This window comes from Lutra lutra, chromosome 3, assembly GCF_902655055.1.
Source record: "Lutra lutra chromosome 3, mLutLut1.2, whole genome shotgun sequence".
NCBI lineage: Eukaryota > Metazoa > Chordata > Mammalia > Carnivora > Mustelidae > Lutra > Lutra lutra.
In genome coordinates, this window is record NC_062280.1 from 139,166,167 (window position 1) to 139,238,255 (window position 72,089).

General features: G+C 38.7%; 1 protein-coding gene and 1 long non-coding RNA gene across 2 annotated transcripts; one reads left to right on the top strand and one right to left on the bottom strand.

The window, feature by feature from the left end:
* Nucleotides 1-495: 495 nt before the first annotated feature.
* On the bottom strand, nucleotides 496-27,611 carry LOC125095431 (uncharacterized). The gene is made up of 3 exons (XR_007125878.1): nucleotides 27,486-27,611; nucleotides 26,757-26,879; nucleotides 496-587 (listed from the first exon to the last, which is right to left on the bottom strand). It is a non-coding gene; the product is annotated as an uncharacterized LOC125095431 (long non-coding RNA).
* Nucleotides 26,838-44,812, top strand: DLEU7 (deleted in lymphocytic leukemia 7). Its single transcript, XM_047721814.1, has 2 exons — nucleotides 26,838-27,612; nucleotides 43,905-44,812. Exons 1-2 carry the CDS (start codon nucleotides 27,154-27,156, stop codon nucleotides 44,109-44,111), a joined length of 666 nt encoding a protein of 221 aa, XP_047577770.1. The 5' UTR covers nucleotides 26,838-27,153; the 3' UTR covers nucleotides 44,112-44,812.
* Nucleotides 44,813-72,089: the final 27,277 nt, after the last annotated feature.

Below are 72,089 nucleotides of genomic sequence, written 5' to 3' on the forward strand. Positions count from 1 at the left end.
GGAAAGTTGAGAGCTTCCATTTCCCCATATCAGAGTACCTTGTTCACTTTTTTACTATGGAGCTTATTAAACCCCACTAATTATTAGTTTTTCATCACTTTCTGTCACTAGACTGTGTGCCCTTGGGAGCAGATGTTATTTTCTGTTTATCTTTGAATCCCCAGATCCCATCACGATGTGAACAATATCAGTGCTGGTTGAATGAAGGAATGGTGTTGAAAACATCTATAACTTCAAATAATTCTGAGGTGATCTTAATTTAATTAATTATTCCCCATTCAGAGAAAGCTACTAAGGCAGAGTCCATTGAGAATCCATCTCCGTGACTACCCTCAGACACAGCATCATTATGTACTGACATGATAACCACTCATAAATCCCATCATATAGGTCTGGAAACATCTGCATGATAGGGTCATATCTTATGCATAACACACCAACGGCCATTGATTTTTGCCTATAACCAGCCATGGATCAACACATTTTACACATTACCTGTAATTTCTTCTGGAGATTCTAACTCCAATTCCAATGCTGTCAACTCTTCTGTTCAAGGGTTGGGACACAGGCCAAATCCAGCCCATTGCCTGTTTTTGTAAATAAAGTTTTATTAGAACACAACCATGCTCGTTTATTTACCTATTGTCTATAGCTGCTGTTGCACTACAACAGCAGAGCTGAGTAGTTGTGGCAGAGATTGGACAGTGTACAAAGCCTAAATTATTCACAATCTGGAACATCAGAGAAAGTTTGCTGAACCCACTTTGGTCGATAAACTAAAGGGTAAACATGATTTCATGTCTTCTGATATGTTTGGTGACTAGTACAATCATTTGACTTAAGCTTAAGAGCATACCCAAGGGGCGTCTGGGTGGCTCAGTGGGTTAAAGCCTCAGATCATGACCTCAGGGTCCTGGGATTGAGTCCCGCCCGCATCAGGCTCTCTGCTCTGCAGGGAGCCTACTTCCCTTCCTCTCTCTCTGCCTGCGTCTCTGCCTCCCTGTGATCTCTGTCTGTCAAATAAATAAATAAAATCTTAAAAAAAAAAAAAAGCATACCCAAATCATTAAATGCATTTTTCCACTTTTCATAGTCTCAGAAGTTTAAGTAGAAGAAATGAATGCAATGACATAATTCAGGGTGTAACTATTTCTAGGTTAGCTCTTTGCTCACTGTTCTGTGCATAGACACAACGAAGATGAAGATTCATTTTAACTCGTATTCATAACTTCTGTTAAATTACACTGGATTGCTTATTAAGTGAGCATTATTATCCACATTAAATCTGCCACCAATGAAAAAAATTACACCCAGAGAAGAGTGTAATCTCCTCATTAGCCTATGACCCCAGGGCATGGCTGAATAGCACAGAGGCCCTGAATGCTCAGCTTTCCATGAGGAGTTCTGACTTTGCTGAAAGATGTCTAGAAACTGATAGAATCAGGCGGCTCCCTGCTGGCTACACATCTGTACAGAACTCAGAAGCATTGTTTATTTCAGCAGAGATCTGGAACAAATTATCCTTAATAATTTGGCTCCTGAAATAGCTGTTTCAAATGTTAGACCATGGTGAACTTGCACGTTATGGGAGTTCTCTCCCTAAATCATGATCCTTTTGTTTTTCTAGAAGTCCACTATAATATAAGCTCCATGGGACTTTTATCCCGCACCTCCAGGCCCTGAGATGGTCCCCAGCACATAGTAGGCACTCAACAAGCATTTATTTTATACGAAGTCCATCACAAATATGGGAGATCCTAGAGGGCATTTTTTTAAAAGATTTTATTTATTTATTTGACAGAGAGATCACAAGCAGGCAGAGAGGCAGGCAGAGAGAGAGGAGGAAACAGGCTCCCTGCTGAGCAGAGAGCCTGATGCGGGGCTCGATCCCAGGACCCTGAGATCATGACCTGAGCCGAAGGCAGCGGCTTAACCCACTGAGCCACCCAGGCGCCCCAAGAAGTCCACTATAATATAAGCTCCATGGGACTTTTATCCTGTACCTCCAGGCCCTGAGATGGTCCCCAGCACATAGTAGGCACTCAACAAGCATTTATGTTATACGAAGTCCATCACAAATATGGGAGATTCTAGAGGGCATTTTTGAAGACTAAGGAAAGTTTAAGCTCCTTCACATTTAATACGGATTTTGAACTTTGAGGTTTTCAAGCATTCTTTAGCCACATTTAAAAGGAGTGTGTGTGTGTGTGTGTGTGTGTGTGTGTGTGTGTGTGTGTTTCACGTAACCTTGTGACAAGTACACAACCTGAGGACAATGCATATCTACTGGGAGGATAAGAGTTAATTTCCATATAAGACACCTCAAGTTACAAGTCTGTCATTCTTATCCTGAAAAGGAGAATAGCCAGGAATGCTACAAAATCACAGCTGGATTTGTTGCTGTTTTTGTTTACTCGTTTTTATACCTATCAGAGAAATCATGAGGCAAAGACAACTAAATTTTAGAAAATTTTAGAAAGAATCAAGTACTTGCTGGAAGAGGAGTCCCACAACTGCTTTCATCTCTAGGACAGTTTGGAAGCATCATAGAAAAGGAAGGAAGAGACCAGCCTACTTTTAAACACACCATCAATGATTATATGTGGGCGGTGATCATGGATGAGATTCACAGGGTTCCCAGAACAGTCTGCACCCGCTCAACCTGCTCTGAGTGTGTGGGAGCAGCACAGGGAGAGTTGGGGGTAGGGCAGGAGAGCTGAAGAATATCCCCCAGGGGTACACCAAGTCTTCCCTAATACAAGAAAATACACATCCAGACACATCACAGTCAAACTGTTGAAAACCAAAAAGTGGAAAGAAAACCCTAAAAATATCCCAAGGAAAAAAATACATGTTACATTCAGAATATCAATAAGAATGATGACTGCTTTTCTTTAGAAAGAAAAATGGAGGCCAGAAGATAGTAGAGTAACATTTTTAAGTAGTGAATAGAAAAGAAGAAACATCAACATAAAATTTGCTCTATATTTCAACAGTGTCCAGTAGTTTTAACAATGTGTGTACCCACTGCTGATATCTACATATAAATTTATCTATATATTATCTTCATATTAGGTATCTATATATTTATCATACATATGATAAATATATAGATATATATATAGATAAATATATCATATTTATGTTTACTTATAAACCATATAAAATTTATCTATATTTTATGTATATATATATTATATATCATATATATAAGCAGCATTTGATACTTTAAGATAGATAAATACTGAAATAAATAAATAAATACTGAAACCATGTTCATAGATGAAAGATTTAATATTAAGATGCCATTGTCTCCAACTGATCTATGGATTCATCACAATCCCAACTGAAATCCCAAAGGCTCTTTTGCATATAGGATTGCGAAGAGGCTAAAATAGCCAAAATAACTTTGAGAAAGAAGAACAGAGTTGGAGAATTGGCACTTCTTTATTTTAAAGCCGAGTATGAAGCTGCATTAATCAAAACAGTAGTTCTGGCATAAAGATAGACAAAGTATATCTTTGTCTCAGATCTCAGTGTCACAGATCACTTTATTATGTATTATACATATACATATTATGCATATATATTGCACATATACACATTAGGCATTATGCATATACATATATGTATAATGTATGTGTATACATATATGTATGTGTGATATATAGATATACAGATCTATAAATTTATCTATAGATCTGTCTATTGAGCTATCTACCTATCTAGCTATTTAATTGTTTCTTTTTACTCTGGAGAACTCAGACTAATACATGCTCCTAGGTGTGTACCCAGGAAAAATAAAAACATATGTCTACACAAATATTAGACACAAATAATAATAGCAGAGCTTTCCGTATTAGTCAAAAACAAGAAATAACCCCAATGTTTCAGCAGGTGAATCCATAAACAGAATGTAGTGTATCTATGCAATTAGATACCACTCCGCAAAGAAAACAGGACTGCTTATATTTACAACCACACAGACGAATCTCAAAACCAAAATGATGAGTAAAATAAACTAAATGCAAAGGAATATATACTATATAATTTCATTTATATAAAGTTTAAGAAAAAGAAAATCTATGGTAAAAAATATGATCAGTGGAGGGACCACTGGGTTGCAAAGGGACATGAACAAAATTTGGATGTGATAGGAATGTTTCATGTTTCGATTACGGTGCCAGTTTAATAAGGAGACACAACTGTCAAATTCATTAAACTGTACAATTTAAATAGATGCAGTTTAGTGTATGTAACTTATACCTCAACGAAGTCATTTTTAAAATATGGATGGATAGACACTTTATGCATACGCAAGAACACAGAAAATGGTTTGGATAGTCACCTCTGTATAGGGACGTAGGGTGGAAACTTTAAATTTTACTCTATATAGTCCCAGATTTTTAAAATGTATCATAAAATGTATAGCTTCATTACAAAGATTGATGAAGCATAGAAATTTATAAGAAAAATTACAGATTACCCATAATCTCATGACTCAGAAAAAGCCTTCTTAACATTTTGGTTCAATTTAAAATAGTATCATGTGTGTATATTCCTTGGGAGCACGATTACAAAGATGAACATAAAATTGAGATCATTCTGTATATAATTTTTGCATCCTGCTTTTTTATTGAATATTATATCCTAAGCATTTCAAATGTCTTTGGCTGTTGTTTGAAAACATGATTTTTACAGAAGTGTAGCATTCCACTATATGGGAGCAGCGTAATTTATCTAACCAATTCCCTATTGTTGGATTATTGTGGATTATTTCTCATTTTTTATTATAAATAATGTCCCAATAAATATAGCTAATCTTTCCATGTATCCCTCTTTATCTCTAAAAATAGATTCTTGGGAGTTGGGATTTTTGTATCTAAAGCAATACAGACACTCTTTATATGGTTCTCATGTGATTAAATTTCAGTTAAGCACGATAGCATGAACAAGGGAGGGCCACCTGCCTTTGTACGGCTGGATACATAGGCCCCATTACCCTTTAAAAACTGTACCACCTTATATTTCCACTAACAACCTCAGTACATCCCAGCCAAAACCAGATAATGTCACTTTTAAAAAGGTGATAATTTGAGAGGCAAAAACATGGCATCGAATTTACAATTTATTTTCCTTTTATTATTAGAATACCTTAACTTCTGTTTATGTTTATTACTCATTTGTATTCCTCCTTTGGGGAACTGCTTTAAATTTTGAAGCAAAATCCTCTACATGGGGCAAAATGGAATTTTTAGGTAAACTTTATGTTTCTATAATAATCCCCCTCATCTCCATCAAACTTTCAAATCTTTACAACAATCACCACAATATAATATTAAAAACCTCTTGGATGGTATCAGCAAAGGTGGGAGCGGTAAGTAAATAATCCATGGCAGACAACTTGCCAGAGTAAAAATGGCAAAAGGAATATAAATCTCATTATCTTTCTTCACTTTAATCTCAAAGCTTACACACCCATACAGTTTGGTCCGACTCAGAACATTAAAGTAAATCATTTCTCAGATACACAATTTCTATTCCTATGAAAATAAGCTACATTTTGTTTCATACTGTAGTGGCTGGGGAATACAAATGCTTCAGGTTGGTAGTATAATTATAATATGTAACTTTCCAGTAGTGATATAAGAAAGACCTGTTTGAAAGTATAAAATTTGTCCTTAAGGAAGGCAATATGTCTGGTTTGAAGTACATTTGTCAGACAACAGGACAGAGAATCTCACAACAAATGGCCTTCCAGTGTGAAGGTTCAGCATAGGGCTGGCAAATAGTAGGCACTCAATTAACTACATTGAGAGTAAATTCTAATGAAATAAATAATTTCCTTGCCTCCTTGGGATTTTTTTAAGTTTTAATGAGATACAATATTATTTTTAATGAGATACAATTAATGAGATACAATTTTTTATATATATATACATATATATGTGTGTGTATATATATAGTGCACATAATTTAAGTACTCAGTCTAATAATTTTGGTGGTGGTGTTAATTTGAGTATAGATAACACACAATGTTACATTAGTTTCAAGTGTACAATTTAGTGATTTGACAAGTGTATACATTATGCTATTAGTCTAACAATTGTTCATTACTTCCTCCTGTGTCATCATTATCCAAAATAAAATATAGAATACTTCCATCACCCAGAAGTTTCTTCCTGGTCCTTCCCAATTCATTACCCATCTCCCAAACCCAGAGGCAACCATTATCTGATTTTTATCACCATAGCTAGTCTTTACTGCTCATAGACTTCACAAAAATTGAATCAACAGTATTCATTCTTTTCATGCAGAAATTATTTTGCTCCCATATACCATTTTAAAGATTCATCCATGTTGCCATACCACTCCTTTTTTGCTGCTGAGTAGACATTGTATTCATGGTATGGATATACTACAAATTGTTTTGCCATTCTCCCACTGGTGGACATTAGGTTATTTTTTCAATTTTGGGCTATCATGGATTAGACCGCTTTGAACACTGTTGGGCAAATCTTTGTGTGGACATAGCTTTCAGTTTTCTTAGATAAATTCCTGTGAGTGGAATTGCTAAGTTATGGGGAGAATGTACCTTTAACTTTATGAGAATGTGCCAAGCATTCTCCAAATTGGTTGTACCATTTTATACTCTCAACAGCAATGCTCCACATTCTTGCCAACACTGATAGAAGTCAGTTCTTTGTGTGTTCGGTTTCGTGGTTTTTTTGGGGGTTTTTTTTGTTTGTTTGTTTGTTTTTGCCATTCTAGTGGGCATTGTATTTCTTTGTTGTTGATGAAGATATAAAGTTTAATGAGTTTTGATGATTTCATAAACCATACAATCACCATGTAAAATAACATATAGAACATTTCTATTACCCCAGAGATTTTCCTTGGGCCCCTTTGAGTTATTCCTCTCCTTTTTAAAAGCAACTATTTTGTGACTTTTATTATCGTAGATTAGTTTTGCTGTTCTAGTAATTAAAATAAATGAAATTATCCAGTGTGTTAGTTCTATCTATCTCTGCGTAAAACTTTGCCACAAATTTAGCAGCTTAAAACAGCAGACATGTATCATCTCACAGTTCCTATAGGTTAAAGAAATCTATCACTGCATGGCTCAATTCTCTGCTCAGGGTCTCACAAGGCCAAAATCAAGGTGTTGGCCTGGGGAGTTCTCATATGGGGCTCAGGGTCCTCTTCCAAGCACTGGTTGTTGGCAGAATCAATTTCCTTCTCACACTTTTCACATGGACCCCTCCACCTTCAAACCAGTCTGAGTTCCTCTCAAGCCTTGAATCTCTTTGACTTCCCCTTCAGCCTCCGCTTTTAAGGGCTCATGTGATTAACTGGGCCTCCTGAATAATCTCCCTATTTTACAATCAACTGATGAGTGACCTCAATTGCACCTGCAAAGTCCCTTTGCCAAGTAATGTAACATACTCACAAGCATAACAACAAGACCAAGGTCATGGAGCCAAAATTTTCTCACCAACAGTAAGTGTTCTTTTTTTTTTTTTTTTTTTGCTGCAATCAGATTAATATCTGTAAGATTTAGGCATATTTTGCAATTATCAATAGTTTTAAACTTTTTTTTTCTTTGAGAAGTATTCTATTCCCTGAATATATCATAGTTTGTTTATCTACTCTCCCAGTTGATTGACATGTGTGTTTTTTCAGTTTTTGGCTATTGTGAATAAGAATGCTGTGAATATTCTTTTACAAGTCCTTTAGTTAAAATGTGTTTGCATTTCTCTTGGTAAGTACCTAGGAATGTAACTGCTGAGTCATAGGGGACATGTATGTTTAATTTTATAAGAAGCTGCCAAATAGTTCTCCAAGTTGCTTGTACGTTTTTTACGTTTCCATGAGCAATGTATGAGAGTTTCAACTGCTCCATATGCTCCCTACATTTGTTATTGCCAGTCTTCCTTTTTTTTTTTTTAAGCCATTCTAGTGAGTGTGAAATTGTAGCACATCATGGTTTTAATTTGCCTTTTCCAGATGACTGACAATGTTCAGCTACTTTTCTTGTGCTTGTCGGCTATTAATTTTTTTGTGAAATGTCTGTTCAAATTTTATGTCTATTTTAAGAATAGGATTTTCTCAATTATTAATATGTGTATATATATTTTTATATTTATATATTAATATATATTAATATATTAATATATTAATGTTAATTGTAAAAATTTTCTCCAGTCTGTGACTTACCTATTCATTTTCTCAATAATGGCTCTTGAATAGCAGAAAATTTAATTTTCACCAAGTCCAACTTATCAATATTTTTACTATTATTGTTAGGGTTTTTGGAGCCCTCTCTAAGAATATCTCTTTTTTTCTAGAAGCTGTATAGTTACATATTGCTTTTATTTAAGGCTATGATCCATCTTAAATTAATTTTCTTCTACAGAGTGACATGGGGGTTGAAGTTTATTTTTAAAATATAGATACTAGTTTTTTTTTTTCTAGCACTTTCCTTTATTAAAAAAGACTTTCTTAGGGGCACCTCGGTGGCTCAGGTGGTTGAGTGTCTGCCTCTTGGTCTCAGCTCAGGTCATGATCTCAGAGTCATGAGACTGAGCCCTGCTTTGGACTCTGTGCTCAGCTGGGAGTCTGTTGGGATTCTCTTTCCCTCTCCGGCTCCCTTTGTCCCTCCCCCTCCTTAAAGGGGGATGAGAGCGTGCTCTCTCCCTAAAATAAATAAATATATCTTTTTTTTTTTTTTTTTAAGAAAAGACTTTCCTTTCCCCGTTGATAGATTTTTGTCAAAAAAATTACCTGAAATATATATACATAGAAGTTCTCTAGTTTCATTCTTCTTTTTCAGAATTAATTCTCACTACGTTAAATCCTTTGCAGGTATTTCAGCACCATTTGTTAAAATGATTTTCTTTCCCCACTTACTTCAACAATTTTGTCAAAAATCAATTGATTATATGGGTCATTCTACTTCTGTACTCTATTGCTTCATTGATCTATTCGCCTAGCTTATTCTAACATCACACCTTCTTGACTACTGTGACTTACAAAAAGTTTTGAAATCAAATTTACTCTTCTTCTAAGTTGTTTTGACTATTTTAGGCCTTTGCATTTCCATATAAATTTCAGTGTCAGTTTTTCAATTTATACAAAAAAAGCCTGCTGAAATTCTGAATGAGATTGTGTTGAATCTGTATATCCATTTAGGATGAGTTGATATCTTAATAACATTTAATGCTTTCAGTCAATGAACATGGTATGTCTCTCCATTTATTTGGATCTTCTTTAATTTCTTTGGCCAATGTTTTATCATTTTCAGCATACAAGTGATGCACTTATTTTGTTAATGTGCATTTTGTTAATTATCCCTAATTGTTTCTTACTTTTTGTTGTATTAGAAATGACACTTTTTTTAAAGTTTCAATTTCTAATTATTTGCGGCTAATGTATAGAAATACAATTGATTATTGAATATTGACCTCTTTCCTATAAACATGCTATATTCATGTTCTAGTGATTTTTTTTAATAGGTTCTCATTGGATTTTCTACATAGTTGATCATGTTGAATGTAAAAAGAATGATAGTTTTACTTTTTTCTTTTCCAATCTAGATGCATAATTTATGTTTCTTGCCTTGTTGACACTGGCCAGGATCTTTTAGAACAATATAGAAGTGGCAATTGTGGATATCCTTTCCTTACCTCAGATCTTAGTGAGAACACATTCAGTCTTTTATGGTTAGTATGGTGTAGCTGTAATTTTTTCAAGGATGCACTTTTTCAGATTGAGGAAATTCCTTTCCACTCTTAGTTTGCTGCAAATTTTATCAAGAATGGATGCCAGATATTGTCAAATGCCTTTTCTGTATCTATTGATACAATCATATAGTTTTCCTTTTTTAGTATGGTAACCTGGTATGTTTCACTGAATGATTTTTAAATATTCAATCAACCTTGCATTCCTGAATAAATATCAATTGACTATGATGTGTCACAATTTTTATGTATTTTTATATTGCTAAAATTTTTATTAGAATTTTGAGGTTTATTTATGAAAGACATGGTCTGCAGTTTTCCTGTAATATCTTTGCCAGGTTTTGTTATCAGGATAATACTTGCCTCATAGAATGTATTAGAAAGTATTCTCTACTTTTTAATTTTCTGGAAGAATTTGTGTAGAATTGGTACTATAGCTTCCTTAATCATTTGGTGGACTATACTACTGGAACAAGGAGTTTTGTTTTTGGATAAATTTTCTGTAGTAAATATATGTTAATTTTTTTAATACTTTAATCAGGTTATCTGTTTCTCCATATGCACTCGGTAGTTTGTGTCTTTCAAGGAATTCATCCTATTTTATCTAAGTTGTTAAAATTGTTGGCCTAAAGTTGTTCATAATAATTTCTTAATATATTTTAAATATTTGTAGAATCTGCAGTGGTATAATGGTGTAGTGGTTGTATTTTGAATTTGTTCTTTTGGATTTTGAATTTGTTCTTTCACCTCATCTATGTTTTTGTTTCTCTATTCTTTCTCCATTTTTATTTTAAGATCAGATATTTTGTAGTATTCCACTTCTATTGTTTTCTAGCTATAACCCTTTGCTTTATTTTTATTTTTTACCTGTATATTATAATATTTCACATAATCCTGGCTACTTAGAATTAATATTGACTGGCCTCAGGTACAATATAGGAACCTTAACAACAGTATATTTTCACTTACCATCCCTCCTTTTTTTTTTCCTTTTTACATTTTATTTATTCATTTGAGAGAGAGAGAGAGAAAGAATGAACAGGAGTGGGGGTGTCTGCAGTAGCAGAGGGAAAGAGGGAACCCATAGGCAGACTCCCCACTGAGTGTGGAGCCTGACGTGGGGCTTGCTCAGGATCCTGAGACCATGACTTGAACCAAAACCAAGAGTCAGCCACTTAAACAGCTGAGCCACCCAGGTGCCCAGATATAGAATTCTTAAGTTAACATTTTCCCCCCTCAGCATTTCAAAGCCTTCTGACATCCATATTTTGGTTATTAGATAGTCTTTTAATGTAATTTTATCTCCCAGGAGTAGATATCATTCTACATGCTTATTTATTAGATCTGTAAGATCTCCTCCAGTATCTGTAGATTTCAGCCATAATGGGTTTAGGAAGAGTTTATATTCACACTTTGAATTTCATTTTTTCTTTTCCTCTCTTACTGCTAAGATTTCCCCTTTAAATTTCCAGCTGCTTTTCCATCCCTCAACCTCATCTCTGGCATATTTACCTATAAAGATGTGGGTTTTTTTCCCCATAATTTTCTGCAGCCATAGACACCAGGATTGGGCAGTGCCCTTGGACCAGAAAACCACAACCTCATAATTCTTACCCTTCCTAACTGAAATTTTAAACTTGAACTTGCCTGCAACTTCGGTCCACTTTTGGATGTCCCACTGTCTTAATTTTTTATTTTTATCCTATTTGTGTAATTTTTATTTGAAGAGAGGGTCCATATAACCAGTTTACTCTTTTGCTATTAGCAGAAGTAGCAATCGATATATATCTTCTTGTAGAATTTAAAAATTATAATTAGGATCATTGTATATAAGTTCTGTGAGTTTTTATCAAACAAAATATGCCTTAGTTATTTTTCCATGTCAGCGCTATATCATTCTTTTTAATGATTTCAGTGTATTTCTTAGTATAGTATGCTATAATATATTTATCTATTTATCTAAATACAGATATTTAGTGGATCTCCAAATGTGTGTTTTTGACAACAAACACTGATATTATAAGTCAAACATATTACTATTGATACATTTTTATGAATGTGTATGATTATTTCCATAAGAAATCCCTCACAGAGGGAATTGCTGGGTCAAAATACATGTGCATTTAAAATTCTGGTAGATAATCTCCAAACCATCCTCAAAAATGGCTATCTCAATTTACATCCTACCTATAGGCTGAGAGTACTCATTCCTCTTTCCATACCCTCACTAACCCAGGATATTATCAATTGAAGATTCATTTTAGATACAGAAAAATCAAGAAATACAAGTCACAGTCAACTAAGGCATCATAAAATTGCATAATGTTGAGTCATAATTTATATTTTGTTAATGATGAAGAAGGAGATTCATAGAATATAAGTTCCAAGAAGTATGGATTTTGTTTTTGTTCACTGCTATATCCAGAACAGTGCCTTATGCATAGTAGACATTCAATGATAGTTGTTAAGTAAATGAGTAAAAGAATGAATAAAGGAAAAAAAAATTGAGAGTTAGAACTTGCAGAGGTATTCGAAATTATAAATGTAACTGCTGCAAATGGGGAAAATGAAGACCAAAGAGCTAATTAGCTGTTCAAGGTGTCACACGTGATGAGTTGCAGAGATATAACTGGACCACAGGCCTTATAAGAACTCAGGGCACTGGAAAGTCAGAAGTGATGTTGACTTTTTGGCTATTACTTTTCTCTGATTGATACCTCTTCAAGCCACATAATACCCAATATCTTATCTGAGGCAAAATATTTAGCCATGTCTTTGAAATCACAACATAGACTAAAATTTTAGGTTGGAGCTAGAATTTTATAATTGAAAACACTTCCTATCTCTAGAGGACTAAAATGCAACTCCAACATCCCTGAGATTGAAATCTGCACCATATCCCTGTGAAGCTTTCAAAGTGACTGGGAGTGTTAAAGTCCCCACAGTTGTTACTTTCACAGGCACACAGAGTGCATAATGAGTGCCCTTGTTCCTTGTCCCCACGGACCAGGAGCATTTTCATTGGTCTGTCATTCAAGCAAGAAATAAACTGCTATTTTGTTAAATGACTGAATATTTGAAATTTACTTGTTTCAGTGTTTAACTAGCATAATGGTATGGTAGGGGTATTTGAGACCATATAGAAGAGACAATAAGCCATCCTTAGAAGGTGAGAGAAGGTGTCCTGGAAGTAATAATACTTAAGGTAAACATTGATGAAAAAGAAGTTAAACTAGGAAGGGAATGGCTCTCTGAACCTGACCAAAAAACAGCATGGGATGTGGACGGGGGAAAGAACAGCATGGGAAGAGCTCCAGTGACAAGAAAAAGTATATTGCGTCAGAGGAACTGAGTGTGGATGTGACACTAAGTGGCCACAGTGTAATAGGTAGGAGAGGCAGAAAGAGATACAATGCTGGAAATTGAATAGGGACAAGTTCATGAAGATCTTACAAGCTATTCACTGTGTTCGTACTTCACCTTCAGGGTAATGAGAAGCTAGTGAACATTTTTTTTTAAGAAGGAATTTGTCTTTATTGGATTTGTATTTAGAATAGTGCCCTATTACAGATGAGTTAACTGGTAGTAACAACAGAAGTTGAGAAAACAGGAGAAAATAGTAGCTATCCAGATGTCAGAAAGTGATGATGGTTTAGAGTAGGCTGTAGGTAGTGGGTGGAGAGAAGTGGGTTGGCTATAGGGATATTTCAGTATATGTGCTGCCGAGGCGAGCACAGCTATAGGGATATTTCAGAGGCAGATGGACCAATCACAGTCCTTGATATCATGGAGAAGGTGACGGACAGGGAGGAGTCAAGGATGACACCTAGCTTTTTGTCTGGGACACTCGAAGAGGAGCTGGGAACATAGGAGAAAGAGTGAAGAAAATTAGGCCCGTCCTGAATAAGACGAGTTTGAAGTGATTATGATATATCCAAGGGATATATCCCATGTCTCATAGCAAATTGTCATGTGTCCACAGAACTTTAGAGAGAACGAAGTCCGTCTTATTTGGGGATGTCATTATCATGAAAGTGGTAGGTAATGCTTGAAATAAAGCAATGGCTCAGGAAGAATATGCAGAGTTCACTCATTCATCACACTGGTCATTCACTATCAGCACTGGGGAAAAAGCACCAAAAATGCAGTTTTTTTGCTCACTGAGTTATAATCCAGAGGGGGATTTTCTGGGGGTAGACAATATACAGGTAAACACAACAATAAAAGACTCTGTGTTTTAGACCCAGTGTTCAGGGAAGGAACTCTTTGAGGAGATGTTGTATTATTGGAGCCAAGAGACAAGGGGGCCAAAGACTGGATCCAGAAGAAGACTGACATTTAAGGGCCAAAGAGACAAAGGATCCCACAAGGAAGACTGGGAAGGCCTGGCCTGAGATTTGGGAGAGCATCCATAGACAAGGCAGCAGGAGCCATGAGAAGAGAGCTTTCCAAGAACAGAAAGGTTAAGAGGCCGAAAAGTGGCCACTGAATTGACAAAAGGAAGATGACAGGACCTTGGGAAGGGCCCATTTCTGGAGTGGAGGAAGTCTGGCAGGCAGATCCCTGCAGCATGGGGATGGAGTTAGGTGTGAGGGGGGAAACCACAGGAAGAATAGGCAGGGCTTTCAAGAAGTGGAGGAAGGAAGGAAGCTGGACTGAGGGAAGATGGAATTTTTGAGCAGTGAAAAATAATAAGCATATCTGATGGAAAGAAGCCACTATAAATAGTGCAGTAAGAAAGTTATGAGGGGGACACCTGGGTGGCTCAGTGGGTTAAGCCTCTGCCTTCAGCTCGGGTCATGGTCTCAGGGTCCTGGGATCGAGCCCTGAAATGGGCTCCCTGCTCATCAGGGAGCCTGCTTTCCCCCTCTCTCTGCCTGCCTCTCTGCCTACTTGTGACCTCTCTCTCTCTGTCAAGTAAATAAATAAAATATTTTTAAAAAGGTTATGAGGGGAAAAAGAGACAACAAAATAAGAAAGAATTCAGAGATTGCTTTGTGTACTAAGTGTTTTATGTATTTTTTTCTTATTTAATTCATACAATACTAATATTACTCCCAGTTTGCAGATGAGGGCCTTAGATCACAGAGTATAAATAAATTCTTCAATTTACACAGCTGGTAATGGATGTTTTGGGCCTAAATTAATATCTGTCTCACTTTAGACTTTGTTTATATTTTTAAAAAATTGTTTTTATGGTATGGAGTTCCCTCAAAAATTTTAAAATGGGAACACCAACATATCCAAATCAGTAAGGAAGAAGTAAAACTTTCACAATTTGTAGATGACAGGATACTATATATAGAAAACCCTAATGACCCCACCAAAAAACTACTAGAACTGATGAATGAATTCAGTAAAGTCACAGGATACAAAATCAACATGCAGAAATCTGTTGCATTTTATATAGTAATAATGAAGCAGCAGAAGGAGAAATTAAGAAAACAATCCCATTTACAATTGCACCAAAAATAATCAGATGCCTAAGAATAAACCTAACCAAAGAGGAGAAATATCTGTATTCTGAAAACTATAAATACTGATGAAAGAAATTGATGATGACACAATCAAATAGAAAGACACTCCATGCTCATGGATTGGAAGAACAAATATTGCTAAAATATCCACAGTACCCAAAGCAATCTATACATTTAACACAATCCCTATCAAAATACTAATAGCATTTTTCAACAGAACTAGAAGAAAGAATTCTAAAATTATATAGAACCACAAAAGACCTGAATAGCCAAGGCAATTTTGAAAAAGAAAAGCAAAGTTGGAGGCATCACAATTCCAGATTTCAGGTTATATTACAAAGCTATGGTAATCAAAACAGTGTGGTACTGGCACAAAAACAGACACAGAGATCAATAGAACAAAATAGAAAACCCAGAAAAAAACCCACAATTATACGTCAATTTACCTTTGACAAAGCAAGAAAGAATATGGAATGGGAAAAAGGTAATCTCTTCCACAAATGGTCCTGGGAAAACTGAGCAGCCACATGCAAAAGAATGAAAATGGACTACTTCCTTATACTGTACATAAAAAAAAAAAAACAAAAACAAAACAACAACAACAACAAAAACTTCAAAATCGATTAAAGACCAACAAGTCAGTAAATGACAGATGCTGGCGAGGATGCAGAGAAAGGGGAACCCTCCTACACTGTTGGTGGGAATGCAAGCTGGTGCAACCACTCTGGAAAACAGCATGGAGGTTCCTCAAAATGTTGAAAATAGAACTACCCTATGACCCAGCAATTGCACTGCTGGGTATTTACCCTAAAGATACAAACATAGTGATCTGAAGGGGCACGTGCACCCGAATGTTTATAGCAGCAATGTCTACAATAGCCAAACTATGGAAAGAACCTAGATGTCCATCTACAGACGAATGGATAAAGAAGATGTGGTATATATACACAATGGAATACTATGCAGCCATCAAAAGAAATGAAATCTTGCCATTTGCGACGACGTGGATGGAACTAGAGGGTATCATGCTTAGCGAAATAAGTCAATCGGAGAAAGACAACTATCATATGATCTCCCTGATATGAGGGAGAGGAGATGCAACATGGGGGGTCGAGGGGGTAGGAGAAGAGTAAATGAAACAAGATGGGATTGGGAGGGAGACAAACCATAAGTGACTCTTAATCTCACAAAACAAACTGAGGGTTGATGGGGGGAGGGGGTTGGGAGAGGGGGTGGGGTTATGGATATCGGGGAGGGTATGTGCTATGGTGAGTGTTGTGAAGTGTGTAAACCTGGCGATTTGCAGACCTGTACCCCTGGGGATAAAAATATATGTTTATAAAGCTGTAAAAAAAAAAAAAAAAAAGAAAGAAAGGATGAATCCCCAAGTTTTGTAGCAACATGGACGGGACTGGAAGAGATTATGCTGAGTGAAATAAGTCAAGCAGAGAGAGTCAATTATCATATGGTTTCACTTATTTGTGGAGCATAACAAATAGCATGGAGGACAAGGGGAGATGGAGAGGAGAAGGGAGTTGAGGGAAATTGGAAGGGGAGGTGAACCATGAGAGACTATGGACTCTGAAAAACGATCTGAGAATTTTGAAGGGGTGGGGGGTGGGAGGTTGGGGACACCAGGTGGTGGGTATTGTAGAGGGCACGGATTGCATGGAGCACTGGGTGTGGTGCAAAAATAATGAATACTGTTATGCTGAAAAAAATAAAAAAATTAAAAATCGATTAAAGACCTAAATGTGAGGCCTGAAATCATAAAAATTCCAACAATAATTTCTCTGATCTTGGCTATAGTAACACTTTTCTAGATAGGTCTCCTGGGGCAACGGAATTATAAAAGCAAAAATAAACTATTGGCACTACATCAAAATAAAAAAAAAACACTTTTGCAAGGCAAAGGAAACAATCAACAAAACTAAAAGGCAACCTATAGAATGGGAGAAGATATTTGTAAATGACATATCTGATAAAGGTTTAGTATCCAAAATATATAAAGAAGTTATACAACTCAACACCACAAAAAACTAATAATCCAATTTAAAAATCAGCAGAAGAAATGAACAGACATTTCTCCAAAGAAGACACACAGATGGCCAACAGACACAGGAAAAGATGCTCAACATTACTCATCATCAGGGAAACGAAAGTCAAAACTACAATGGGATATCACCTCACAGGCGTCAGAATGGCTAAAATCAAAAACACAAAAAAGAATGAGAGTTGATGGGGCGCCTGGGTGACTCAGGCTGTTAAGCATCTGCCTTCGACTCAGGTCATGATCCCAGGGTCCTGGGATTGAGCCCCATATCAGGCTCCCTGCTCAGTGGGAAGCCTGCTTCTCCTTCTCCTTCTCCCTCTCCCTCTGCCTGCCACTCCTCCTACTTGTGTGCTTTCTCTCTCTGTCAAATAAATAAAATCTTTAAGAAAAAAAAAAAAAGAATGAGTGTTGGTGAGGATGTGGTAAAAAAGGAACCCTCTCGCACTGTTGGGAATGCAAACTGGTGCAGCCACTGTTGAAAACAGTATGGAGGTTCCTCAAAAAATTAAAAGTAGAACTACCCTATGATCCAGTAATCATGCTATTGGGATTTACCCACCCCAAAATGCAAAAAAACACGAATTCAAAGAGATGCATGCACCCTTATTTTATAGCAGCATTTATTTACAATAGCTCCTTCTATAATTTGATTATAAATAATATATATGTATATAATGATATATATAATATAAATACATATAATATAAATACATATAATGCATTATATATATATAATGGAATATAATTTAGTCATAAAAAGAATGAAATCTTGTCGTTTGCAACAACATGGATGGAGCTAGAGAGTAGAAGGCTAAGTGAAGTAAGTTGGTCAGAGAAAAACAAATACCATCTAATTTCACTCATATTCATTCTCACGGGAATGACTCTTGATCTCAGGTTAAGAGACTCAAGTCCCATGTTGGGTGTAGAGCTTACTAAAAAAAGAAAAATAGTCCCCAGCCTGGAATGCTGACCTACTGAGTGACCAGTAGCCTTTTTGTAACCAAGAGGACAGAAACCACAGACGGAGGATGTTAGAGCAGAAAGCTAAAAAGAGCTTCATCCTTTGGTAAGCTACCCGCAGCTTCCCTCTCCCTCACCTGAATTTCTGTTATACATGATCAGTAAATCCTTAATTGTTTAAGCCTCAGTTAACTGGGTTTTCTTCTACAGCTGAATGAAGTAAAAAAATGACACACCATGCTTTATTTTTCTTCACAACACTTACGGAGCATCATCAATTCCATTTACTTGTTGATTTTATTGTCAAACTGGCATTTGAATATAAGCTGCTCGAGGGAGGAATGTGGTCTGTTTTATTCATGTCTATATCCCCAAATCTACAACAGTACCTAACCAGCTGAGATACTCAGTGTTACTATTTGTCAGGTGAACGCTTGGTGGCTTGCTCCTTTCCATGTTAATGACTACAGCTGTGCCTATTTTTTCTATCAGCTTTCTTTGTAACAGGGATGTGTACTATCTTGGTGTCCCGTGACTTTATTTATCCATTACCCTAGAGACAGGCATTTCAGTTATTTGCGTTTTTCCTCTATGTACAACTGTGCTCACGTGTGACTATTTCTGCAGGATAGAAATTATCCTCCAAAAGGACTGACTTAAATATCCTGCTAATAGCATATGAAACAAGACTTTGTCCGACATTGTTGGCCACGTGCATATGAATCAGCTTTTATTTCTGCTTTTGGGGGTGGGGAGTGTTGAGGAGTAGGAAGCCCTATCTCAAATGTTAATTCACCTGCATTTTCCTGAGAGTTAGTGAGGTTAACTATCTTTTCCTATGTTTATTAGACCATTGATTTTCTCTGTATCTTTTGCCTATATTTGATCAAAATCCGTATCATTAAAACTTGTAGAGTTGTTTTCTGTAAGTTCATAATTGATCCTTTGTGCTTTTTTTTCAATGCTGCAAATATATTTTCAGACTGCACTAGTTTTAAATGTTATTTATGGTCTTTCATCAAATAAAAGTTTCATAATTTTATATAATAAAATCTATTTTTCCTTTGTGATGTATATATCCTGTATCTTGTATATATTTATGAGCACTCAGCACTAGCGGTAAGGATCTTGGAGCTGAGAACAGAGCTCCAGGAAAGCTGTGCCAAAATCTTCCTCTGGAAGTCCTTCCTCTCACATAAATCAGTTTCCTGCTCCTGCTGAAGGCCCTTTCCATATGTGTAGCCCTGGTTCTGACTCTTGAACTATTTGTCCATTTTAGTACCATTATCACACTTTTTAAAAAACCTTTTTAAACTTGAATTCAATTAATTAACATATAATGTATTCAGAGTTTCTTATATCACATGCCCTCCTTAATGTCTATCCCACAGTTAACCCCATCCCTCCACGCGCCCCCTTCAACAACCCTCTGTTTGTTTCCTATGATCAAGAGTGATAAGGATTTGTCTCCCTTTTTTAGTCTTGTTTTATTTTTTCCTCTCTCTCTTCCCCTATGATCCTGTGTTTTGTTTCTTACATTATCACACTTTTAAAACTAGTATAGCTTGGAGCACACTTTGATACATGATAGAGAAAGTCCTTCCTATTTGTTCTTTTTTTTTTTTTTTTAAAGATTTTATTTATTTATTTGAGAGAGAAGGAGAGTGGGAGAGTGTGTGCAGGGCTGCGCATGAATGGGGGAGGGGTAGAGGAAGAGGGAGACGCAGACTCCCCACTGAGCAGGGAGCCCAATTCAGGACTCAATCCCAGGTGCCCGAGATCATGACCTGAGCTGAAGGCAGACACTTAACAGACTGAGCCACCCAGACGTCCCCTAATTGTTCTTATTTCAAAACTTTCTTAGCTATTTTGACGCTTTCTCTTCTAGACGAACTTGAGAATGAGCTTGTTTACTTTCATCAAAATCCTATTGAGGTTTTACTGGGATTGTATTGAATAATTTAGAGAAAATTAATAGCTTTATAAATTTGAACTATTCAATCATAAAGGGAATATTTGTCTCCATTTATTTAGGTCTTCTTTTCCAGTTATTTAAAAAGATTTATTTATTTTACTTTAGAGAGAATGGGGGGAGGGGCCGGGGGAGAGGAAGAATCCTCAAGCAGACTCCCCGCTGAGCATGGGGCCGGATGCGGGGCTGGATCCCATGACCCTGAGATCATGACCTGAGCTGAAATCAAGAGTAAGATGCTTGAGCGACTGAGCTACCCAGATATCTCTCCTTTTACAGTTTTTAATAATTTTTTTATCTATAATTTTTACATAAGTCTTGAACATGTTCATGTTTACTGTATTCCCAGCTATTTTGTAGGTTTGTAGTTATTATAAATTGGACCATCTTCCCCCTGACATTTCTAGTCAGTTATTGTGGTCTATGGGAAGCTAATCAGTTTTTGTATGCTGACTACATACACCTGAAGTAAACTTCCTCTGTTCTTACGGTTTCTAAGTTGATTTCTTGAATTCCCCAGGCAGATGTTTCTATCATCCACCAGAGCCCAATCTGTTAGCTTCCATGCTACATTGCTTCCCTGTGAAATTTGGGAATTTAAATATCAGCATGGAAATTTAAGAAAGCTAACAAAAGTTTTACTTTGAAGCGTAGTATAAATTGTGATAAATAAAATAAGATATTTTAAGGTATATTTTTTGCCCATCATATGCATTTTAAGTAAGCTTTATGCCCATGGGCCTTGAACTCATGACCCTGAGATCAAGAGTCACATGCTCTCCCAACTGAACCAGCCAGGCAGCCCCTCACATGCATTTTATATTTTATGCTGACTTTAAATCTAAATCTTTGTAAAATGGAATCATGTATTAAAATTAATATTTACCTGGAAAGCATAAGATTTTATTTTTAGCTGAAATGAATAGAATGTTAAGAAATCCTTCACTGGGGACATGTGGGTGGCTCATGTCACTGAGCATCTGCCTTTGGCTCAGGTCAAGACCCCAAGGGCCTGGGATCAAGCCCCACATCAGGCTCCCTGCTTGGCGGAAACCCTGCTTCTCCTTCTCCCACTTCCCCTGCTGTGTTCCCTCTCTCACTGTCAAATAAATAAGTAAAATCTTAAAAAAAAAAAAAAAATCCTTCACTGCTTTAACAGATTATCTACCATTATCTATAAATGATCTATCAAAGACTATAATTTAGGCCTGAGTAAGCTTAGATATTTGAACAGAGGCATTAAAGATCCCATTGAAAGTGGTTTCAATTTTCAAATGGGAAGTACAGATGAAATAAAATTTACATATGATTTTTTTGAACAAATGCTTGAAATTTGATCATTTCTATGGACCATTTGCATTTTACGGTCAGATTCCCATCTATAAGACCCCACTTGATAATGAACAGTGAATACTCAAAAAAAAAAAAAAAAAAAACCACAGATGATGAGAATTAAGATATAGACATTCTTTGTATTAAAATATGCAGTCGTATTTTTATGTAAACTTAAGTTTTAAAATAGTTTGTATCTTTTTCCTCTAAGGAGGAAAAATAGATCACTTCAATCATGCTCAACAAATTTTTATTTTTAAAATGTCTTTTACCTTATTTCAACTCTTCTGACTATTCTCAGTAATATTTTGAAACAAAAGGACTGAAATGACCAAACAAATAAAACAAGTAGATCTGTCGGCCTCTCTTGTTTTCCTAACGCAGAGAGCCAATGTGGGAAGGCACAAAGCCAGTTCCCAAAACTGCATGAGCTCCCCCTTGCCGCACGCAGGGTTTAAGAGTTGGAAACTAGACCAAAACACCCAGTAAGAAGTTTTGACTTCACGGAAACATAAGCATAGTAATCTTGCTACACAGAAGAACCATGTGCCTCCAAAATCCCTTGTCCCTGCCCCCTTTTCTCATTTTTCTTAGGAAAGAAAATTCTGGAAAAATAGAAGGGAGAGAGGAGGAAATGAGAGGATGGATAAAACCCTAAGGTCTGTTGCACCATAAAGCCTGACAGAAGAGAAATTGGGGAAGAAGAGCAGAAAATTTCTTAGAGGAAAAAAGTGCAAAAGGGAATGAAGATAAATATAAGGAAAGGAATTTTTTTTTAAAATTTTAAATATATTAACCCAAGTCAAGAATTTCTTTCAATCATATTAAGAGAGTACCTTCTAGAACTTGAAAATATGAGGGCAGTCATGGGAAGTGATGAGGGGATCAAATTTTTTTTTCCTCCTACTGAAATGAAAGAACCCGCAAAAGTTCAGGAAATTAAGCAGCTTTTAAATTCTTCCCTCCAAGGGGAAGGATAATCTTCAGGGGTTAGATTTTGTAATCAGAAATTGAGGGGAAAACCCAGCAAGGTTGTCTTGTTGAGATTATGTGTAGGCAGCAGGAAAATCCCTGCTACCCCCTCATTCTTCAACATGAAATCATTTACCAAAGCTACAAGAAATTAGGAAAAATCCTATTTGTTCTTTTAAAGTCCCTTTCTTGACTTTTTTCTGCCAACATCAAGGATTCCTCCTGAAAATAAGCTAAACCAAGTGAAATGATTCACACGTCCAGAAAGAACTGCGTTTTGTGTTGAGGTGAATTGCACATTAAATTATGTTGGAACAGGCAGGTGAGCTCCAACATTTCAAACTTCTCTTTTCCCTCCCTTTACTCCACTGGCCTATTTTTCTACACTTAGTTGTACTGAGCCTCACTTAGCTTCACCAGTTTAATAGGGTCTGGGCAAGCGGTGCATATATGATGTCCCTAAAACACATTGCCCTATGTAAACAATTGTTTTTGGCAATTCAGACGTTTTGTGGCAGGACTGCATTTTTTTTTTTCTTCTGAAAATCAAATGTTTAGGCCAAAGCTGGAATTGCATGTATTTTTATGACCTGGCATATTTGAACATCACAATTGTATGTTTAAAAAGGCAATTTGATCTTTTTTGCTCTTTCTTCTTTGGGCTTCCATCTTTTCGGTGCCATTGTTTTCTTTTTTACAGAACATTTTCAGATCTTGGTCTATCTCTTCAGCATCTGTTTCTCCTCAACCATAATTTTCATTCAAAAATAATAACTCTCTGGTCTCTTTGGACATGTTTTGTTTTGCTCCCGCCTATGAACTTTGCCAGGGTGTGCTGAAGGTTAACAGCTCCATTTCTGGAATTCTCTTGGATCCCTTTTGGACAAAAGCGCCAAAGTATATAAGGAGGGCTCAAATGTGTTACCCAAGGTCATGAGTCCTTTGAGGAAGGCTTCACAGGGCGGCACCCTCTCCCATTTCCCCCTTCTGTTCCCACTGGGCCAGGCTTCCTCAGGATTACACGTACAAGTTCATATCTTGCTACACTTGGGGTGAGCGCAGCACAAAGTGCAGAGATGCTGAATCGCTACATTGTACACTTGAAACTAATGTAATGTTGCGCTTCAACTACACTCAAACAAAAGAAATAATAAAAGGAGGAAAAAGGAAAGAATCCAGAGGAAAAGAACCTCTAGATTCACAGAAGGGCCAGAATCCTTGTTTCGCTAACCACACTCTTATCAGTTTACTGCTTCTCACTTTCTGGAGTTTTCATCCCACATTACCCAAGGTCATGAGTACTTCCATTGCCCACTTAATAATGCTTGCATCAATTGTCAGGAAAGACCAGAGTTGCTTAGAGAGGTTTTTCCACAATTGTTGAAATAGTGGAAAGTTTAGGTGAATTGCAGAAGTGTTGCTGGAAATGGCCAGAGGGACCTTTTAGGGCTGTTTTGCCCGAGAGGCACTAGGTCACAGATCACTCCATTAACAACATTTCTACGCTCAGTGTAGTCAAGCAGTTTGCTTTAGTTGTACCTTTCTGTTGCAAGAAGCCATACACTCAACCCAAAGTGGCTCAAGCAAAAAGAGTTTTGGTGGCGTGGATAACTGAAAAGCTCAGAGGTGGGGCTATCTCCTTGTGCTGATAAACATAGGTCTTGGATGGTGTTGTAAGACCACTGGCTTCTCTCTATAAATCTCTCTCTATAAAATCTCTTCCTTTTCTCTCTTCACTGTTGGCCCTCTCGACCCTCGGACTCACAGGAGGGCTACAGAAGCTCTGGAGCTTAAAACGTCTTAGTTTCATGGCCAGAAGTGGTCATTGCAGTCAGTCACTTGATAGTGGAAGGGTTTGCTGCATGAGACTGGATTTCCAGGGTCTGTGGAAAGAGGAGCATGCCTGGAGATCTGACACTCCTAGAGATTAATCAGCCCTGGAGCCTTCCTACCATTAAGTCTGGTGATTGGAGACAATAACTTATTCTTCTCAATTAAATGACTTTGTATTAACTTTTCTTGTTAGAAAGGAATTCATTGTTTGGCCTACACTTTCTTCTAGTTCCATTATTTTATTTTATACAGTACATTCAGCTGAAAGCATCCTGAATATTATTGTCGTATTGGCTCCACATGGGTCACGTGCCCCTTCCTGACCATTCACAATGAGAATGTGATGTGTGATTGGCCCTGGGCTCAGATGCACCAGTCCACTTCTGCAGTGGGACAGCTTCCTTCCCCCTGACTATATGGACCAAACATGGAGGAGGAGGAGGAGTATCTACTGATAAATGAGGGTATGTTTCCATAAAATAGTGAAATAGATACTGTGAAGCAAAAATATCAGGTGTCCAAGACTTCATCCTTTTGAGTGTGCCCTCTAATACACTATGGCCTTGACCTATCAGTATAGTGAGTAGGGAGTGTGTAATTCAGTACTTGATCTGGTAGCCCAGCATATATAACTTTGGAGGTGTTCAGATCAAGGGCAGATCTACTGTGCTACTGACCTGTCTCAATAGCTTATGAGTGCTTTTCCTCACTTAGAGCCTCGTATCTCCAGCTTTGGAACATCAGCCATTCCAAGGTCATGGCAAAGAAAAATGTTGTCCATGGCTGGGACACACAACCCTTGAGAAGCTAGATAGTCTGGGGCTCTCTAAAAGATAGGAGGAAACTCAGACAATGATTGAAGCAGCATGTACCATCCCAGAAGCCCCATGGTTCTCTGGCCCCTTCTCTCATATTCCCTAAAGTTCAGTTGGTCTCATAGGTCTCAAAGTCAGCCTGGGATGTAGAACAGTGGGGCCTCAGGTCAGACTGCGTCTAGTGATTTCAATTCTGCTGTTGGCTGGAATTCCATCTGTCAAGAAGGTTTTGCAGTCAGCCATTTGATAGTGGAAGAGTTAGCCCATGAAACTGGATTTCCTGCTTATCTGGAAAGAGGAGCACCCCAGGAGATCTGACATGCTCTGTGAAAATTAGGGGTTAGTTTTTGCTATTCCTGGTTAGTCTCTGCTAAACCTAGTGTATTTCAATATTCGAGGACTAAAACATACACACACACACGCTCAAAGAAGGATTTTTCTATTTCTTTCTCATGAACTTAAGTAACTTCATCAAGAGAATCTAATCAACTTCAAACTATTTACTTCCCTCCAAAGTAATTTCCTGTCAATGCACAGACATGCATTTTTAATTAGTTATAATTAGTGTGAACATACTCGTTTTTATTTAAGAAAGGTTTTCTTTACCTTGGCATTCAGATTTGTTTTCATAGGCGAAGAAAACACTGGGAACTAGAAGGAACCTTCACTGGAGAGTTGGGAGGATTATATGGGGTCATGTTATCCTAGAGTTGAAGAAACCTTAAAGGACCCTGAATTCCACCCCATATCTCTGATGACCGCCCTTTAGACTAATAGACTCACTCGGGCAGCTTTCCCACACAAAGGCCTCTCCAGTTCTCACTCCACCATACTGAGCGGGGGTGGGGTGGGGGATACTCTCTCTTCTAAAGGAAGGAGGAAATCCCACCCTCCAGGTGGGGAGGGTCCAGTGTCTGTCATGTGCCTGCACCCTTGTTACCTGCCTCATTTGTGTGGTGGAGTTATGTTCAATGGTTTCCCATGAAGGAAGAAAGCTGCCACCAGGCTACTCTGTAACACTCCTCCATACCATTCTCCTCAACTGTGTGCTGCTTTTTAAAAATATATATAAAATGTAATCACACACCAATAGTTTCCAGTTTATCAAAGTGTAAATTTCCCAGTCTTTTCTCCTGAGTCAAGGAAGCAGCGAAGTTAGGTTTAATTAAAAGCAGCAACTATTTGTACAGCTGTCCCTGGGTTCATGGCTCCTAAAAGGATTCAAACTCGCGCTGCCCACGTCCTTGGGGAGTTTCACACAAAGCCATTTGGGCTCCTCCTCTGGGCAATGCCAAACCCTCACTTCCCCAGTCACCTTGGCAGGGGTCCGAAGTGTGTCCTACCCTAGCTGTGCCCTGATGCCTCCTTAGCCATCAGAGTCCCTGAGTGCCTGTGGCATGAGCAAAGCAGAGAAGAGTAGAATGTCCATATACACAAGTGACACAAGTTTGGGGGACACGAGGCCTTGAAGGTTACTCCAAGAAGTTCCTGAAAATTCTCCCAGGATTGGGAAAGAGGTGGGGGGAGGATGGGGACACGGTCTACCTTTTGTGAGCTTTCTCTGGCTCTTGGCACCCTTGCTCAGGGTGGATATCTTACCTGCCACCCTCAGGACCCAGGGCATGAATGGTCACTGACAGGCATTCTTCAAAGGAGGTGGGGGCGGGGTATCCCTGCGGACGGATGCATCTGTACCCAGCTGCTTGTTTCCTCATCGAAGTCCTGGAGAAGAGAAAGAACCCGCGCTCAGATTTTGGGGGCTTTTCAAGCGCACAAGGAGCCCAGCCTCAGGCAGCCTTGGGTCCCGACACGCCCTTTCATACTAAGAATTCAGGGGCCAGAAGAGGCCATCTCCTGCGGCCCTGGGGCGGGGCCAGCCCCACCCCCGAGAAGCAAGAAGGGCAAGAAATGTGACCTTGGCGACCCCAAAAGCCCCCGCCTCTCTTGCTCACTGCTGCACCTGCCCGCCGGGCGCGCCGAACCGCCGGCAGAGGCGATGGCTAGCTCGGCGCCCTTTGTGGCCTCCATCAGCCACCAAATGGTGGCTCTGCAGACTCTGCAGCTGCTGCAGCAGGAGTGGGGCTGGGGGGACGGCCCGGGCGACCCGGGGAACCCGCACGATTCAGATCACGTGTCCGCCGCCCCAGGGCATCGCACAGGCCCGCGGCGGGCCGGGCGGGGGCCTGGGCGCCAAGACGGGGGCGGGGCGCGGGGGGTCAGGAATGGCGGGTCTGGGGCTCGGGCAAGCTCCCCAGAAGTGGAAGTGGTGCGAGGCGCCGAGGGGGGCGCGGAGCTGCTGTCCTTCCCCCGGGGTCGGGGGTCCCGCACCCTGGCCCAGATGGCGATGCGCAGTGCGCTGGCCCGCGTGGTGGACTCGACTTCGGAGCTGGTCAGCGTGGAGCAGACGCTGCTGGGCCCCCTCCAGCAGGAGAGGTCCTTCCCCATCCATCTGAAGGTGAGTCTGGCCTCCAGCACCCAGCTCGCGCGCAGGATCCTGCCACAGGGCGGGGCTGCGGGGCCCGGATGAAGGGATGAAGCCGGGAGGGGCCACCCGTTGCAAAGCGGAGCCATCCACAGGGATTCCGCCTCTGTGAGAGGGAAGGGGGGAGGTGACACCCCTGGGACTTGAGTCCAGGAACTCAGGGGCCCACCTGGGGCCCACCTGGCTGTGGAACTGAGACGCGGGGAGGCCTTGCCAAAAACCTTCCTTCGGAACTCCTTTCTCTCTCTCTCTCTCTCACATAACTCCTGCTCCAGCCTAAGGCCCTTTCCACATGTGCAGCTTCTAGGGGCGGAAGACAGCTGCCCCTGCTTTCCCCTTCCGAGTTAATAACCCTTACTCCAGAGCCTTAAATGCACGTATTAAGTCCCCTCTGCCTTTTGTGTGACAAAATCACCTAAATTTATTTAAAGTTCCTTCACACCTAAGAATCAAACTTATTTTTTGCAGAAACCCAATTCCCCACAGAGTTCAGAGGCCTTTACGGAGTCAACCTAAATTGTCATAAAAGTGGGGTGAGAGCCGGGTGGGGCCCGGGTGTTGAAGCGTGAATACTAATGCTAAATTCCTGCTAAGTCCCGCAGCTTGTGTTTGTCGGGCACGTTTCCTCTCATGGTACCAAACTATGTTCGTCAGCCTAGCCAGGGAGCAGAGCAGCTGCCTCCCGGGCCAGGTGGGACTGGGAAATCTGCAGATCTTGGGATCCAGTGTCTGCCTTGTCATTAACTAACCTAATTGGTTTAAGGTCACAATCTCTTTGAGATCTTCTGGCTTTCCAATTTTGCTTCCTTCCTTCCCCTTGGGAGGCCAGCAGAAGGAAATGGGCGGGAATGATGAAGAAAACTTAGGGGGTTTCTCCAGAGTTGCTATTCTTGCTCTTTAAGCCAAGGTTTGGGAAAAAATTGCTGTGTTTTTAGGTTACTAGACACTATAAAAGGTTGATCTGAAATTAAATATAATCAAGCATATGATACAGCCAAATAAGTATTGTTACTCTAACACAATAACACAACCTCAGTCACCTGATACTGACATTTTGGGCTGGATAATTGTGGGGCTGTCCTGTGTGTTATAGGATGTTTAGCAACATCCTTGGCCTCAACCAGGGAGATGCCAGAAACGTTACCCCCCCCCCCCCCCCCGCCACCAACAAACTAATACAACCCAATATTCTCAAATGTGTGTTGGGGGGAGGGGAAATAAGATCGCCTCCAGATGCGAAGCACTGCCCCACTTACGTTAGGAAGTTAAAAAATGAAGCTGCATTTCACTAATGTTTGTGTGTAGAATGACCTTTTTTGGTACCATGAAGAAATAAAAAATCCTACCAATTGAACTATGATGCACCATCTATTGTAAGATCACATCAGAGATTTTGGAAACATGAAAAAGTGTGCATCTTAGAATTGCTGAAATAGGAAGGGTTGTGTGATGTTAGGGGCATATACAGGGCACATGTAGGTTGGCAGAAGGAGAGACTGAGTGATCGGCTTTACCTTAGGTGATCTCGGTAGGCTTCTTGGAGGAAGTAATCTTAAAAAAAATATGAATATTTGCCCCACAGGCATAAAAGGGAAAAATCACTTCAGGAGAGCTATGTGATCTAAGGCCCAGAAGAAATGAAAAGACTTGGGCTTTGGGGGAACTAAAATTAGTTCATTATGGCAGAAAGTTTAACAGGATGATGGACAGGTAAGTGGGGTCTGATGGCAAGAAAGGTCTGTGTGTCATGCGGAGGGCCTTGAATTTTCTTGCAGGCAAAGGTAACCCTTGAAATGACTGAGGCATGGATGTGACCCTAGATAAGTCACAGCAGGTGAGGCCACAGTCTGGGGGTCAGCTTGGAGACCACTGTCCGAGGGCCCAGCCCAGCTCAAATGCACTGGAGCTCTCTGCTTTGGCCTATAAACCATGCCACTCAAGCTTCACGCAACTGTCCCTTCTACTTGGTCATTCTTCTGATGCTTCCTACTTGACTTTTTGTCCTCAACATTTTCCACCCTTCTCAAGCTTTCTTTATCTAAACCTCAACCGGCTCATTCCTCTTCTGAGAAAATAGAGGCCATCAGACACAAAAATCTTCCTCTCTACCTAAAAAAATCTCACTTCTACTCATCTTCTTTCTTGTCTCTAATAGAGAAATGCTGTTTGGTCCCCTCAACCCCCAACCCAAGGTAGCCTTCCTATTGGAGTCTGCTGGTCACCTGTAGGGTTCTGAGGGCTCCTGAGAACGGCCAGTGTTTTCAGAAGGGAGAAGTTTCTTTGGATGATTTGCCTCCTGGCCAACATCTCAGAATTTTGCTTGGTTTTTAATTTGGAGAAAAGGTAGTATCTCTGGTTGTAAAGTAGTGATTACAAAGAATTTAGACTTAAGGACACAGTAGTCTGTCTTTCCAGGGGGCTGGTTATGCTGACCTGGCTTCATTATTACTAGTGTTAAATTGACTTTTGCATACACTACAAAGTGATCACCACCATAAGTCTAGTTACCATCCATCAGCATACCGTTGATTACCTTCACCCATTTCACCCATACCTCAACCCCTTTCTCCTCTGGGAACCACTAGTCAGTTCTCCGTATCTATGACTTTGTCTTTGTTTTATTTTATTTGTTCATTTGTTTCATCTTTTAGATTTCACGTATGAGTGGAATCATTTAGTGTTTGCCCTTCTCTGTCTGACTGAAGTCACTTAGCATAGTACCCTTAAGGTCCATCCATGCTGTTGCAAATGGCAAGATTTTATTTTTTTTTATGGCTAAGTAATATTCCATTGTGTGTGTGTGTGTCTATCTATCTATCTCACCTCTTTTTCCATTTATCTATCACTGGACATTTAGGTTGCTTCCATATCTTGGCTATTGTACATAATGTTGCAATAAACACAGGGGTGCATATATCTTTTCAACTTAGTGTTTTCAAATTTTTTTGGGTAAATACACAGAAGTGGAATAGCTAAGTCATGCAGTAGTTCTGTTCTAAATTTTTTGAGGAATCCCATACTGTTTTCCATAGTGGCTGCACTGATTTACAGTCCCACTCACAGTGCCCAAGGGTTCCTTTTTTCCACACTCTGACCAACACTTGTTCTTTCTTTTCTCTTTGACAGCAGCAATTATAACAGGCATTAGGAGGGGTCTCATTGTGGTTTTGACTTGCATTTCTCTAGTAATTAGTGATGTTGAGCATCTTTTCATGTGCCTGTTGGCCATCTGTATGTTTTCTTTGAAGAAATGTCTGTTCACATGCTCTGCACATTTTTTAACCAGTAGTTTATTTTTTATGTCTTTGAGTTGTAGGAGTTCTTTATATGTATTTGGATATTAACCCCTTGTCAGATATTTAGTTACAAATATCTTTTTCCATTCAATAGGTTGCTCATTCATTCTGGTGATGGTTTCTTGTGCCCTGCAGAATCTCATTAGTTTGATGTAGTCACGTTTGTTTGTTTTTGCTTTTCTTTCCATTGCCTTTAGAGTCAGATCCGCAAAGATGTTCCTAAGACTGATGTTGAGGAATTTACTGCCTGTGTTCTTTTTCCCCCTAGGAATTTTATGGCTTTAGGTCTTATATTCAAGTCCTTAATACAATTTGAGTTAATTTTTATGTGTAGTGTAAGATAGTGGTCCAGTTTCATTCTTTTGCCTGTGGCTGTTCAGTATTCTCATTACCATTTATTTTTTTTTTTTTTTAAGATTTTATTTATTTATTTGTCATAGAGAGAGAAGCGAGAGTGAGCACAGGCAGACAGAGTGGCAGGCAGAGGCAGAGGGAGAAGCAGGCTCGCTGCCAAGCAAGGAGCCCGATGTGGGACTCGATCCCAGGACGCTGGGATCATGACCTGAGCCGAAGGCAGCTGCTTAACCAACTGAGCCACCCAGGCGTCCCTCATTACCATTTATTGAAGAGACTGTCCTTTCTCCATTGTATGTCCTTGGCTCCTTTGTCATAGATTAATTGTCTATATCTGTTAGATTTATTTCTGGGCTCTTAATTCTGTTTCAATCTGATTTGTGTGTCTGTTTTTGTACCAGTATCATCCTGCTTGGGTTACTGTAGCTTTGTAGTATATCTTGAAAGCAGGGAGCATCATACCTTCAGCTTTGTTCTTTTCAATGTTGCTTTGGCTATTTGGGGTCCTTTGTAGTTCCATACACGTTTTAGAATGACTGTTCTACTTCTTTGAAGAATGCCATTGGAATTTTGATTGGTATTGCACAGAACCTATAGATTGCTTTGAGTAGTATGAACATTTCAACAATATTAAAAATATATATTAATTCTTTCAATCCAAAAACATGGATTTGCCATTTATTTTGCCATTTATGTGTGTCTTCTCCAATTTTTTTCATGTTTTCTTTATTTTAAAATTAAGAACATGTGGATTGATTTTATACACAGAAGGATTTCGGGAGGAGTTGTGCTAATGGAAATAACACCTGTGTATCACTTGGAAGTGTGTGGAAGCATCCCTCTAACACCCGTTCCCTCCCACAAGTGTTACTTGCCACAGAGAGGAGGGGGACTCACTTGAACTAAAGCCCTCTGCATAAAGATGAAAAGCATTAGGGACCCCAAAGTAGAGACAACACAGGACAGCTCAGTGATCTGGTCCTGTGAAGCCTTTCAAACCTACTATGCCACTTGCTGCTGTAGGCCCTTGGGCAAATTATTTAGCCTTCCTGTGCCTCAGTCTCCTTTCCTTAAAGTGGAGATAGAGGTATCTAACCTTACAGGGTTATTAGGATAATTCACATGAAGACTTAGCTAGTGGCTGCCCATACAAACTCTCAATACCTTTGAAATTTATCATTATTATTATTATAATTATTAATAAGTTTATGTCTCATGTTCTCATTGACTATTATTGTGAGTTCCAGTCTTGATATTGATGGATCTAGCCCACGGACTCTATTTACTTTTCTGAGACTGTTGACAAAGGCAGAGTTAGTATGACCCAAGGAGATTTCTAAGAAGTCTCCACCATCCAGAGGTCAGCTTTAGCCCATACCTGATGACTGACTTAGAGATGCTGCCACTGAATGACTTGCTGATCAAGCCACTGAGGCTTAAGGAAGTGAAATTTTCAGGCACGGAGGCAGAGAAACTCTCAGCACAATACTGATGGACGTTTTTATAGTATTTTACTCTTTTTTGAAGAAACCAACACTTAATATTCTTTTTGAATATTTAGAGATTATCACGCACATGCAAAACATGCATGAAGTGTGCTTTTTTATAGTGGATAAAAAAAAACTTCATAATCCTGAGTCTTGTTAAATTTGTTTGAGAGGCTAGAGTTAACCAGCTAGACAAACATTTATTATAGAAGGAGACTGAGACTCAGAGGAATTTAGGATTTTGCTAAAGATCTCACAGCTGGGAAGTGATGGCCCATGGCTCAAACATGGTTTTGTCTTTTTTTTTTTTTTTCCTATCATATCACAGTGCTGGATTAGAGAGGTGTGATGAACATCATGCAGAAATAAAGTCCATGAGTGTGTACAGTTGGTTGACAGTGGGTTGGATATGCTGTGCACTGCACACTGCTTGGGTTGCAAGAATCACCTTGTAGACTGGATATCTTGGTCAGCTCGGGCTGCTATGACAGCATGCCATAGACCAGGTGGCTTAAGCCACAAACATTTATTTCCTCATTGTTCTGATGGCTGGAAAGCTGAAGATCAAAATTTGGTTTCTGGTAAGGTCTTTCTTCCTGGCTTGCAGACTGCCACCTTCCCACTCTGTCTTGAATGGCTTTTTCCTCTGTACCTGGTTAGAGAGGGAGAGATGTTGGATATATCTCTCTCTTCTTACAAGGACACCAATCCTACTGGAGTAGGGCCCCACCCTTATGACTTCATACAACCTTAATTACCTCCCTAAAGGTCCTTTTCCCAATACAGTCACACTGGAGGTTATGTTTCAACACATGGATTTTTTTGTGGGAGGGGGACACAATTTAATCCATTATATGGGTGATTTGTGTGTGTCTTTATATGAGGGCCCCTTTACATAGTGACCCAATGCACCAGGTGAATGTAGGAAATCATTATCCAACTAGTAATAACTATCAAGAATGCCTTAGGCACTCACCACTCAAAGGGAGCATAGAAACATGCAGAGGACCAGACGGAAGCCAGTCCAGGATTTTAAGAACTGCTGAAAATGACCAACTCACACAGACACCATTAACCAAGCCAATTATGAAGTCACTCTGATTTTTTCTGTCTTCCTTTGAGAGTCAAAAACATTTATAGTTTCCAAGAGTTCTGCTCTGGTGCAAGTTTCATGGAAACTATGGCTGATGCCAACTTTCAGAGGCAGGAGAACTTTCCTGCTATTATAGATTAAACTTGCCTGTGAATTCACCCATTTCAATTAGCTGATCTGGTGCCAGTTATTCTATCACGTTCCGTGGTCCTTGCTGGTTTTCTCATTCTACATACCAAGCATGGTGGTTATAAAACCACTGGCTTTGGCTTCATGGTCACTGCTAGTGCTCTTTGCAAATTGCAAGTGTGAACATTGGGTCACTCAGAGGAAGACATTGGTGATGAGTGCTTTTTTTCCCCATTAACATGAGTGTGAAGCCAGTTTCTGCAAATTTGGGAATTGTGTCTTTAAAAATTACTTACAAACTATTGAAGGAATAAATGCTCAGACTTACATGATTATAGCATAGCCAGGGAATTGCTCTTCATTTGGGATAAAATCCTGGTGTTCTGGGACAAAAAGGCCCAGTGACTACTCTTTTAATAGCTTCATTACAGCTTTGTCCTTGCTCATAACATGAGTGACAGGAAAATCAGGACATTTACAATTGCCAAAATGAGAATTTTGGGAAAGATATCGCAGGAAGGCCCTAAAACAAACCTGCTTATGTTCAACATCTTGATGGAAATGCTGCCGTGTTTTGTTCTGTAATTTTGGGGTTTGCCTTGTGTGCATACCTGACTCAAGAGCTTGTATCCATCACAAAGTTCTTTTAACTGGACTTTTCTAATGAAAATGGTACCATACCCAAAGCAAATGCATAAGGAACCTTAGTTCCTTGTGAGTGTTTACACTGGGTACACCACAAGTAAAAATGTTTAATTTCCTGTGGACGATAGACTTTTTATGGTGACTGGCAGATACTTTGGTTCTTCATTGAGTGTTTTATTAACACACAGTTACATATCTATTTGAGATTGACTGTGGGTTCAGGCCACTGGGGGCTCCTCTGGGCCCCATGAATTTGTTGTTCAAAGCCAGATGCTGATGAACCAAGGGGACAATTTTTAGTATGCTATTTCTGCTAGCGTGGTTTTCACACCATCCCTCTAAATAGAGATATGGCTTTCCCATTTTATGGACATATCCATTATGGGGGTGGGTGATGGGTCTGGGGAAGGGATCTGTGCTCCTTCGTAGGTCCCAGCACTTGGCACCTTTAGTGGAGAGTGGTCTGCTGAAGTTCATTAAGGTCTGGAGGCCCCCACCACGAAAGCTGGGAAAAGCTCTTTCTTCAGTACTCTCCATAGGGAATATTAGGCATTTAGGGCAAATTAGAAAGGAAAATGTGAGAAGAAACAAGTTTGTGGAAGCCATTGCAAGAGACTATAGCTTGAGATGTGACTGTCTTGAAAAGAACCAACTTATTTTAAAGCCAGTGGTGAAGGGGATATGAGCTGATTTATAGTTTATATAGATGGAGAAGTGATTTTGAAGGTGATGAGGTAGGAAAAAAACTAAAAATCTTCCTTGTGGATTCTTTAAAAGTTATCTGCATTGTAGAGCCCATAAAGTCATATTGTATTTTTAACTTTATTATCCGCTGGTGTTGGTTTCAGAAAATAGGCTTTGAAACTGACTGTCGAAGCCAGATTCTTTTTGCCTTCAAGACTTCAGTTTTGATGGGAGTGTTTATTTTCAGTACAAAACTAAAAAAAGCCTTAGCTTTTCTTCCCTTTTGGACTTTGCAGGTGCATTTGCAGTCGCTCAAGGATTCCAGATGTGTGCATTCCTAATAAACACAAAGCATAATGCGGAAAAGTGCAAGTGTGGCAGTTTTTCTAAGAGACCTCCCGTATGCTGGGCAGGAAAGAACAGAGTGGAGGAAGAGGAGAGCTCCAGCTAGGGAGGGGGTCGCTGATTAGCTAGGAGTTGGCTTGACATGGGAGGTAGAAGTTTCCATGCCTTGAATATCTTCCAGACAGCCAAACCGTCTCAATTATGTTGCAGCGAAGTCGGATGGGCCAACAGACCAATCTCAATTTGGATGTGACCAGTGCCAACTGGAGCTTCGTTAACACTCAGTTAACCTTAAAAAAATAGTGTGAATATAGGGCAAAAAAAGAAACATTCATTTGTAGACATTTTTGTTACATCTCAAAGGTAGTTTGGTGCCTCCCTGCTCACCTGCATGGTATCCCTGCTCATCCCATGAGGACATCTGAAGCTCTGTAATTTCAGTTCCCCAGTCTGTCTCCCACCATGAGTAGCAGGCTCTGCTCTCCAAGTCATCATGGTACCCAGGCCGGTTTCTAATTTGGGGTGGGTCTTTGATGAACATTTGAGTTTGGGAAGAGAGGATTCTTTAGGATTCACTAGCCACCCTTGCTGGGTTATAGGGTAGCACTATTTTTAACTTTTTGAGGAAAATCCATACTGTTTTCCAGAGTGGCAGTACCAGCTTGCATTCCCAGCCCTTTCTATCTTGTTAACATCTCTTGTTTCCTGTGTTGTTACTTTTAGCCGTAATGACAGGCGTCATTGTAGTTTTGATTTGTATTTCCCTGACGCCAAATGATGTTGAGCATTTTTCATGTGTGTGTTAGCCATCTGTATGTCTCTTCATGTCTTCCGCCCATTTCTTAACTGGATTTTTTGGTTTTGGGGTGTTGAGTTTGATAAATTCTTTATAGATTTTGGATGCTAACTCTTTATCAGATGAGCCATTTGCAAATATCTTCTCCCATTCTGAAGGTTGCCTTTTAGTCTGGGGGAAAAAGAGCAATTTTTTATTTTAGAAAAATAATAAATAAATAAATAAAAAATTTCAAAAGGTGCCCCTCATTTGCTGTGTGACTTGGGTATGTTGATTCATCTCTCTCAGCCACATTTCTTCATCAGTCATTCATGGATGGTTGTGAATTTTGAGTGACACTAGGTAGATCAGAAGCCTGGCCTTGGATCCTGTACCTAGCAGGTTGGGCCAGACCAGTGTTTTTAAAATGCTGGCTTGCCATGTGCTCTCCATGCTTGGAAGTGCCCAGGGACTTCACTGTGGTGCTCAAGGCTCCCACACTAGTTTGTGTCCTGGTTCCCAGCACAAAGCTCTGTTCTTTTCAGTCTGGCCTCTTTCCAGTCCCAGCCCCTACTTGACTAAGGGCCTTTGCTCTGTTATTCATTCTAATTGTGAGGGCCATCTCTTCCCTGAGAGGCAAAGACTGCATTCCCTAGTGCCAGCTGTCTTGTAACGTCTGTACAGCTTTCCCAGATGCCTCATCCTAACCTCCATCCCCTTCTGCAAAGGCCAACAGCATTCTGATGCTCTTGACCACTCTTTTTTTTTTTTAACTATGGTTAACAAAAGGGCATAACATAAATTTGACCATTTTTAGTCTATAGTTCAGTAGTATCAAGAGCATTCAGATTATTGTGCAAACAATCTCCATAATTTTTTCATTTTGTAAATCTGAAACTCTGTACATATTAAGCAACAAATCCCCATTACCCTTCCCCTCGCCTCTGGCAGCCACCATTCTTCTCTCTGTTTCTGTGTGAGTTTGATGACTTTAAGTATTGCATGTAAGTGGGATCATACGGTATTTATCTTTTTGTGTCTGGGTTACTTCCGAGAGTGTAATGTCCTCAAGGTTCCTTCATGTTGGAGCACGTCTCAGAATTTCCTCCCTCTTTAAGGCTAAATAGTATTTCATTCTATGTATATACCATGGTTTGTTCATCCATTCATTTGTCAGGGGACCCCTGAGCTGTTCTCACCTCTTGGCTATTGTGTATAGTGCTGCTGTGAACATGGGTGCGCAAATATATCTTTGAAATCCTGATTCGAATCCTTTTGAATATGTATTCTGGAAGTGGAGTTGCTGGGTCACGTGGTAATTGCATTTTTAATTTTTTTGAGGAGACTCCATGCTGTTTTCCATAGTGGCTGCATGATTTTAGATTCCCACTGACAGCACACGAGGGCCCCAGTTTCTCCACATCTTCGCCAACGCTGGTGATTTTCAGGGTTTTTCAACAGTAGTCATTCTAATGGATATGAGGTGTGCTCAAGCACTCTTCTTTGTGCCTTAATCTTATTCTGTGTGACTTCTCTATTACTGAACAGCTTAGATAGTTTCATCGCACCAAATAGATTCTTAGCTTCTATAGAGCATTTTGCTCTGTAATTTTCTGTCCTTCCTTCCTCCTCTCTCCTTGTTGCTGACCTCCCATCTAGAGGAGTACTTTATGCACAACCTTAGATGAATAGAATGCCTTATAAATTCAGGGTTTGCATGACCATGAGCTTATTTGACCTTCACAATCTCTCTGTGTGGTAGCTATTTGTTTCCACCTTACACATTAGAAAACTGAATTTTCCAGAGATAAAAAAAATGTCTTGTCCACAGGTGGCCTGTCAAAGGGACAGAAAAAGCGCTCTGATGGCAAGTCCAGTGCTCATGAAGGGATAATCCCAGCATTCCAGGAGTCTTTGGAGGTCCCTGAAGGGCTGCCATCCTAACTAACATCTAGAAAGTCCTTTTTGCTGTATAGGATAACATGCTTACAGCTTTTGGGGATTAGGACATGGACATCTTCAGGAGGCCATTATTCTGTCTACTACAGGGCAGATTCCAGCTAAGAATTAAGAGGAAAAAATGTTCTGGAATTTAGGGCCAAGGTTTGCCTCCTAAGCACATGGGTTTCTCCTGTGTCGCAAACAGTGTGACACCAGGTGTGCTCCAGAAAGGATTCACACGTCAGAAAGTGTTTTGTATGAACCCTCTACAGTGCTCGGATTATGAGTCTATAAATGTCTGGTCTTCTGTAGGGTTGGGTGTTTGTGTTTTTACCATAGCCCCCATCCCATTTCACTGGACATTTGGATATATGCTCTATGTCTCTCAATGCTCCTACTAGGTTATCAACTTTTTACAGACTAGGTACCCCTGTCTTACTGCTTTTTACCCAGTGTGGTCAATCATATAGTGGAGACTTCACATGTTTGAAATAAATGTATTTGTTTCATTAACTGAGTCCGAGGCCATTACCCCAGGAGATGAGTTGAGTCACTATAAAATGTAAATGCCTCCTATCAGTTTGAAACACTGTAACAACCAACACATTTCATATCCACAGTCTGAAATTATACAAGGCTTTAGAAGTTCCAAAACCTGTCTTTAGATTGCTCAGTCAGAGTGTTCTAATGCTGGCAATGTACTCACAACCCTGTGAAGGGTATGACATCATTTCCGAAAGCATCTGGGACTTGCTAAATAAAAGCTGCTGGGTGGATGTGTCCTGTCATTGAATGGAAAGCAGCAAATATGAAATCATCATGAGCATCGATCATGGGATTTTCTACTGAAAGTCCATGAGCCATTCAATATGCCACTGTCTCAACACTGTGATTTTTGGCCCCCATCTATACAACAGAATCAGTAGAGGTGTGGCTGGAGGCCATGATCACTGGATCCACAGTTAGCCTTCAGACCCCTCAGAAAGGAAGAGAAGCAACCACCTGTTTTATTTTTCCATCCCCAGGCTTAAGAGTCCCATGGAAAGCCTGTGCCTATTAATTTGTTTTCTTTGACTGTTAATATAGTTGAGAAAGGATTTAAAAACTGTACTAAAAGAGTAAAATAGACTTTGCAAAGCTTGCCAGAGATCTGAAGTTTACCCAGGGCCTCAGGGACCAGTGCAGTCCAGCAGTGGAATTTTATTATATGTATACTTTCCCCAAATGATGCCTTCTTTGATTCTTTACAGTAAACGTGAAATTGACTTCAGATTTTAGGCCCACAAACATATTTTTAAGGCATTTTAATCTTATTTGGGTGATGAATGCCTTTGCAGACTGGCTAATAGGCACACGTCAGCACACATTTCAGTGGTTCCTTCAAATTTGAATTTCCCTTTGCATGTTGTCTTTGATCCTTCCACTTTGTACTTAGAGTTGGATTACTTCTATAAAGCAAGCAGACAATTTCCCTTGATGTGGATCTGGGGGAAGTAGTCCAGAAGGCATTTTTCCCCCTCTACTTTCCCATTCCCAAGCAATATGCAGGAATATAGGTTACTCCATAAACTATGGGATGGATTATCTACGTAGCCCCTTGATACCTTCTGAGCAGAAAAGAGCAACACGCAAAGGCAGGGAAGCAAGAATGCTTTAAATAGGAAGAAAAAAACAAGAAGCATGGTAGGCTGTGAATGCTTGAGTAAAGGAACTGTGGTTTGTTGTGTTGATCTTTCTGTCCCAGCCCCTCACTCACAATGGAGTCCGGCTGCCATTGTTGGCCAAACTCAACAGAAGAATGTTTGCTCTGTTTCCCAGAAGATGTTCTCTAATAAACACTTTGCCAGAAACCCAGGTCCTTCTAACCCAAGTGACAGAGTTTTTGTTAGGGAGAAGAATAGCTTTTCTTTCCACATAGAAGTAGGAAGAAAACCCTAGTTCCAAACTTCAGTTCAGCTTTTAGTTCTTTCTTTCATTTTCTCTTGGATTATCTGTTGTTGTTTTTTTTTCTTTTCCTAAGATCTTGAGTTGAATTCTTAGCTCATGTTTTTTCAGTGATTATTCATTACTTTTATGGCATTAAGTGCATGACTTTCTCAATGCAGGTGTATCCCACAAATTTGTGATATACTATTTCCATAATTGTTCAGTATAAAGTATTTTAAAATTCCAATTATTTTTTCACTGATCCATGAATTATTTGGAAGTAGATTTTTAAGTCATGTATGTATTGGGAAAGTTATGTTATTGATTTCTCATTTATATGCATTGTTATTTATATGATATAGACTTCTAGATATTTGTTGAGAATTTGCTTCTAGCATATTACAATAGAGTCAGCTTTCATAAATATTCCATATATCTTTGGGAAAATTTGTATTTGCTTATCTTTATTGGGCCAAGCTTGTGATTAGTGTTTTAGTCTTTTTTATCCAAGTTGATCATTTTGTTGTTTGATTTTTTCAGTGTCTGAGTAAGCTGCATAGAAATCAGCTTTTACGTTTGTGGATTGAATGTAAATTAAGATAGTCATATTAGGCACACACGAAGTACAAGACTGTTATCCTTCTTGAGGAATAGGTCCTTTTATTAACTGTAGTTTATTTTATCCCTAATAATGATTTTTCTGGCTTTGTTTCAACTCTTCTTTGCTGTGTATATGTTTTAGCATCCCTTTACTTTAAGTCTTTAGGTGTTTTTAGTTTCAAATGTGTTTCTTGTAAATAATTTATCAATAGATTTTTAAAAAATATAATCTGGTAACCACATATTTCAAAATATGTCTGATTTGATGCTTTCTATTCACCTTGATTTATGTTTGTATATTTCTTCCTTTTTACCTTCTAAAAACAGGATCAATTAAGTTTTAATTTTCCTTTTATCTGCTGATTTTGAAGTTTTACATATTACTTCTACCCTTTAATGATAAGCCTTACATTTCTCACATGCATACTTAATATGTCTGAAATTTATCAACTTTGTCACCTTTCTGAATATGTATAATGCCTTAGAATGCCAGTCCTCCTACATGTTACTACTATTCAGGATTTTGGAACCATCTTGCTTTTGTAAGTCCCAAGTTAATTGTTATAATTTTGGTTTTGAACATCAGTTCTTGAACATCATATTTTTAAGTTTCTTTGTTCACTGTGGCTTCTTGTATCTCATTTTTTCCTTTTGAAATGAATGTCTCCTTTCTGAATTATATCTCTAGGAAAATATGACAGTGAAGGTGGTAACTACTGTTGTCCTTTAAAATGAAGGCATATGGGGCGCCTGGGTGGCTCAGTGTGTTAAGCCGCTGTCTTCGGCTCAGGTCATGATCTTAGGGTCCTGGGATCGAGTCCCGCATCGGGCTCTCTGCTCAGCAGGGAGCCTGCTTCCCTCCCTCTAAAAAAAAAAAAAAAAAAAAAAAAAATGAAGGCATATTTATTTTGCCCTGACATTTAAATAATAGTTTTATTGAATTAAAAAAAATCTATGTTGACAATTATTTGAAAAATTATCCCATTCTTTTCTGGATTTGGTCCTTGTAGCTTAGTAGTTGGCAGTCTGACTTGTCATCCCTTGAAAGTCATCCATTCCACCCCCACCCCCCTACCCCCAGTTGCTTTTAAGAGTAGTTTTGCCTTAATAAGTTTAGATTTGAATCTCATTTCGCTTATTCTGTTCCAGGCTGATTTTATGTCCGGAATCTATGTTCATGATCCTGGATTCATGTTTTGGATCAATTTTAAATAATTCTTATCCATTATTCTCTTTGACTATTGTCTCCTCTCTTCTCCCCCAACCCTCTCTTCTATCATCCATGTTATTTAACTTTCCATACATATTTCCCATGTCTGGCTTTTTGTTTTGCATTCTGAGTAATTTTTTCATATTCATCATCTAGTTTCCTATTCCTTATTTCGAATGTATTTATTCAGGTGTCTAAATTGTCTATTGAGTTTTTAATTTGTCACAATAGTTTCTAGAAATGGTATTTGGTTCTTTTCCAAGCCTGTTTTTACTTAAAGTGTTTCTGATTCCTTCTTCTATATTTTTAATCACTTTAAACATATTTTATAGTTTCTAGCTCAAATACTTGGGAGTTTATACTGCCCTGCATTGGTATCTGCTATATCATGGTGGGTTATATTTTAAATTTCATATTCTGAGTTTGTCTTTGACAGAGTGTTATGGGAATACTACTGTGGGGCATGGGTTGTGGACCTGTCCCATGGAATAGGCTTTTATTTGCTTTTACCATGTGTCCATGGATATTTTAGCCCAGTTCCAATTTTTAAGCCACTTTTTTAGCATGAGTATTCCCAGAACATGTATGTGGTATAGAGGGCAGCTCCCAGCTTTAGCTGTTGTGTAGTAAAGGCCAACAGTTACACATTCTTGGGGCAACTTTATTCTCCACCCCAAACCCAGCTCCAGATTAACTTTCTTTTTTTTTTATGAATATTGGTGGGCAGCTAAAATAATCTACTTTTCCTTTATCTCTGTCCATTAGGGATTTTCATGGTTTTCTTGCAATACCAGAAAGGATATTTGCTCTATTTTATTTAGACTTCAGTTTCCTCAAAGGGTTTTAGGGAAAATAAGTGTGCCATGTTACCAGAACCAGAAGTCTGTGGAGAGCATTTACATGTATTTAAAATAAATTATATATTCAACATTATCTCTGGTATGGAATAATTTTGTTTGTTTATTGGAATAATTTTAGTGTACCATTTCTATACAATGGATTTTAGAATATGAAACATTTGGGAACTAAAAATCTAGTTATTTCATTCTTTTAAACTACCTGGGAACTATTCTTTCTAAATTTGCATTGGAAAGTTCTTGACACTACGTTCATTATATACCATATCCTATGTTGGAATTTTGAAGACTGTGAGTATGGAATAATAGGAACAGAGGTTATTTGTGTATTCTTCAAAGCTCTGTTAGGAACAAATAACAGAAACTCAACTCCAAATGGCTGAAGTAAAAAGGCATATTTGTTGATTCAGATAACCAAAAAATCCTGGGGCTTATTTTTCAAGTATAGCTGGATCAATATACTCAGAGACTATAATTAGAATCAATCTCTTTTAATCCCTTCGTTCTGCTTTTTTTTTTTTTTTTTTTTTTTTTTCCTCTGCTGGCTTCCTTCTCATGTGTGTTCTCCCCTTATGGTGGCAGGATGCTTTCCAAAAGCCCCAGTTAAAAAGGACTTCTCTTTCCCAGTCCAAAAGACATTCTAGAACTGTAGCTTATTGGTCTGTGTTAGGTCACCTGTCCATTCCTGACCAAGCCAAAATGATTGAGGGGTGGTCATCTCTGATTGGCTGATCCCTGGAGTTGTACAGTGGGTGGAGTCAGCTTTGACCAAATCACATAGGCTGAAGATGGAGGAGAGTAGTTCTCTCAGAGAAAAATTGAGGTCCTGTGATGGGAAGAGATGGTAATGGAAGTTGGGTACGTAAAACTCAGCAAATGTCCCCATAACCTATCTAATTGCTTATGTTTGCTGTTTATTTCAGGATAGTGTTGAGTTTAGAAACATCTGCAGTCATTTGGCTCTACAAATTCAAGGACAACAGTTTGACAGAGATTTGAACGCTGCCCACCAGTGTTTGAAGACAATAGTCAAGAAGTTGATTCAGTCACTTGCTAATCTTCCTTCAGACGCCCACGTGGTAGCCTGTGCTTCTTTGAGACAGATCTTACAGAATCTCCCAGACATATGAAGGCCCAAGGCACCAGAATTAAAACCCAGATGGTACTGCTAGGTGAACTGGGTAGCTTATGTTCTTAATTGAATCAGCAGACAATAGATGCTTTTACCCCAGTAAGGAGAGACTTGATGACATATACACAAGGCTGACCAATGGCATCTGTACCCTTTAGATAACAGCATGTTGGTGAAAATTTTTTAAAGCAGTAGTTTACATTTTTAATATGTTGACATATTTGCTTACTTTTTGATTGAAATATATTCTACTTTGTGGAACTGATTGGATTATATATGTATATATTTACTAATTCATATTAAGTATTAGTTTTGATCAAATGATACATTTACCTATACTTATATTAATGTAGGACTATGAGGTTTAATATGGTTATATAATATGGTTATTTATATATGGTTATATGATTAAAGCCTCATGGTTCTTAAAATTATCTTGAATAAATAGGGTATTTGATAATTGATATGTTTTCCGTACTGAGCACTTCATTTTATGTTATGAAAATGATCTTTAGATGTTGTAGGACCACATGTGTCAGTAATTATGAGTTCCAATCCTGGCATTAATAACTTACTGTTGGACAGGAAAATAGTTGCTTCTAATCCTTGTGCTTTCATACACTGATTTGTAAATTTACAATGATAATGAGCTATGAAGTACCAAGGATATATGATATGTAAACACAAAGTACAGTATTATTAAAGTCTCATGTGGAAACATGTAGCTCTTCTTACTGTTTCTAAATATTCCAATTGAAGTAGGAAATTCCTGTGAAAAACAGGAGGGAGTGGATACACTGGCAGGTTTCCCTAAATATTTAGAGCTAGGGAAAGAGAGGCTAACTTTTTTTTTTTTTTGCAACAATGATCTGAATATGCTTAGGAAAAACTAAATTTCCTGTTGTTTAATGATGACTGTATTGAAAACCAGATTATACACACACACATATACACACACACTCCTTCTTTTGCCTGTAGTATCATGTCTTGCCTCTCAACAGGGGCATTTATATCAGTATGCTCTTATCTTACAGTATTTCCTCCAATCTTTAAAAAACAATTCCCCCAGCAACTACTTTATTTCTCTCCTCCCCTAAGAGCAAAACTCATGGAAATCCTCCCAATTAGTTGCCTACAATTCTTTTTTTTTTTTTCCAATTCCCTTCCAAACTTGCTTTAAATGAATTTTGTGCCCACACTCCACCAAAAATATTTTTGTCATGACTCCCATTGACTGCTCACTGATGAGTTCATAGTAAATTCTCAATCCTCATCTTACTTGATTTATCAGCTGTTTTTGACATGGTTGACTACTCCTTCCTTGAATCATCTTATTTTGGTTTTCAGATCAGCAGACTTTCTTGGTATTACCTCACTAACTCACTCACAGAACTGTTTCTTATTTCCTCCACATTGCCCTGACTTCTTAATTTTAGAGTTCTTCCGGCTTGGTCTTGGTACTTTTTCTGTATTACACTTATTCCACAGTGATTCTAAATACCAGGTGTTCACCAATGATGCCAAGACATATTCTTTCACCCTGAACTCCAGATTCCTGTAGCCAAATCACTACAGAGTATCTCTACTTAAAAAACAGAATTCTTGATGCCCAAATCTGCTTCTCCCTCATCTTCTGACTCTCACTTGGTGGTAGCTTATATCATTCCAGTCACATATGCAAAAAGAACATTGAAATCATCCTTGACTCTTTGATTACTCTCATATATAGTCACTCAATCAACAAATCCTAATGGTTCAACCTTCAAAATATATCCCAAGTCATGTCACTTCTCACCACTTCCATAGCTATGACCATAGTCCTGTTCCTGCCTGGAGCAACACAGTACTTTCCTAAATGGTCACACTACTTCAGTGCCCTCTCTCTGTTATTTAGTCTCTTTATTATCTATCAGCCACAGTAATATAAATCAAACTGATTACTCCTCTACTCTCAATCTACCAATGGTTTCCCTTCTTACTGAGAATAAAATTCAAATTCTGTCTCTGACCCATCTCCTACTCTGTTTCTACTCCAATAATATTAGTCTTTTTGCTGTACTCACTTCTTCAAACACAATTAGTTTTACAGCCTTTGTGTTACTCTTTCCTCTGCCTTAAAGACTTCTTTCCCATCTACTTCAAGTAAGTCTCTACTCCAGGGCCCTTCATTAAAGAGGCCCTCTCTGGAAGACACAAAGAAATGGAAAAACATTCCATGCTCATGGACCAGAAGAACAAATATTGTGAAAATGTCTATGCTACCTTAATCAATCTATGCATTTAATGCAATCCCTATCAAAATGCCACCAATTTTTTTTCAAAGAAATGGAACAAATAATCCTAAAATTAATATGGAACTAGAAAGAAAGACCCTGAATAGCCAGAGGAATGTTGAAAAAGAAAACCAAAGTTGGCAGCATCACAATTCCAAACTTCAAGCTCTATTACAAAGCTGTCATCATCAAGACAGTATGGTACTGGCACAAAAACAGACACATAGATCAGTGGAACAGTAGAGAGTGCAGAAATGGACCCTCAGCTCTATGGTCAACTAATCTTCGAAAAAGCAGGAAAGAATGTCCAATGGAAAAAAGACAGTCTCTTCAATACATGGTGTTGGGAAAATTGGACAGCCACATGCAGAAAAATTCAAACTGGACCATTTCCTTACACCACGTACAATAATAGATCAAAATGGATGAAAGACCTCAATGTGAGACAGGAATCCATCAAAATCCCTGAGGAGAACATAGGCAGCAATGTCTTTGACCTCAGCCACAGCAACTTCTTCCTAGAAACATCACCAAACTCAAGGGAAGCAAGGGCAAAAATGAACTACTGGGAGTTCATCAAGATCAAAAGCTTTTGCACAGCAAAGGAAACAGTCAACAAAACCAAAAGAAAACTGACAGAATGGGAGAAGATATTAGCAAATGACATATCAGATAAAGGGCTAGTATCCAAAATCTAGAAAGAACTTACCAAACCCAACACCCAAAGAACAAAGAATCCAATCAAGAAATGGGCAGAAGGCATGAACAGACATTTCTGCAAAGAAGACATCCAGATGGCCAGAGACACATGAAAAAGTGCTCCACATCACTCAGCATCAGGGAACTACAAATCAAAACCACACTGAGATAGCCCCTCACACCAGTCAGAATGGCTAAATTTAACAATTGAGAAAATGACAGATGTTGGAGAGGATGCAGAGAAAGGGGAACCCTCCTACACTATTGGTGGGAATGCAAGCTGGAGCAGCTACTCTGGAAAACAGTATGGAGGTTCCTCAAAACATTGAAAATAGAGCTACTCTGCAACCCAGCAATCACACTACTGGGTATTTACCCTAAAGATACAAATGTAGGGATCCAAAGGGGCACAGGTACCCAAATGTTTACAGCACAATGTCCACAACAACCAAACCATGGAAAGAACCTAGATGTCCATCAACAGATGAATGGATAAAGAAGATTTGGTGTATACATGCAATGGAATACTATATGGCCATCAAAAAACAGAAATCTTGCCATTTGCAATGACGTGGATGGAACTAGAGGGTATTATGCTAAGTGAAATAAGTGAATCAGTGAAAGACAATTATCATATAATCTCTCTGAGATGAAGACTTTGAGAGGCAGGGCAGGGGACCATGGTGGGGAGGGTAAGGAGGGAAAAAAGGAAACGAGATTGGATGGGGAGGGAGACAAACCATAAGAGATTTTTTTTTTTAAAGATTTTATTTATTTATTTGACAGACAGAGATCACAAGTAGGCAGAGAAGTGGGCAGAGAGAGAGAGAGAGAGAGAGGAGGAAACAGGCTTCCTGCAGAGCAGAGAGCCTAATGTGGAGCTTGATCCCAGGATCCTGGGATCATAACCTGAGCTGAAGGCAGAAGCTTTAACCCACTGAGCCATCCAGGTGCCCCCATAAGAGACTCTTAATCTCACAAAACAAACTAAGGGTTGCTGGGGGGTGGGAGAGGAGGAATGGGATGGCTGGGTTATGGACATTGGGGAGGGTATGTGCTATGGTGAATGCTGTGAAATGTGTAAGCCTGATGACTCACAGACCTGTATCCCTGGGGTAAATAATACATTATATGTTAATTTTTTTAAAAAAGGCTCTTTCTAACTCTTATCAAAAATAGCATCCCTTTTTACTCTCTTATCCCTTCTCCCTGCTCTGTTCTCTTCATAAGGCCATCTTGTAATGGCCTAAATTTATGTTTTTATTGACCATTGTAGTGGATTGAATGGTGGCCCCCAAAGGGTATGTCTATGTCCTAATCAGTAGAATATGTGACTATTACCATATATCCCAAGAAGTGAATATGACCTTAGATAGTAACAGAGGTGATTACATTACAGATAATGAGATTAGATTTTCTGAGATTATCTGAGTAGACCCTAAATGCCATCAGAAGTAGCTACTGAGGAATTTGATCCCTTCAGTCAGCTCCAAGACTTACATCTTTCAGTAACCATCTACACACAAAGAAAAAAGTTAAAAGGCCAATTTTTAGGATTAAATTATTCAGAACATTTGGATTAACTGTTGGGTGAAAAGCAGTCTTGTAGCTACTATTCAATAAATGGTTAATGATCATGGTGCTCATTGTAAGAATGATGGGGCCAATCTAAGTCACTTCAAAGAGTTGTCCTTTTCTCTTCAGCTTTTCCTTGTGGTCCTTTTCCTTTTCCCTTGTACCTCAAATGCTACATAAGTGTCTGTTTAAAAAAGGCACATTTTAAACTTCAGTATAGCAGGCTATTTTCTTCCATAGCCATATCCTCATTATCATCATCACCACCACCAACAACAATAACAACAATCTTAATGAAAATTCCCACATTTTTGTGGCCCCAGCAATGTTTGGAGAGATTTGGTCATCTTGGAGTTAAGCTGTAGTTTCTTTGTTTGTTTAAGACCATGCAGGGCCTTGAGCAGTAGGTGATACTTGCATAGGGACAGGTTCTGGATGTCTCTTCATAATGCTGAGGAAAATTTGAGTCATCTAATATTTTCACTGTTGGATTTCCTTGTATACTTCATGCTTCTATTTCTCTAGACTCTTATGTTTCACTGCTCCATAACAGTAGATTTCTGGATGGTGGAAGCACATTTGCTTATCGAATAAAAATATGGCCACACTGGGAACTTCCTAAGCAGGGGTGGACAAACAATGACAAGATGAGAACCTACACACCTTTTTTTCCTTAGATGGTCTCCTCACTGCTTTCTCTACTTCTCTAGAAGTTCCATGAGTTTCCAGATCAACCTCCTCCTACATGTTTTGGTGGCACTCTTTATGCTGGCATAAAAACTCTCTTCGGGTTCCTTTGGCTGTGTTCCATTTTCTTTTGCCTCTTCTGAATCAGTTCTCTTCCCCCATATAAGTGCTCTCTCACTCTTCTAATCATCACAGTTTCTCTCCAAAGTAGATTAGTGTTCTTGGTTTAAATGAAGGCCTTTGGAGAATAGAAAGCTGTAAGATACTTATTTCACACAGAGCATAGGACTGCTAGAATCAAGTCTTTTGCATCTAAAAATTCCCTCCAACATTCCACACCATTTTCCATTGTTCTCCATGCTCCAGTGCCAGATACTTATGTAGCAATTCTATCTGAGAGGAATATAAATTCTTTGGACCCACAAGGTTTAAGAAATATTTAATTTAGCAGACATTCAAATAAGAAGGATTCCATATAATCTAAATCCTCTTCAGGTATCCCATTATTCCATTCTACAGCCAAAAAATTTACCACAGTCCTGGTTGCACTTAAATACACATAAGAACCAAAGGTCTGGGCTGTTATAGCCCCAGCATGTGTTATCAGAGAGCTTACCTTTGTCTGATGTGACTTGTTTACAGCTATGCTCAATAGAATCGATATTTAAAGCTGAGCCATACATAGTTTATAAGTTTCTCTTCTTTTTTTTTTAATATTTTTATTTGACAGACAGATCACAAGTAGGCAGAGAGGCAGGCAGAGAGAGGGGGAAGCAGGCTCCCCGCTGAGCAGAGAGCCCGATGTGAGGCTCGATCCCAGGACCCTGGGATCATGACCTGAGTCGAAGGCAGAGGCTTTAACCACTGAGCCACCCAGGCGCCCCTATAAGTTTCTCTTCTTATGGACAAGTTCATATTAGATCTTAGAGTCATAAGCCAGGAGATACTTTCAAGATTGGCAGAAATTTTTCTAGCACAGAAGTAACACTAATTGTTTCCTTGCCTTGATGAAGACTTTGATAATCATCATGGATTCATTTTCTTTTTCCTTAAAAAAAAATTATGAAATGTCTGTGGAGCCTAAGGAGTATCTGGTACAAAAATAAATTCTAAATAAATTATCACTAGGATCTAGTGATCCTAGATACAAGCCACAGGAAACCATGTTGACTTAAGTTTGATACAAAGAGAAGAAAAGAGGTTCAACAAAATCCCTTTCACTTTCCTGCATGTGTCATGCTCTGAATGTAGCTTAAGAGTACAGCATACACTTGGAACAATCTGGTGTGTGTGTGTGTGTGTGTGTGTGTGTGTGTGTGTGTATCTGGACCAGTGGGAAGACAAGGGAAGTACACCTGAGGTGAAGTGCTGTAATCCCACACATGAAGAAAGCTATAGAGTAATTTGGAAAGTTAACATCCTTGGGGATATTTACTGACTCACCTTGAAGAGCTCATCAAATGAGTTTAGATTTGCTCAAATGAAAAATATATTGATTCTCACACCTGAAGTTGTTTATGTCATCTTTATAATTTGGGTAGTGCTGATGTGACAGGTATTTTATACACAATCTCATTCAATCCTCTGTCTTTAGTATCTTGTCATCTCTAAGTCTCAATCTTCACCATGTCTTGGACAATATTCCATAGAATTTGAGGGCAAAGGCATTCATAAGGTTATTAATTGCATTATGGCTTTTGTATCTGAACATTATTTTATGCATAAATAAATGGATGTTGGTGTCTGGTTCTTTTTCTCAGTTTTTCATATTTTCTCTTGCCTTTCATATAGTCTCAGACTACATGACATTTGTTAGTCACCTATTTCCTGTGTAACTCAGAATTGAACTATATGTATAATGAATAGTTATACCTAAAAGAATATGAGCGAAGCTCTTCTATCCATTTGCCTGCCTTGAGGCAATATTGTTTGAAAGACAAAAGAAAGAAAGAAAGAAAGAAAGAAAGAAAGAAAGAAAAAAAGAAAGAAAGAAAGAAAGAAAGTTAGATAAGCTTTGTAAAGCTTATAAAACTCTTGGAATTTCCTAAGTGTTGAGAACTGTAAAGGTGTATTATGTTATGTTATTGAGGTGACTTTTGGAAAGCACTAAAAGATGGGGATTAATTGCCAATGGAATCAACCTTGTCTTTAGATAGCTGGAAATTCCAGTCCCACCCAACCTTCTGGGAGGAGACTGGGCTGGAGGTTGAATTGATAGCCAGTGGCCAATGAAATACCCAATCATGCCTATGTAATGAAGCCTCCATAAGAATCCAAAATGTGAAAGAGTTCACCTTTTGAATATGTCTCAGAATTGAACTATATGTATATAGAATACAGGAATTCCTGCTACATACACATATAGTTCAATTCTGAGATAGTGTTCTGAGAGCTTCCAGGTTGGCAAACAAGAATGCTTCCATGTCCCACTGTGCCAGGCCCCAAACTTTATGAGGACAGAGCCCCTTGCGTTGGGACCTTGCCCTGTGTATCTCTTCATTGGGCTATTAATTCATATCCCTTAATAGCCTTTATAATAAACTGATTATCTAGTGAGTGTTAGCTTCCTGAGTTCTAGGAGCAAGTTAATAGGACCCATGGAGTTGCTGATGGGAACATCTGATTTATAGCCAGTCAGAAGCACAGGTATTAACTGTGGTTTGGAATCAGCGTCTGACGTCAGGAAGGCATTTTGTGGGACTGAGACCTTAACCTGTGGATTAACTTGATGTTTCCTCTGATTGGTAATATCAGAATCCAGTTAAACTATAGGAGACCCAACTGGTGTCAAAGGATTTCTTGGTGGTGTGGAAACCCCTCCCCTCAACATACATACACATGGGAATTTGCACTCAGAATTGATGTAATTTCGCTCTGACTTTTGCTTAATTGAATGTAAATGGTTGCTATGTTAACTACATTACTCTATATTATGAAATTCTGCATTTTTATAGCCACTTTAACAATCCTTTCTGTTCTCAAAATGAAACTTATGAATTTTCTTATAAAAAGGTGGGTATTTTTGTTGTTTAGGATTATCAGGAGCTATAAAGTTAATGGGGCTGGAATTACCGTTATGAAGTTGCGTTGAATACTGTTCTGCTCCTGTTATCTGGGTTTGCTTCAACATTAAGTCACAAAACATTCACAAACTCACATGCAGCCTAAGTTGGCCTGTGGGACAGTTTACTTCAAATTTATTCATTAACTTGTCTAACGCTATGCAAAACATTATCTATTCCAAATGCAAACGGTAGCTGTTCCATTGTTTCCAGGTGTTTTGATAACTGCTCAATAGTTGATCCGGTCAGTATGGAAATAACTGAAAAATAATTGACAACAAATCCAATCATGTTCTGAGAGAGTATGTATGCATGTGTAATTTTCTATATCAATAAACATATAATTTTTAGATGTCCCTTCTTATTTTCCTTTATTCATTTTAGTAGGACTTTGAGTGGAGAGATTTCTCTATATAGCAATGGGTACCAGTAAAAATAAGAAATTCCAGAGCGATGTCTAGTTCTAAGCAACAATTATATATCTAACACATTCCCAGGTGGGTTTTTTGAGCACTGACTAATTATTACATCACAATTTCCCAGAGGGGCTTTAGCTACAGGTTTTAAAACTGTTTATTACAAATAAAGTGAGATCCTGGAGAAATAAGAGGCCCTTAGCAAAATCAGTATTACTAGCAAAGAAAAGAATTTGCCAAGTAAATAACTCAGGTGTTTTATATGTACCTGGGTAATTTGTCATGCATCTATTTATTTGTTAATCTTTTACTTTGAAATAATTCTAGATCTATAGATTATATTCATAGATTATCCAGAGACTATAGATGGATAGAAAGCTGCCAAATACAGCACATGGGTTTTGTGAACTCTTCACCCAACTTTCCCGCATGTTGCCATCTTATATGACTGTGGTACAACAGTAAAACTAGGACAATAGTGCTAACCAGACTACAGATCTTACTCAGTTTTCATCAGTTTTTGCATGTCCTTGTGTATGTGTGTAGTTCTATGCAGTTTGATTCCATTATAAATTTCTGTCACCACCACCACAATCAACATACAGAGCTGTTCCACCACTTCAAGGAACTCTCTTATGCTACCCTTTTACAGTTGAATCTACCCTCTCTACCCATCATATCTCTGTCCTCTGACAATCACTGATCTGTTCTCCATCACTATAAATTTTGCCTTTCAAGACTCTTACATAAATGGAATCACATAGTATGTCACCTTTTGAGATTGGATTTTTATACTAAACATAATGTCCTTGAGACCCATCCAAACTGTTACACATATCAGTAGCTTTTTCCTTTAAATTCCTGGGCAATAGTCTATTTCTATTTATTTTTAAAATTGATTTTTGCCACAGAACATTCCAAAAATGGGATTTAAGGGGATTACTAAAATAGTTGTAATACAGCAAAATAAAAATATGTAAGGAGAAAATAGAATCAGGGATAAAAAAATAATATGCTCATGTATTGGAAAAATTAATATTATTTAAATGTTCATATTGCCTAGAACAATCTACAGATTCAATGTAATCCCTGAAAGTAAACCAAATAATCCTAAAATCCGTATGGAACCATTAAAAAAATTTTTTTTCAATAGAAAAAGAAGCACAAAGCTGAAGGTATCACAATAAAGCTATAGAAATCAAAACAGTAAGGTACAAGCACAAAAATAGATACATAGATCAATAAACATTCCAGAAATAAATTCATGCCTAAATGACCCATTAATCTATGACAAAGGAGATAAGAACATACAATGGTGAAAAGACAGGCTTTTCAATAAATATTGTTGAGAAAACTGGACAGCTACATGCAAAAGAATGAAACTGGACCACTTTCTTATGCCACACACAAAAGTAAACTCAGATTGGATTACAAACCTAAATGTGAGACATGAAACCACAGGACTCCTAAAAGAAAACATAGGCAGTAATCTTTGACATTAGCCTTAACAACATATTTAGAACTATATATCCTCAGGCAAGGGGAAAAAAGCAAAAATAAACTATTTGGATCATACCAAAATAAAAAGATTTGGCACCAAAAAGGAAACCATAAACAAAACAAAAAGGCAACCTACTGAATTGGAGAAAATATTTGCAAATGATGTATGTGTTAAAGGGTTAATATCCAAAATATATAAAGAACATATACAACTCAAAAAAAAGCTGATTAAAAAATGGGAAGAGAACCTGAATAGACCTATTTCCAAAGAAGACATACAGATGGCCAACAGACACATGAACAGATGCTCAACATCACTAATTACCAAGGAAATGCAAATTGAAACCATGAGATATCATCTCACACCTATCAGAATGGCTAGTACCAAAAAGATAAGAAATAACAAGTGTTGGCCAGAGTATGGAGAAAAGGGAATGGGAATATAAATTATTGCAACCACTCTGGAAAACAACATGGAGATCCCTCAAAGAATTAAAAATAGAAATACAATATGACCTAGTAATTCCACTACTGAGTATTTACTCAAAGAAAATGAAACAATCACTTCAAAAAGATATATGCATCCCTGGGTTTATTACAGCATTATTTACAAAAGCCAAGATATGGAAGTAACCCGTGTCTATACATGGATGAATGGGTAAAGAAAATGTGGCATGTGTATACATATATGTGTATACACACACACACACACGTATATACAGATATATATACACACACATATACACATATATATATGTATATATACACATATACACACAATGGGATATTATTTGGCCATAAAAAAGAAGAAATCTTGCCATTTATGATAACATGGATGGGCCCAGAGGGTGTTATGCTAAGTGATATAAGTCAGTCAGAGAAAGACAAATACTATATGATTTTACTTATATGTAAAATATAAAAAACAAAACAAATGAACATACATGCAAACAGACTCTTAACTACAAAGAACAAAATTATGGTTGCCAGATGGAGGCGGGTGGGGAGATGGGTGAAATAGATAAAGAGCGTTAAGAGGTATAAATTTCCAGTTATAAAATAAGTTATGGGGATCAAAAGTACAGCATAGGAAATATAGTCAACAATATTGTAATAATTTTGAATGGTGACAGATGGTGATTATACTTATCCTAGTATCATGGTGAACATTGAGTAATGTACAGAATTGTTAAATCAATATGCTGTACACCTGAAACTAATATTACACTGTATGTCAATTACACTTCAATAATAAATTTATAATTTTTCAAAAAAATTAATACAAAGGCAGGACTAAGGTAAGCACACAAAATACATGTGAAGAGTTTCTAGAAAATTTAGCTGCCAGCTTCCTGGCTGTCACTACAAGAGAAATACTGCCATTTATACAGCTCATAGTCTAAAGATGTAGGCAAACAAGTTTCTCAGGGTCAGCTTAGCCGTTTCCAGTACTCCAGCTGGAAGGAAGATCCCTTCCCAGGGGTCTATCAGGAGACTGTGGCCGGGAGACACTTAACTTAGAAATAAGTTAATACTCCATCAAAGGATGCATGTTAATAGCACAGGGAATTTCCTTACACAATTCAAGATTCTGATCACCCAACTTCTCCCTCTGCTACCTTAGGGCAATAAGAATGTCGATATTCTACTCTACGTGCAGAAAAAGTCGTTCTGTGAACAGAGGGCAGACAATTGTGAACTGAAAAACCATTATGCTTTCCTTTGAAATCCAGTGAGTTCTTTCTCTTACCTGGAGGTGCAGAATAGAGTCCCAAATAATGGCCTCTGTGCCCAGCTGGGACATGGATGTGTTTTATGGGACCCAGACAGAGTGGTTTTGTCAGCCACATCTAGCCCCTGGGTGAGTTCACGTAATCAGGACTTCCAGTTTCTCTTGAAACCCCAAGATGGAAACACTGTCCATGTATTCTGTTCTCCCTACCCCACCCCCTTTCCAGTCTCCTGGAGTTCAGAGTTGCTCCCTCCTTCCAGGAGGACGCATGCTTTCCATTTTCCCACGGCCAATCCTCAACCTCCTTCTTTCATTTAATTTATGAGGCTGGCTCCAGAACTTGCAGCCTCTGGTCTAGACAGTGTTGAGTGTTCACCTTATGTTTCTGGGACCATGTTATGGGCGCCATACGCTGTCGGCCTTAATTGGGTTAGCGGCTGGCTATTTATTGCTCAGCCTTACTATGTGTCACCCAAGGGGTCTAGTGACAACAAGGCTGGTATTCTCATAGGACAATCAATAGAGATCAGTAAACTGGGTTACTTTACATCAATGTTTACAATACAATGCTTATTGTCTAGTTTGAAACAGACTCAATCTTCCCTTTAATAAAAAATATCTCTCCCTTCTTCACTTGTTATTCACCATGTGCCAGAAACTATGTGTATGTATTTTTATTTTATTTTGCTTTGTTTTGTTTTATTTATTTATTTGAGAGGAGGAGAAAGAGAGAGACAAAAAGAGCACAAGTGAGGTGGGAGGAGAGGGGCAGAGGGAGAGGGAGAAGCAGACTCTCTGCTGAGCAGGGAGCCAGATGTGGGGCTCAATTCTAAGATCAGGGATCATGACCTGAGCCGAAGGCAGACGCTTAGCTGACTGGGCCACCCAGGTGCCCTGAAACTATGTGTATATTATAAGCACCTCATTTAATTATTAATTAAAAGCCTGCAAAAATAGTATTACTATCCTCATTTTAAAGATGGGGAAACTGGGGCTCAAAGGTGTAGGAACTTGTCCAATCTACTGCTGAATGTAGTGTTGATATCAAGATATAAACATTTTTCTGCCTGATTCCAACACTTATGGTCTTCATACCATGTCCCATTATTTTACTCATCATGACTCATGGCTAGTTTTTTCCCCTCCTTGCAAGAGGGCATGGGAGAGATGGGATGGCTTCTCTGACTCCTTGAAGTGAAGATAGAACCAGGGAATCAAAGTAAAAAGTAGGGGCACCTGGGTGGCTCAGTGGGTTAAGCCTCTGCCTTCAGCTCAGGTCATGATCTCAGGGTCCTGGGATCGAGCCCCACATCGGGCTCTCTGCTCAGCAGGGAGCCTGCTTCCCAACCCCCACTGCCTGCCTTTCTGCCTACTTGTGATCTCTCTCTCTCTCTGTCAAATAAATAAATAAAATCTTAAAAAAAAAAAAAAGTAAGAAGTAGACAGCATCAGTTGTCAGAAAACAAAAGTTTTAGCTCTGACTCTAGGGCTAACTTATAGAGTGAATGGATATATGTCCCTTTGCTTTTGGCTTTTCAATCTTGTCTGCACAAGGGAATGATAACCACTTCATTTTAGATCCCACTGATACCAAGCATGGATTAGCTGACATGAGTTGGACAAGAGGACTTTGAGAAGTTGTGATTTATTTATAAATGTTAAGTGTAATTGTTCATTATTGTTAGTTTGTTGTAGAGACAACATAATTTATGGGAATAAGTAACATATCAATAAATATTCATTTAATGAATATTAATGAACAAACCACATAATTTATATGAATAAATTAAAACTCAATTCAGCCACCATAGTTGTTCTTTCAAAAATATTAGTGGATGATTAGATGGTTGGATGGGTGGATAGTTGGATAATCAGATAGATGGATAGATGAAAGATTAGATGGATGGATGGACGGACAGATGGATGGACAGTCTGGGTTGTTCTGGGCTCCTTCAATGTCAGGTCTGGCTTTTTCTAGACTGAGACTAAACTGGATTGTAGAGGAGAGCTAAGGACTCATGGAGTCAACTACTATTTGTTTCAGTTGGTTTGAAAATTCTTTTCTTAAATGAAAGAGCTTTGCAAAATCCATACAATGTTCATATCTGGAAATTCTGCTAAGCAGGTAATTCTAGGTGACAAAAATGACTGCATCATAATTCTCACCAAAATCGTTAGAGTGAAAGCATTTTGTTTTTTGGGGCTGATAGAATGAATTTCCACATGTGGACTACTCTCCCAAAACCAATATGACACATATCATGAACTAAATATTTCCAAGTGTGGCTCTGTCCTTTTAAGTGATTTCCCACATTTTCACTTCACAAGAGACCTCTTAAAATATTATAGTGGTGACAATGACCTCGCTCAAATAGATGCCAAGCCAGCCTTTTACATTTCTAATGCATTTTTCTGGAGTTCAAGTTCAATTGTAAAATATGGCCTGTTTGATCTTACCAGGTGTGGCTGTTAATACTTTGCTAATTTAAAAACTTGCCATGTTGAAGCTCCATTCAATTTAAAAATACATGTTGCTTAAGATGCCATTTTTGTAGTTTTGTTATGCTAGCCATGAAATATAAAAGCTCAGGCTCTTTATTATAAATTGGCATTTCAAAGATCGAAATATGGCATTTGCTATTTTACTTTTTTTTTTTTTAATAAACATATAATATATTTTTATCCCCAGGGGTACAGGTCTGTGAATCGCCAAGTTTACACACTTCACAGCACTCACCATAGCACATACCCTCCCCAATGTCCATAACCCCACCCTCTCTCCCAACCCCCCTCCCCCCATCAACCCTCAGTTTGTTTTGTGAGATTAAGAGTCACTTATGGTTTGTCTCCCTCCTAATCCCATCTTGTTTCATTTACTCTTCTCCTACCCGCTTAACCCCCCATGTTGCATTTGCTATTTTATTGTAAAACAGGAAAGTGTGCCTTTATAGACAGAAATATCTCCTAGAAAATGTATTTCAACCTAATCAGAGGGAAATTTGGTATAATTTATATAAAGTAAGCATATCATGGAAAATAAAAAGAACTTATATAAAATAATGTATTTGTCTCCTAAGATGGCTGAGCCATAAAGCACAGCACTTGTTTATTTTACCATATAATTCCAGAATCGTCACTTTAATATTTAAACCAAAGATCATTATTGCTTACCTTAAAGTGTTTATATATTGGATATAAAAAATTGCAAAGAAATTATGGAAATGTTTTAGTTATTCAAGAAAGGATATTTAAACTCTTAGTTAACCTTCTTCCCAAGGTTAACAACATTTTTTGTAAAACTCAAATGCATAAATTTAAGTGTGCATTTCACCTGACACAGCTGCCCTATCACCACACTGAAGAGTTCTGATATCTGTAGATTACTCAGTGAAAAGGAGAATAATTTACTTCATTTTTATCTTTTCAGAGAATTTGCTTTTCATAGACAACAACTCATATTAAACCTCGAACAGAAGTTTTAAGACATTATTTTTCCATTCATTCTATAGCTTTTACTACATTCATATCAAGATTTTCCTCATTACTTTAAATGTCTATATTTATCAATGAAGTAGATTTATGCTCATGAAACTACATATGACTATTCACATATATCAGCAAGTTACACTCTGAATCCTAACTGTGGTTGATTGAAAGGCATTTGTTTTTATTCAGTAGACTACAGTTTATGCCTTTCTGTTGGCATGACTTATGGTATTGGGTCTGTGCTAGATCTCAGGACCTTCATAACTGTTTTGTGTGTGTGTGTGCTTCATTTTGTGTGTGTGTTTATCTTGCCATGACCTTTCTTGCCATCTACCCCGTATCTCTATGTACAGACTAAAACTCATCTTTGAAATGTTAACACACACCCACACACACACCCCAAATAGATTTTCTAGAACTGGAGCATAGCATCAGCTACTGTGGGGCCTGGAAGGATGTCAGATCCCATCTACCCCACAATTTCAACAAGAGCTTCTCAGAATGGAGAAGATGGGCTAAGTGCATGGGGTGTCTCTGGTGTGGCTTCCAGAGCCCATCCCCCTGCCTTTCTCTACATTATCAGGTTGGCTTCATGGTTATTTACTTATATCCATTTTCAAAGAGCATTTCTGGTGAAAACAGTATTCTGCTATTGAAAAAGTACCAAACAAATACTATAAATTAAATTAATAAAAACAAAACCCAAACCACTGACAAACAACAGCCTTCTTTGTCTTACAGATTTTTAAATAGAAGGCTGGAGAATGTAGAGGAATTTTTCAAGATTATGCAGACCCATCCCATTCTTCTGAGTCCTGATCCAGTCTTCCCTCTCGTAGACCCTAAAACTCAAACCCTTCAGGCTGTCCAGGTAGCTAGCCTTTCTTTACTCAGCTCAGCATCCCAGGCCCCAATGGCTGATGGTGGGAAAGCTGGTGAGAGGTAAAAGGGAGTATTAAACACTAAACCTCTTGGAAGGGTCCATTTTCTCCCTGGGCCTAACCACGAAAGTCTTTGCCAGGAAATTTTTGTAGCTGATTAGATTTCCTTCTCAGAAATGCCAATCATTACAATCCTTTCTGGGACAGAAGATTCCAACCAATCATAAGCCTTTGTGTTAAACAGATAGGAGTACCATGTAAGAGACAGAACTTATAAGGCTTCACTCGGGATGGCCATGCATCCATGGAGGCCTGAGGACTCAGTGTAAGAAGTTTGATGTAGGCGCTCCTTGCCCTTGGTCTTCTTCCTCCATGCACGTCTCTGGCTGCTTCCCCTTCTAACTGCTTTCTCTGGGTCCTTAACATTCAGTTTCTGCCTATACTCCTCCAACCTGACTTTTTTCTGTTTAGATGCTCCCAAATAAAGGACCAAAAGCATGTAGTTAGTCGACAAGGGTCATGGCAACAAGTTCCTGGGGCCCTGAGAAACAGAAGCAGGGTGCTCCTTGGCATGTGCTTCTAGCTGCCACACACATGCACACATGTACACGCACATGGGCACACCACATTTACATGGGCACGCACACACACTCCTGCATGCACATGTATATGAGCACACACACACACACACACACACACACACACACCTTCCTGGATGAAAGCACCAGGAAGTCTACGTGCTCTCACTGGGAACACAAGTTGTCCTAAAAATGTTCAGAACACTTTTTACAATACTACTACTTTTAAAATTCATTGTCTAGGGTCCAGTTACTAAAAAGAAAACATCTTTATTTAAGCTCTTTGAAATTCCACCGAGCTTTAAAGATTTAAAACTTTTAGGGTGTTTAATATAAATTTTGCTGTACCTTAAAATAAACTAAAAATTCACAACAGTTGAATTCCCTAAGACCCCTTTAAACACTTAGAGTTTGCTGAGATATGGGGTAACAATGGATTACCATGAAAGGACCAAACACCTCCCCATTCTACAGCACTTGGCACTAGAATTTCTCTGTGGTCTTTCCCTCATGTAGTGAATTCCAAATGCCAGTCATGGCCCTGGGGCCAGTTGTTGACATGATCTTCAACTTCCAGCAGTGAAATGAGTAGGGTCAGGAAAATAGATCGAGTTGTCTCCTAGAGTTGAACGTATTCAGCAAGAGGCTCAGTCATTTATTTTGAGATTTTTATGGTTGCTTTTCTTACCCTTCTCTTTTGGAATTAAAATGTTCATTTCTTCTAAAAAGTGAGGGTTATAGTAGATAATACAAATACTCTGTTTTGTTTAAATGACCTTTCTTTAGAAAATTAAAAGATGGAAACTCTGTATGGGTTTTAAAACCAATTTTAACCCTCCATGAAATTTAGTCTGGAAAACACTACTCTAAGTCTGAGTCAAATCCCAAGACCGGGAATGAATGCCTACAACCACTGAAATTCTTAAGAGAATTTCCTTTTTTCTTTTTTTTTTTTTAAGGGAGAACTTCAATTCCAGAAAGCATAGAGAATGAGGATAGTGAAGGATCCATAACCCTACCCTACTCTCTTTTCCCAACATTCATAGAAGTATAGGTCTTCTTGAAATGTGAAACAGAGAATGGGTAAGGTTAAAAAAAAAAAAAAATGCTGCTCCAAAACATGAGAAAGCTGTCTCCACTGTTGATCTGTTTCTTGTGTTGGCTGGCTCAAAGGATCACCAAGTGTGACACTGTCACCAACAGTCCCCAATGTGTTTATTTTTTCCTGACAAATACTATAAATTTTCCTCTTGTAGTGCACAAACATTGTTTATGCAGCTGTGACTTCTTAAGTGAAAACGGACTTTCTACCCCAATGTATCTTTGTTTCAAAGACACTTAAAGAGAGCTCTCTCCTGGCATTTGGGGAGAACTTTTCAAGTAAGACCGCCTAATTAGGAACAATCACTGTGCATTAGATCCACTAGAAAGAAAAAAAAAAAACAACTTGGCCTCGTTAAGTGTTTCCATCTTGGGTTACAGACCTCATCTAAAGCAGCTTCTCCCTCGGCCTGCGTAGTCTTTGCCATGGAGACTGAAGGTAAGAGCCAATGCTGGCTGGCCGACAGAGATCTAGAACAAACCCACAGGAAATCTCAGCCCCACTCCTCTGAGACCAGCTGAGATTATTTTACTTCATTTAACTAACCAGATGATAGGTTGACTGATGGGGTCATTATGTCCAGTGCAAGTAATTTTAGAATGAAAATTATGCAACAGGATAGACCACAGCTCAGTTTTTATCACCCCAAATGCATACAATGTCCCTAATGTGATTGCCTTTGGGCCAAGACTGAAAGAAATGTTCAGTCTCAAGGTGCCTATATTTTCTGAAACAGATTGAGTGAAACCTCTCTCTTTTTTTTTCAACCTAAACAAATGCAAGTGAATTTCTTAGGTCTTACTTTTGAAATATCTGATACAAGATAAAAACGGCAGTGATTAATATCTCCTATGGGGCCAGCGGCTGGCAAGGAAAAGTCAACCTTTATCGGTCTGTCAAGTTGTTACTATCACTTTCAGGCTTGGGTCAATCAAGTAGGTAGGTAACCTTCTTGACATGTGGAATTGCCTGGAGAACTGGAAACTGATATTATTATTCTTATTTTTTAGTGTCCTCACAGGGGTTGCCTGGGTGGCTCAGTCGTTAAGCGTCTACCTTCAGCTCAGGTCATGACCGTGGGGTCCTGGGATTGAGCCCCACATTGGGGTCCCTGCTCGTTGGGAAGCCTGCTTCTCCCTCTCCCTTTGCTCCTGCTTATCTCTCACTGTGTCTCTGTCAAATAAATAAATAAAATGTCCTCACAGAAAGGACATTTTGCCAAAGTGCCTTCTAATTTAAAAAGCACATCCAGATACCACAGTAGTTTCTCTTTGTGGTTTTTTTTTTTTTATTTCCCTTATTAGTCCTTTTGATATTTTTCTTTCTTTTCTTTTCTTTTCTTTTTTTTTTGCTCTGAAATGAAGAAAGAATTTTAATTTCATGATTTGCTCAGTTTGCAAAGAATATCAGCAATTTCTCATTTGAAAACCTTATGCTAGTCCCCAGTTGCTAGAGCTTAACTTTTGACTCCTAAACTGGATTTGTAAATCAGTCTTTCTCATCACTCATGCCCATCCCAAACTGACTCCTCTTCCTGAAGTTCTTATCTCATCTTTTGGCATTGCTGCAAACCCAACAGCAAGACCTTGTAGCCGGAGGGTTGCCTTTCCAGCCCTTCACTCTGCACATGGATACTGAGTGCCTACTATGGACCAGACACTGCTCTGGGTATTGGAGATACAGCTGTGTACAAGACAGATGTGGAAATCTGTTCTCATAACAGTTACATTCAGGTTACATTTCCTCCAGAAATATTCTCACCTTGGTGCTCGCCCTCCAACACACACACAACCTCATGTAAATGTATATATTTAAACATAAAATGATTATTTCATTAAAAGTACTAAACGAAGGAGAAAAAAAATCTACATATATCTAGGACAAAGACATTTAGGATGCTGGGATCGCTCTCCGATGACCAAAAACCAACCAGCCAAAGAAGCAAACAAGAACAATTTCTTGGAATATCATCGGAGGACTTCTCATTTTAAGAGACAGGGTGAAGTGAGTGAACATTTTCTCATTCACGTCTCAGAAAAACCACCCAAAAGCGGAAAGGAAAACAAGAAAAACAGTAATGCAAAGCCCATCCATCCTTTATAAATCTAGGAAACAACAGAGACTCCCCAAACAAAAAATAAAAGACTTGCAAAATCAGTGAAGGTCAAGCTGAAACACAGAAGCTCCAAAATGAGGCTGTCCCAGGAAATGGAGCAGAGAAAGAGCCCTCAGAGCCCTAGGTGAAACACACTGAAATGTAAACCCAGCTTTTTACAACAGGGCCAGCACACTTTTTCTTAAACAGCCAAATAGTAACTATTTTAGGTTTTGTAGACATATGGTCTCTGTCTCAACTACTCAACTCTATTGCAGGAGAGCTCGAGCAGCCATAGACGGCTTGTGAACATGTGGGCGTGGCTGTGTTTCAAAAAACTTTATAAAAACAGGCAGCTGGCATATGGGCTGTCGTGGCTGACCCTTGTTTTAGAGTAAGAGTATAGCAGTTTGAGGGAGAGCTCTTCTGGTCTGGATCTCAAGCTGGTGAGGTTTCTAGAAAAAAGGAGAAGACACAAAGCTGAATGAAATGTTGTACAGAAAAGCCATACTTGATGAAAGCTGTCTATGGTGTCCAGTGAGGAGGGAAGAGACTTTGCTTTATGAATGGGCAAAATCTGCTGCTATCAATTGGCCAGACCAAGCTAAAGGCTAAAATAACCCACATTCTCATAAGAAAAACTCCTCCTAGCTGGAACATGGTCCACACCTCTCTCTCTCACAGAAGCCTTTTGAAAATAGCTGATTCCGAAAAACTTGTCTTATTCTAATGTGATTCATCAAAAGGGAATCATCTCAGGATCTATAAAAAGATAATAAGGGAAGAAAAAAAGCAGGAAAAAAAATGAAAACTAAATGATGATCAAGAAATATTTGCCAGAAAAATGTCTAATGACAGAGATGAAACTGGTGGCCAAATATATTCTTGAATTTTTTTTTTTAAGATTTTATTTATTTATTTGACAGAGACACAGCGAAAGAGGGAACACAAGCAGGGGGAGTGGGAGAGGAAGAAGCAGGCTTCCCACCAAGCAGGGAGCTCGATATGGGGCTCTATCCGAGGATGCTGGGATCATGACCTGAGTTGAAGGCAGAGGCTTAACCCACTGAGCTACCCAGGTGCCCCTGTATTCCTGAATTTTTAAAAACCAAGCGAGTAACCACCTATATGCAGTTTCACAGGAAACAATGATAAAGCAACAGAAGTAGACTATACATGTCTTGGCAGAATTAAAGGAAGATATGAAAAAAAAAATCATAGAATGCCGGTCAAGTGCATCTTGAAAGCTGCACAAAGGGTGGGCACTGATGAAAGACAGCTGGAGATGTGGAAGAGGATAAAAAAAAAAAAGAGTATGAAGAATCAACACACAAGAAGTTAAAGGGATAATGTCATAGTTATCGAGTACATACAAAATAAACATATACATAAATGACACCCCTAAAGAAGAAAACCAAAATAATAGACACCATTTAAAGGAATATTACACAAAAATAATCAATACAAAACATTATTTTTTTATAAAGATTTTATTTATTTGACAGACAGAGATCACAAGTAGATAGAGAGGCAGGCAGAGAGAGAAAGGGGGAAGCAGGCTCCCTGCTGAGCAGGAGCCCAATGCGGGCTCAATCCCAGGACCCTGGTGTCATGACCGGAGCCCAAGGCAGAGGCTTTAACCCACTGAGCCACCCAGGCGCCCCACAAAACATTATTAAACAACGCCCGGTAGCGCATTAGAAAACTAACACATCATGACCAAGTGTGAATTATTCCGGGGTTGCAAGGATGGTTTAATACTAGGAAAGCTATTAATTTATTTCCACCATACTAATAGATTAAAAGTCATTTTCCTAGATGCTGAGAGGCATTTGATAAAAATCCAACATCTAGTCTTCTTTAAAAAAAAAAATTATCAATAAAATGGCAGTTGGTACTTCCTTAACATAATTAAATACATTTATCTCAATCCAGAACCTAGCATCATGTTAAGAGGGAACCTCAGAACTATTCATATTAAAATCAGGGACAGGACAAGGATGTCTACTATCACTACTGCTAGTAAACACTGACCTGGAGATCCTGGCCAATTCGAATACATAAGAGAAAACTAAATGTATACAATTTAGAAAGGAAAAAGATAAATCATACTCATTTGTAGATTATATGATTTAATATTGAATTACAATTGAAATTAAATTGTAAATACAAAATACAAATTGTAAATACAAAATAATTGAAATTAAATTGAAAGTAAACCTACTGAAAAAATATTAACAAAAAATAGTGGAATGTAGTTAGGCCCTTACAAAATTAATATATAAAATCATCATCTTTCATATATTAAAAGAAGTATTATTTGAAGAAAAACTTTCATTTTTAATAATAGTATGACTATAAAATATTTAGAAATAAATGTATCAGATGTGGAAGATCTATATGAAGAAATTTTTACAATGCCACTCATGAACACAAAAAAGCACAAGCATAAATGTAAAAATATATGATATTCTTGGCAAGGGAAACTCAATATCATGCAGCTTTCATTTCTCTCCAAATTAATGTAAACATTTAATACGGTTACTATAACAATGGAATTTGAAATCTATATATGGTTCTAAAGTTCATATAGAAAAGTAAATAAGCAAGACTAACCAGGAAAATTCAGAAAAAAAAATGTAGTAGTAGCCCTATCAGATATTAACATATTTATGATACGATAAGTGGGGTATTTCACTTATTCTGACTCAAGTTATTCCATTGTGTTGCATTCTGAACAAAAGTAATATTGGATTCTAACTTCACACCTTGCATCAAAATAATTTTCTGATGAATCAAAAATTTCTACATAAATAATAAAAATATAAAAATACCAGGACACTCCATGGGAAAGTCACAAAAGGACTATGGTGGAGAACATCTTTCAAAGTATATCACAAAACTCAGAAGACATATAAAAAAAGACTGAAAAATCTGACAACATAAAAATATAACTCGGCAAAACTTTGCAACTCATAGTTAGCGTGGTCAAGATATAATGCAAAATACTTTTGCGATTCTAAATTTTCGAGTAGCTATGCTAAAAAAGTAAAAAGAAAGGGATAGTTTAATAGTTTAATAGTTTATTATATTTAACTTGATCCATCATAAGTGTTTTCATTTCAATAGGTAATCCATAATAAAGTATTATAAATGAAATATTTCTAATCTTTTTCTTTTTGTACTGATATACTGGGTGTGTATTTTATAACATATTGTACATCACTGTGTGGCTGGGCCACATGTCAGGTGCTCAAGAGCCCATGTAACTGTTGGCTATCATATTTGACAGCACTTGAGTGAGTTAATTTCCTTAACATAGAATATCTTAACATAGAGTTCTCAAAAATCTGTAAGAAAAAGTCTAATAACCTAATAAAAAAAGGGCAAAACATTATTAATTCACCAAAAATTAAAGAATTTCAAGATAAAACACTGTGAGAAAATAGTATTTCAAGGGCACCTTGGGGGCCCAGTTGGTAGAACATGTGACTCTGGATCTGATCTTGGGGTCCTAAGTTGGAGCCCCAAGTTGGGCCTTGAATTTACTTAAAAAAAAAAAAAAGAAAATAGGGGCACCTGGGTAGCTCAGTCAGTTAAGTGTCTGCCTTCAGCTAGGGTCATGATCCCAGGGTTCTGGGATTAAGTCCTACATGGGGATCCCTGCTCGGTGGGGAGTCTGCTTCTCCCTCTGCCTTTCCCTTTGGTTTCTGCTCTTTCTCTCTCAATCATTTAAATAAATAAATAAATAAAATCTTCAAAAAATTAAAAAAAGGAAGAAAATAATATTACATTTCATCTCAGATTGGCAAAGATCAATACATTTTATAATATGCTAGGTCCATGAGGAAGAGGAGAGTCAGCTAGCTTATACATAGATGGTAAGAGGATAAACCGGCATAATCTAGGTGAAGGGAGATTTGGCAATATGTATCAAAATGACCAGTATGCATACCTTTGACCTATCAACTCCAATTCCAGGATTTTTCCAACAGATAAATTGGCAAATGTGAAAAATTATTTATGTACCAATGATTTATTGAGATATTGCTTCTAAGTGGAAAAAATTGGAAACTGCCTAAAAGTTTATCAGTAGAGCACAGGTTACATAAGTCATGGAATACTATAAATGAAATAAGCAATCAAAACTAATAAGGAACTGTTGTCATGTAATCATATGGGAGGCCATTCCAGCTATATTGTTATGGGGGGATTGGGAAGGCAAGGAAGAAACAAGTATAAATACCAAGTCTAGTACCAACTGTGCAAAAATTATGTATATGTATTGTATACATATATACAGACATATTGAATGTCTAAAAGGATCCATAAGTAATTAGGAATAGAGATTGCCTATGGGGAGAGGAATGGCTTCACTCTGGAACAGACGCAAGAAGGAGAGTTAGTTTTTATTGTATATCTTTTTCTGGCCTTTAATTTAGTACCACTAGTATGCATTTCCTATTCAACCTTTACATAAAATATTTGAATCTAGTAAAAGGCATTGAAGCAATAAGAATATTTACTGAAGCTATTTCACTAAATGTTTTGTATCTACCACAAATGGATATTTTAAAATTTCTGGTTAAAATTCACTGCAACATGGCAGGGTTGTTGTTTTTTTTTAATTTTTTAAAAAATTACTTGACAGAGAGAGAAATCACAAGTAGGCAGAGGCAGGCAGAAAGAGAGAGGGGGAAGCAGGCTCCCCACTCAGTGGGGAGCCTGATGCGGGGCTCAATCCCAGGACCCTGAGATCATGACCTGAGCTGAAGGCAGAGGCTTAACCCACTGAGCCACCCAGGGGCCCCAATGCAACTTCCTGTTCCAAATGCATGTCCTAACCCAAATAACAACAGGTTTACACTTGGAGAGTTACATTTATTGGCTCTGGTTTTCTCAACAGTAGGGAGCACCTGTTTCATTGTTTTCTTAGACCTTCCTGTTTGGTGGGAACCAATGGCCGTTATTTACAAGTCAGAATTTCCTCCAGCAATTGCTCCCTTAATCTTTCTGTAAGCTCCTGAGTGGGGAGGATGAGGCTAGGCTTCCACTGTAATCAGCAAGCACCCAAGTTTCTAAAGGGCCGTTCTGGATTTGGAGGACACACAGTAAATATTTCCTGAGATATTTCCAGGAAAGACAATGAGCTTGCACTTTTTTCAGGGGGCAGAGGTCCCCTTGTTGACTTGGACCTTGCATGTCTCCAGAAAACTCTGGTTCATTCCAAACCCTGGCTAACTCCCATGAGGAGAATCACAACCCATCCTTGGTTACACTGATCCAAGAGGTCCTTCCTTGCCCACCTCCTGGCAGACAACAAAGGCATCTTCAACACTGTATCTAGCACAGCTTGTATTTGCCGGTGAGGTTATGATACCAATTGAAAATGGGGTTACAATTGCCAGTTGGAGTTTAAGGTATTTAAAAGAAAAAAAAATACATCAGTTGGCAGTTGTGTAGTCACTGATCCCACCCTGGAAACAGATTGGCCTAGATTTCTCCCATCACTGAGAATTCAGCCTTGAGCCTCCAAACCTGGAGTAGGCAAAATGGTGGCACATCCTGTGTTGGTTTTTGCAGGGAGGAGGAAAGGAGCCCTCCAAGGTTTGTGGTCCCCTAGCTCAATGTCGTTGGACCAGAGTTTTTCAGAATCCGCATACATACCCTGGCGGGGATAGATTTATAATCCCTTTAGTTTTCAATCAACAATGAACTGCTAGCATCGCACGCAGCTCTGAAGGGCTCCCTGCTCCTCCAGGGAAAGCAAATGTGCAAGGTTTGGAGAGAAAGGGATTAAGGATTTCTATGCCAGCCAGTGGAGGTCAGTGTTGAGTCACTGATCGCGTGTGTTCAAGGGATGCAGAAGTTACTAAGGTAGACAGGTTCTTGCACATAAAACAGAGAGATAGGACACTCTAAGATGAAAAGTGTGGGGCTGTGACACGGGCAAAGGGCACACAGCAGCTCCACGCTGCTGCAGAGGGATGGCTGGGAGCAGCTGAGGACATCTGGGGGCAAACACATGGGGGTGTTTCATAGCGAGAAGGTGGACGGAGGCCCGACTGTGTTTACAAGGGGCTCTGGCTACAGAGAGTGGGTCCTGTCTCTTCAACTATTTCCCACATGCTTCTCTGCTGGGATCCAAGGGGAGCATGCTGGTCTCCTTATTAAATACGTGAGTTTTTAAAATTGAGGAGAGGTTGAAAGTGACCTCCCAAGATTAAAGGTAACTTCTTGCAGGCTAGGTATTTCTCACAATCCTTCTTTCCGTGAAGTTGAAAAGCCTCAAAGGATCATTCCAAACTGAGAGCCCAACCCCATTGCTGGCTTGCTAGTGTTGACTCTCTGGGTGAGCCCGCCTTCTTTATCTCTGGATACCACACCTGTGGGAAAATTTAAAGGATGAGGGAGGAGCTTGGGACCATCTGCTACCAAAGGAACCCGCTGACATGGGGAGGACCTGAGGAGACAGAAAACTCCAAGGGGCCATTGACAGTTCTCACCTCTCTTAGGACCACAGTTTTCTCTCCATAATTTGGGGGTCTGATGTATAAAGCACTCATGGAGCATTTGCCCAAATCAAATACTCGAGCTGTCTCAGAGTTTCACTCAGCACTGTTCTTTTGGTCTTTGTTATTGAAGTGATTTGGCTTAAAGGGGGTGGGCGCCAGGCAGGGTCCGGAAAGCCTCTCGTTATATGGTTTTAACATCCTGGTTGATCGCGGTTGTATTTTCAGATGCTGATGTTCTTCATTAAAGGGCAGCTAAGGAGGATCATGGAAGCTCTCTGTGTGTGTTCATGCCCCCGGGGGGGGGGGGGGTAGGTAGCAATTAGTCACTTAACAGAGTACTTAACAAAGTGCTCTTTATTCCTCAGAGCCTGTGATTCCCATTTAAAACTCTGATAAGCATAAGGCATTTCTTGAAAAAGAAGGGAAAGGAGTGCTTTCTTTGTTTTTGAGTTTGGTGTTCTTTTTCTACACTTTGATATTTTATTTTTTGAAGATTTTTCAGTTTCTTTTCTACATATAGTTGACCAAGGCTGAGCCCAAGATACTTGTCTTCTGACCCAAGTGCTCCATGCTTGTTACCAGAAACTGCCTCCATTCTTCCCATACCACAGCCTCTCCAGCTCCTATGCCTTCGCTCACACTCTTTTCCATGTGTCACCTCCTTTCCTGTGTTCTCCATGATTTGCAAGTACCTTCTCTGAATGGTGCTACTCTGTCCAGCCTTCAAACCTAGGTTCAATGTCACCTCTGGCATAAAGCCTCCAGTGCTCCCAGCCAATCCGCTCTTCCCCAGGCAGAATGAATCATTCCTTTCTCCAAACCTCCCCCCACCCACTGCCACCAGAGTGCTACACACATTTTAACCCACTGAGCCACCCAGGTGCCCCGCTACACACATTTTGATGGTGTTTATGCACATAGGTATAGACTTCAAATAGTTAAATAACAACACTTTAGCAATGCAGGAGAAAGATCCTCAGCCATCATCCCCCTTCCCCCCCACCCCCCCCCCACCCCCCGCCCCAGGCCCCACTGTTGCTGCCCTTGGGAAGGAAGACAGTGCAATGCTGGCAGTAATCAGAGTAAATGACTCCAAATGAGTAGAGGAAAGAGGAGACAGCCTTTCTAAGTAATTTTTAAACAGAAAAATTTTCAGCTGCTGTCCCCAAGTCAGAGAGGCTGAGGATGCCACCCCCACCCCCCAGAACAGTACAGAGAGAAGGCATTCTATAGCAATCAAATTTCATAGAATCCGTTTTAGAGGAGACTCTAGCCTCCTCTAGTTTCTGCATGTGCCCGTAGCTGTGCAGGATAAACTAGGAATAGAATGAGCTAAGTGCTATAGAAATGTGATTGTTAAAGAATCTAACGTTTT

Coding starts and splice junctions, on each gene's coding strand:
- DLEU7 (XM_047721814.1), top strand. CDS start 27,154: ATGGCTAGCTCGGCGCCCTTTGTGGCCTCCATCAGCCACCAAATGGTG. Junction 27,613..43,904: donor CCTTCCCCATCCATCTGAAG/GTGAGTCTGGCC, acceptor TGTTTATTTCAG/GATAGTGTTGAGTTTAGAAA.